General features: G+C 39.4%; 3 protein-coding genes and 1 long non-coding RNA gene across 7 annotated transcripts; 3 read left to right on the forward strand and 1 right to left on the reverse strand.

Moving 5' to 3' along the window:
• Positions 1–9,058: 9,058 nt before the first annotated feature.
• On the reverse strand, positions 9,059–42,265 carry LOC130924368 (uncharacterized). The gene is made up of 6 exons (XR_009064863.1): positions 42,090–42,265; positions 40,607–40,655; positions 39,746–39,919; positions 37,920–38,273; positions 37,735–37,832; positions 9,059–9,295 (listed from the first exon to the last, which is right to left on the reverse strand). It is a non-coding gene; the product is annotated as an uncharacterized LOC130924368 (long non-coding RNA).
• Positions 9,352–30,267, forward strand: spon2b (spondin 2b, extracellular matrix protein). Its single transcript, XM_057850891.1, has 6 exons — positions 9,352–9,425; positions 9,996–10,235; positions 14,797–15,020; positions 20,371–20,562; positions 20,922–21,108; positions 29,728–30,267. The coding sequence occupies exons 2-6, from the start codon at positions 9,998–10,000 to the stop codon at positions 29,904–29,906; spliced, it is 1,020 nt and encodes a 339-aa protein (XP_057706874.1). The 5' UTR covers positions 9,352–9,425; positions 9,996–9,997; the 3' UTR covers positions 29,907–30,267.
• Positions 37,648–39,901, forward strand: si:ch211-255i20.3 (transmembrane emp24 domain-containing protein 11). The gene is made up of 5 exons (XM_057850897.1): positions 37,648–37,825; positions 37,957–38,048; positions 38,141–38,266; positions 39,371–39,517; positions 39,748–39,901. Exons 1-5 carry the CDS (start codon positions 37,696–37,698, stop codon positions 39,895–39,897), a joined length of 645 nt encoding a protein of 214 aa, XP_057706880.1. The 5' UTR covers positions 37,648–37,695; the 3' UTR covers positions 39,898–39,901.
• On the forward strand, positions 41,884–59,105 carry LOC130924365 (probable E3 SUMO-protein ligase RNF212). Of its 4 annotated transcripts, none has more exons than XM_057850892.1 (13): positions 41,884–41,952; positions 42,107–42,230; positions 42,388–42,449; positions 42,544–42,618; positions 43,530–43,586; positions 43,672–43,730; positions 45,654–45,707; positions 47,275–47,327; positions 49,673–49,733; positions 53,664–53,709; positions 53,779–53,851; positions 56,131–56,197; positions 58,820–59,105. In XM_057850892.1, exons 2-13 carry the CDS (start codon positions 42,122–42,124, stop codon positions 58,929–58,931), a joined length of 828 nt encoding a protein of 275 aa, XP_057706875.1. In that variant the 5' UTR covers positions 41,884–41,952; positions 42,107–42,121; the 3' UTR covers positions 58,932–59,105. The 4 variants fall into 4 exon arrangements, with proteins under 4 accessions (XP_057706875.1, XP_057706877.1, XP_057706876.1 ...); XM_057850894.1 differs by having other exon boundaries at positions 56,134–56,197; XM_057850893.1 differs by having other exon boundaries at positions 41,884–42,230.
• Positions 59,106–72,089: the final 12,984 nt, after the last annotated feature.

Consider the following 72,089-nt stretch of genomic DNA (forward strand, 5'->3'; position numbering starts at 1 on the left):
GTTATTTTAATTTATTTTTCAATGAAAGTGCAATTCTGCATCGTTTGAAGGAACACTCAGGAATGGGGTTGGTGGTGCACCCCCTCTTGCCATCCCTGTAGGGCGGTTGATTTGGTGGGGCTCACGCCCGGCTGAATGTGATTGGGTGTGCTCAGGTTGGGGGTCCCGGTACCGGGATTGGCGATGGGGCGGCATGGGGTTGGTTGCCGACGGGCTTACACTCACAAGGGATTCACACGATTACTGGTTTCTATATCACAGAGCTGATTTGTGTACACTCCATCCCACCCAATCAATTAGCTTATAGACTTCCACACCCCCCTCCCCTTCTTCCCCTGGTCAACAGGGCCCCCACATGGTGTCAACAGTAAATACATCTAGCTGAAGATAGCACCAACATATTCATAGTGTAGGCGTTCAATGTATTTCTTGTTGTTGTTTGTGTTTCTTTTCTTTCTTTTCTTGTGTTGCTTTTCTTCTGTTCCCCCATAACCCCTTCCTGTTTTCTGCTTTGTCATAATAAACGAGTTATGTTGTATGATCACAATGTCATACTCTCAATGTGAAACATTAAAACTGTTCAGACCAACCGGACACTTAGACTTCCATTCTCCGTGTCAAACAGCTGAACAGGACAGGTTGAAAAAAGAAAAAAAAGAAAAGAAAAAAAAAGCGGTATACTACTATACGATTGAATACTATGGCAATTTCCCAAGTTTTGTCTGAAATGCACTTCATATCTACATTAAAAGAGAAGCAAAGAACGTCACTAAAAGCTTATTTTTGACGAGAATCAATGTTTTCGTGAATGTGACAAACAGAGGCATTGTCTAGTCAGCAGCAATAAACTTTTTGAAGGTTCTTTCCATGAAACAGGTCTGATTGGATCGTTTCCAGATTTATATGTGGGGTATATTTGTTGCGGATCTCTGGAACAATCAATCTGGCTTGCAAGGTTCATCAAGAGAACTTCAAAATTTACTCCATGACACCAAATGTCTGGTGACATGTGGCCTTGCAGAAACAAATACTTTTGATAGATACTTTAGACAATCCAACTAGACATACAGCTCATTGGCATGTAAAAAAATCAGTATATCAGCTGCACTGGACAATAAGCCACAGAGTTCTATGCGAAACAAACAAGTAGCGTCTTATTGTCTGAAAATTACAGAACTAAGACTTGCCTATTTTTACTCATTGACCAATTTTTCACTCATGTTGTTTGACTCTAGACTAACCTTGCATATATAACTTTTTATAATACAACCACTTCATAAAGTGGGACTATTTTAGTTTTTCTTTCTCCACAAACATTGAAAAGTGTGTCACGTTTGAGCTGGTAAGGCCTTCCATGTGGACAGAGGATGCCGTGTCTCCATTTTACAGTGTGTGATGTTTGACTTCCATCCCAACAGGAAGCCATGATATCAGCTGCTGTTTTTTTTCTCCAACTCGATGCCTCGTGTGTGCGTGTGTGTCTTTCGGTAATCTTTCAGCCAGGTGTGTGCGTATGTGGAGGCCGGGTGTGGTGCTCGGCTGGAATAGGTGCCTTGAGGTGGCAGACAACACTACGCGCTCACGTGCTAACACCCAAATATGCCAGCATGCTGAGTCAGCCCACATCTAATGTTTTCCATATGGTCACGTTTCTCCTTGGAAATACACACTGACACACCTACACACACATAGCGTGGCCAGTTGCTGTCATTCAACCTATTTTTCTTATTTCCACCATTTATTGTTCAGACTTTGGACTAGGAATGTAAAAATTAGGGCTGTCAAACGATTAAAATTTTTAATCGAGTTAATTACAGTTTAAAAATTAATTAATCGTAATTAATCGCAATTCAAACCATCTATAAAATATGCCATATTTTTCTGTAAATTATATATATATTCTGTAAAATAAATTGTTGGAATGGAAAGATAAGACAAGATGGATATATAGATTCAACATACGGTACATAAGGACTGTAGTGGGCATTTCACTCTACTGTCATTTAAATCTGTCTATGCTGTCCTCACTCTGAAGCGTCTACTTTTTCCAAAGCTAGACAGCTAGTGAACGACGCCTTAATAATCAGACTTCTTCCTTTTTCATCTGATTTATTAATAAAATGGCCTCAAACCATTGTCCTCTTTAGACCGTCGTAAAACTACAAAAAAAAAGTACATAAGCATTGCATTAGCAACAACGTTAGCTTAGCACGCTATACAGTTTCACTAAACAAACAAAAAGCGTCTCATACAAAAAATATAACATTTCGCTTACTAACATAATATGTACATTCTTTACAACAACCATACTTACTGACAAATATTGTCCATGGATCATATAAGCACAACATTACAACGTAGGCGTCAGCCCGAGACGTCGTGCAGCCATATTGAACTGGCAAGAAAACAATAAACCATGTCGCAAAGCGACCACAAGAGTTCGCTGTTATACAGCACAAAAAGCCTTGCTGTAAAACTTACCAAAAGGCAGAATACTGTCTGAGCGGGACATGTGCGTTAATTGCGTCAAATATTTTAACGTGATTAATTAAAAAAATTACCGCCCGTTAACGCGATAATTTTGGCAGCCCTAGTAAAAATATATGGTGATATATCACGATACTTTGTATCCCTATAGGTTATCAACATGCTGCTGAAAAGAATCAATACAGGCTGCTACCAAAATTTTCCACTCGACCAGGGTGTCGGTTGTTAGGGTCCACATTCTAAAATCCATGCATTACAGAATTATTATATGCAAAGGTAGCACTGTTTCGAATCTGGTACTACCTCTGAAGCCAGAAAATAAATAGATTTATTTGCCTCTTTAATATTACCCATATAAAATACCTGCATCCCAGGGGCAGATACTGGTATTTGGAGTAGAGATGTCCCAATCCAATATTTGGATCGGATCGGACGCCAATATGGGCAAAAAAATGCGCATCAGTATCGGATCGGCCAACACGGAAAAATTCCGATCCAGACTTCCAAACCAGTTTTTTTAAAAGTCTGGTCTGGGTTTTCCAGCGCACCAATTTACATAATCCATTCTAGTTTTTGCTTCGGTTTCCGTAAAATCCGGTCCGCATTTTACGGCACACCTTCAACACACGACATTTACATTACCGTCCCCCAATTTACCGAGAGACTTTATGGGTAGAAATGTCAGCTGTGTGGGATCATTTCACCTCAAAGGACGACAAAGACGAAGAGGCAGAGTGCAACATATGCCACAATAAAGTTAAGCGTGGTGGTAAAGCTGTAAGAAGTTTTAATACAACTAACCTAATCAAGAATTTAGCAAATGTAGCCACCACAAACAATATAAGAAGTATGTTAAGAAAACCGAAGACAAAAAGAAAGGTCCTACGCAACTAACACTGTCAGAAACTTTTGCTATGCGTGACAAACATGGCACTCGACAGTCCCAAAGCCCAGGGAATAACAAGAGTCATTGCCGAAGAATTCATTCTGGATGACGAGCCAATATCCCTCGTGAGTAAAGACGCACCATCCAACACTTAGAACCACGGTACAACATGCCCACCCGTCATTACATCCTTGAGCGATTCGGCCGTGGAAGATTCGAGAACGATTCACAAACATCCAAATTCCAATTATTGAAATATGTCAAGTAAAGCGGAACTAATACACAGTGCGGTCTTCGGGACGCAATGAGAAACGGACAGCATTGCGTCCCGAGAGTAAACATCGTGCTTGTCGTAGACCCGGGTAATGCCAATGCTAAACTCACGGCTTTAGCTCAACTCATGCCGTTGGATAAAAAACACAAGAATACCTGACTGCTGCTGACAGCCGCTACAAACTAGGTCAACATCGTTTTACTGTAGATAATAGATATCATATATTTATAGAACTAGATGCAAAATGACAGACTCGACGGCGTTAGCAACATGGAAATATTGAAAACCAGTTGCGTTAGTAAACAGCCGCTATCTTAAAGCAGGAGACTTCCCTAGTAGGCTGTTGTGAACCTTCCAAGCGAACCTAATTAACTTTTTATCTAAAATACTCCTAAATCGGCAAAATCATGACTTGAATCTATCTTCAAAACAGTTTTAAAATTTTCACATGTCGAAAGTAGACAGAAGGGAAATTATGGAATTACGGGAGCAATTTGATCAACTTTAACAGTTGATTCGCAAAATTAAATGAATTGAATGTAGTTTAAAGCTGCTGATACAGAATGGGGACTTGAGTATTTTATTTACTGTTTTAAAATGTTAACTTGATACTGAAATAGTCGTTTATTTAAACCTGAGGTTTTTTTATACAATTTTTGTAACTAATGCACGAAACATAAAAAGCATCTAATAGCTTGGGGGGTTTGTGGGATTTTCCTCTGAGGTTGATTGTGTGTTTTGCTTTCTTAAGACAGTTTACAATATTATTAGCATGTTTTACTGTCTGAATATGTAATTTCTGTTTGTTATTTATAATGTTCTGTGTTTATCATTTAATAAACAGGTCAGTTTCTTGTTACCAACCATTGTGTGTTATTCAAACTCACCTAATTCAGCTGGGTAGTTGTTATCAAGAGTACTAAAACTCTTTTCAACATGAGTCTGACAACTAAGTAAGGAGGCTAAATAACTTTAAACTTTAACACATGCTCAGATAGGCCGGTATCGGTATCGGCCAGTATCGGTATCAGATCGGAAGTGCAAAAACCTGGATCGGGACATCCCTAATTTGAAGGGAAGCTCAAAGTGTCCGCATATGAGTCCTTTGTGACGGTGCAGGGGTTCAGCGGCACCCGCTGCTCGATAGGGAAAAAAACTAGATTGCCAGAAGTCAGGTGTTCAAACACAAGCAGCTACAATACCAAAAAACACCAGAAGCAGAAGCTCAATTTTTCACTGTGACGTTTTTAACAAAGAAAGTGTCATTAGAACGATTAGGAAAGTCTCCAGTTCAACTCAGAACAACGGAATAAAAATTGGAATGAAAAATTCTCCCCACGGATGTTAAACAGCAAGATTACTGATTCGCTCATTCCGCTGTCACTCAAAAAGGGATTCTGCCTCAGATAAATCATGCAGAGGAGCAGCTTGTCCTGGCCAGCCAAGCCCCACCCACTGCCCATAGACCACCAGAGATGCATCCGATGGGCAGGGTAAATCCAACCTTTAGCCAATGACTTGCCTCGTTTCGTTTAGTGGAACACCACACTCTCAACTCTGGAGACCCGCATCGTAACCAGTAATAAGAAGCTAATTCCGAACAAAAGTGACGTGCTTTGCAGCGCATATTTAGTCAATGACATGTACGCACAAAATTATGCATTTGATCACTTATTTTTTGACATTTTAGGGAAAGTTGAGCTTCATTTGCAGTCTTAGAGAAATCGTCTTTGCTGTATACATGTTCAAATGTTGGGTTTTGAGGGAGACCTTATTTAAAAAAAATAAAAAATAAAAAAAGCACCATTAACGAGATCTGTAGAACACAATGGTTTAGCGAGGGGAAGTGAAACCAAATAACTGAGATGATGTGGTTGCACAATGGTACACACCCTCTTAGACTACAACTTGGGATGTGGTTGTGTTGGGAATTAGTCAATCACATTTGAAATTCATGTTACAGTAAATGTGAGTCAATAGTGACGATAGCAATTTGGGACTTTCCATTATCGTCTTCAAGGAACCCCATCTCGATCTAGCAAAAAAAAAATACACAACACCATTATAGGTAGTTTTCACTTTGTTTTGGCCCCTCCATATACAGTTGGTTTTACCGTAACTTTCTGACTTTATTACTCTATTTGAACCCTGCACCTTATAGTCCAGTGCGGCTAAAACACATATTTTTACAGGCCAATGAGCTGTATGTCTTTAATCTGATTGTCCAAAGTATCCAGATTGAAAGGTTACGTGCAATATTAATGTGCAATATTTGATGTCTTCACTGTCAAACTGCTATTTCACTTACATAACAGAGGACTACCGTAATTTCCCGAATATAAGGCGCACCCGTGTATCATGCGCACCCCAAATTTACTTGTAAAATCTAAGGAAAATTATTGTACCCGTTTATAACGTGCACCCTAATTTTAGCACCAATAAATAGAAGAATACAAGAAAAACAGAGCTCGTGTACAGATACAGAAATGCCATTTTACTGAATGGTGAAACACAGCACAAACATAGCATACTGGTAGTTCAAAACATTATCATAAACTAACAATATTTACGGTAATAATATGATTTGACAACTTCTCCAACTTACCAGAATCCTGGAGAAAACAAAACAGATGTGACTTTTCTTTTAAAGGCTGTTGTATTACTTGCTCGTTTCATCATGATGAATAAATGTTTCTTCCATGGATTGATACGGTAAAATGAAAGTGACAACGTAAGTCAGAAATCCGAGAGCGATCATCGCTGTCGACACGACAGTAACAATAGGACCTATTGTTATTTGGGTTTGAGTTTCTCGAGGGACAGATATAGTTGACGGACACACACAGGAAGTCTGTTGTTAAGTTTGTTATGGTCCCAGTTGCGGAGCTGCAATAAACGTTGACTCAAATGAGTTCAAGAAACTAAATTCTGTGCTTCATGAAGAGTGAAAAAAAGCAGAATTTAACACAGACGAACTCATTCGGCCGATCAGAGTGAAGTATTACCGAAACAAAATGGTGACGTCACGTAATGGTCGGCAACGGATCGCCGCATACGTTTCTTCAACACAACGTGGCCGTGTCAATAAAAAAAAAAAAAAATCGGTTATATATATATATATATATATATATATATATATATATATATTTCTGTCTCCATCCATGTACCCGTTTATAATGCGCACCATGATTTTACAAGTTGATTTTGGGAAAAAAATTGCGCGTTATATTCGGGAAATTACGGTATATTACTTATTGTACTTATTTATATTTTTATACTTTGTGAATAACTTTTGAGATTTTAACTTACCTCATCCTGCACTGGAAAGGGAGATTCTCCATAATCTTGTTGTGCAACTGTATAATGACAATAAAGGGCTATTCTATTCTATTCTATTCAGGAGCCAAAAAGCTCAATCTTGGTCTCACACAAAAATACACACGGTCCCAGGCTTCAACTGGGACCATGTGCTTTGGTCAGATGAGACCAAGATTGAGCTTTTTGGCAACAAACACTCTAAGTGGGTCTGGCGTGCTACGAAAGACGCGCATGCTGAAAAGCACCTCATACCCACTGTGAAGTATGGGGTAGGGTCAGTGATGCTGTGGGGCTGTTTCGCTTCCAAAGGCCCTGGGAACCTTGTTAGGGTGCATGGCATCATGAATGCTTTGATATACCAGGACATTTTAAATCAAAATCTGTTGCCCTCTGCCCGAAAGCTGAAGATGGGTCGTCACTGGGTCTTTCAGCAAGACAACTACCCTAAACATATGGCCAAATCTACACAAATGGTTCACCAGACACAAAATCAAGCTCCTCCCATGGCCATCTCAGTCCCCAGAACTTGTTTTGTTGGCAAAAGGGGGTTGTACAAAGTATTAACACCAGGGGTGCTAATAATTGTGACACACATTATTTGATGTCAAATAATTTTTTCTTTATGTGGGATTTTTTTCCCCATTGAATGAATGCACTTGTATTGAAGGTTGGATTTTTCTATTTTTTCCATTAAGGTCCAATATTATTTGAATAAAAAAATATATATATTAGAAGCTAAAAAACACATCTTTTTCAGAGGTGCCAATAATTATGGATGGCACTGTAGTTCTTATAAGACAAACTTTATTATGAGTTAAAATAAATTGATATTAAAAGCCCTCTTGATGTTTTCCTTTTTATACAATTTGTAAAATTAGTCTAACTAGTAGGTCGCCATTGCGGTGACTTCACTGGGTTACGCTGCCGGGCTTCCAGAGTACGACTCTCGCGACATAAACATGTCACCTGTTCAACCCTTTCAATTTGAACCAGAGCACAGCACTGTCGATATTTTACAAAACGAACAGAAAAAGTAAAATGAACAGAAAAGACGGGATGAGACGAGAGTATGACAACACTGGTGTTCAGCCAAAATGTGCTACACCAACTAAATATCCTACAAGAGGCGAATTTGACACTCAAAGTACCACTGTGCGCTTTCAGCTTGTTTTGTTTAGATGCATACAAACAGAACATACTGAAGATGCCTTAAGAAAATACTTAAACGTAGTAATATCAAAAAGTGTGGTTTAAATATGCTATGTAACTAATGTGGTCAAGAGATCAACAATCTGCTTTAAAGCTACCACAAAAAAACACAATGCTTAAAAGTATGAGAGGAAAACACATGCGCCAAGTATTTTGAGGCAATGAAAAGGTTATAAAAGACTCAATAAAAACACAAATAGAAAGTACTCGCCACTTTTAACCGATATGCGCATGCGTTGGACGTCTTGCCGCATACAAGGAATTGCAGAACACCGGTAGTGTTCGTCTAGTGTCAGTCACAAACTACGTCATCATCCTGAGTGTCCATTGCACGCATAAGACATGGCGCCCTCTGTAGGTCTAAACATGTACTAAATATCATAGATTTTTAAATGGCAATATTTTATGTGTTTCTAATAACATATCTTAGTAAAAGAGAACAATTGTGGCTTATGCGAGCCTACAGGTCTTTAAGTCCGAGGTTCCCTTTAAGACATTGCCGAGGTACTGTATCTGACGCGGTCTGGGTATCAGCAGATCCTGAAAATCAAGTGATTTTGTGAGCCAGGTATCTGTTATTATCGTATAGCCCTATTGAGAGATAACTTATTGTGAGCCTTGTATCGCAAAAGGTAACGGGAGGTAACCAGATGTTCCTACCCCTAACGCAGAGGATAAAGAATATATTCTTTCGATTTTTGCTTCATAATCTGTCTACAAGTGTTGCTGTCACTGTTGATTTCTTGAAAGTTCCACACATGGCCACTAAACTTTGAGGTGCATGTGCTAACCACTAACCAACATTTCATTGTTCAGCCTCATAAAATACTTGATGAGATCAATATAAGACCTAAAGCCATATTAAGTTACATTACCTTTCCATATTTTCAGCATGTTGTGTCAAATTTGCCTTACTGTGCTGTGAGCATACACATTTACAAGCCGTTTTACGCATAACGGCGTAGCGCAGTAGTTGACTTGGCTGTCTTTTGTGGTCCTGGCATCAGATCAGTTGACAAGCAGAAGCTACTGAGCACGTGTAGGAGGGAATTGGAGCCAGGGGGTTTTGGAAGAGGAGGGGTAATGGGTTAGAGGGTGTCAGGAAGGAGGGGATGAAGCTCCTGAAAAGACATAAAAAGGTGAAATTGCACTTTGGAGCTTCGCAGTCACTTTTGCCGGCAGCCACATCCACATTTCTCCCTCCTCTCTCTTCCTCAAGCTTTCATTCATCAGGAACCCTCGACAGAACCAGTAAGTATGAAGCAACTGCTCTAAATACTATTGGTGGGAATCTCTGGGTACCTCACGATACAACAAGATTTGCAATTATCAGGCAATATGACGATACAACAATTATTGATGGGTCAGGAAATCAATCTACGACATATTACAAGCTCTTCATTCATTAAAACTTTGAATGCTCATGTTAAAGTACCATTTACTTAACATGGCCACTATTCTAGCGGAAAATCTTGGTCCCTTGCTACCAACCTGTTGGTCCTTTCTAAAGCGGTGGCATCTTTTTCAAATGATACATTGATTCTTGGCCGGAGCATATCAATAACCTATTAGCATGCAAAACATATCTTGCTATATCATCATATCAATATCTACACACAGCAAAATACATGTGATTAAGTATTCAAAATGCCAATAGCTGCTAAGCAAATATATTAGGAAATATTCTGCGAGCCAGTAACTAAGTTGTAAATATTGATGCGGAATACATACATATATCAATCGTTTAAGATGAATGAAGTATTACAATGAACCTGAACGATATATTGCCTCAAAAGTAGTTTCCCTTTTGTTTTCCTTAAGTCATGGACACCTTGACATGCATCTCCTCCGAAAGCAAAGCCTTCCTCCCCCTCGTGGTGGTCACGATTCTGACCATGGGCCACGGCGTCCAGCCGATGCCCGTGCCAACAGACATCCCCATGTGCACCGCCTCGGAACCAGCCCAGTACAGCCTGACCTTTTCCGGCAAGTGGACACGGGCGGCATTTCCCAAACAGTATCCGGTCTACCGCCCTCCTGCGCAATGGTCTAACCTTGTCGGTGAGTACACGTGTAACTACTTTATCGTAAAAAATTTAGATGTCCTGTGTCCTACCGCGTTATACTTGTCCTATTCAAGTGAAACGTTAAAACCTGAAGCCACTTTGGCTCAGTAATACAAAATGTAGTTGTTACGTCTCCGAAAATACCAACCAAAAAGTCAAATTGGGATTGGATGTCGAGATCTGGCAGTGAATGAGTTAAGGGCAACAAGCAACAAAATAATCCAGCGGTATCAGGAAAAAAAGACATTTGGATATGCCCCCCCCCCTCCTCCTTAATACATTACGCCTGAGTTATACTCCCGCGTTGCGGTGACGGCACAGCGACTTCGGCGTCATTCGACATTCGATAGTTCTGCGGTGAGGGAACGCGTTGCTCTGTAATTCACCGCCAAGCCACTAGAGGGGTGTGGCGTTATGTTTGTACAGTATTAGGGAATGCTTGTTGACTTCCGCTAGTCGGAGAAAAAATAAACAATGCAAGATGGAACTCTTGAAAGTAAATATTCTGGTCATCAACACTGAATAAATATTGAACATACAAATGTTGAGGGGCAGGCAACGCAGAAGATGATTTCGAGGCGGTCTGGCCGACTTTTGATGCCGCACATAGAGTTTTAGACTCGGGTGGAGAGAGCTAGCTGTGGTGGCTAGCTTCAAACTGGCGTCGAGCACTGCGTTCAGTCTGCAAAGCCCTCCAGCACGATTTGTTTGCAGTGTCCTATAACCAGCCAGTGGGAAGCCATAGCAGATTTTTGGCGTCTATGAAACTTCCCAAACTGCGTTGGGAGCCTTTATTTTAACGTTATCATAAAAAGCACCGAGGCACTCTCTATCAGTGATGATGTATCGTGTGTGAACTGTCTGTTATTGAAAATTAAAGATCAAAACAACTCTTTTGACACCAAAACCTGTGCTTTATTCTTCATATACTTGAAGTGTGACACGTAAATAAGTCACAGACTCACAGCAAACATATGTACACAATTAATGATGAAGTGCACCAACCAAAAATACGACATAAAGTGATTAAAAAGTTGGCAGTTTTTGGCTGACTGGGTCACCGCTTCGTGTGGCCACTCGATTCCGAAGTTCCGAACACACACGTCTCGGTGGTTCTTCCATTTTTTTTTTTTTTTTCCCTCAATCGCCGACCTTGCCATTTGGCAATCACAATAATGTCTTGACGAGACTTGTTCTTCGATGATACTCCCGTTGGCTTGGTCCATTTTTGCGTGTAGAAAATAATGTTTGATTCTATTCTACAATGGCGGTGATTTCGCGCTAAATCGGAAACAACAGTCTGAGCGGACCAATCACAGTCCGTTTCTGCCAAGTCATACGCGTCTATGCGACGCGAAGGTTAGAAAATTCGAGAGGCGCGCGTCAGGCTACGGCGCAGGGTCTTCCTTGACGGCGTAGGTCTGACGCGGAAGTATAACTCGGCCTTTAGAGAGGTATCAGATCGGGACTCAAAATAAGGCGACTCAGACTGACATGCAAAAAAATATGTGAACAGGACATCCCTAGGTGATATTAAATTGCCTGTGGTAGGGAAATAGTTTGATGATCGATCAAAAATCAAAATCAATTTCCTCCTCCCTCTAAAAGAAATACAGAAATCAAATCCATTGCTTGCCACTATGTAAGAAATCGATCTTTTTTGGGGATGGCGTGGCTCAGTGGTAGAGTAGTTATCCCCTAACCCATTGCGTCCCGTTCAATTCTCTGCCCTAATGAACTCGCCTAAGTATCCTCGAGCAAGATACTGAACCCCACATTGCTCCTGGTGCTACGTCACCAGTAGGTGGATGGCAATGGAGTGTAAAGCGCTTTGAGCGCCTTGAAAGGTGGAAAAGCACTATACAAGTATAACACCAATCACTCAATGTCTATGGCCTGATAGCACCTCATTGAAGGCAGCAATTAAGTAAAATACCGTCGTAACATACTCATGAAATAGTTGGTAAAGTTTACTGAGCAGTAAATGAGGAGTACAGTGATGCCTTGTTTTTGCAGTTACTGAGGACCACAACACACGATACATGAAAAACCAAGAAGTAGTGCCCCCCCCGAAAAAAAAATTGTTCAATGTATTTATTCAGATTTATCATTGGAAAGAGATACATACAAGAAAAAAACTTTTATGTATGATTAGGGCTGTCAAAATTATTGCGTTAACGAGTGGTAATTAATTTTTTTAATTAATCCTGTTAAAATATTTGAGGCAATTAACGCACAAATGCCCTGCTCAAACAGATTAAAATGACAGCACAGTGAAAGCTGTACTTGTTGTGTTTTTCGGAGTTTTGACGCCCTCTGCTGGCGCTTGGGTGCGACTGATTTTATAGGCTTCAGCACCCATGAGCATTGTGTAAGTAAATTATTGACATCAACAATGGCGGGCTACTAGTTTATTTTTTGTTTGAAAATTTTACAAATTTTATTAAAAAGAAAACATGAAGAGGGGTTTTAATATAAATTTCTATAACTTGTACTAAAATTTATCTTTTAAGAACTACAAGTCTTTCTATCCATGGATCGCTTTAACAGAATGTTAATAATGTTAATGCCATCTTTTTGATTTATTGTTATAATAAACAAATACAGTCCTTATGTACCGTATGTTGAATGTATATATCCATCTTGTGTCTTATCTTTCCATTCCAACAATAATTTACAGAAAAATATGGCATATTTTATAGATGGTTTGAATTGCGATTAATTGCGATTAATTACGATTAATTTTTAAGCTGTAATTAACTCGATTAAAAATTTTAATCGTTTGACACCCCTAATGTATATATTTCAATAAAAGGTTTTTAAGCACTTTTTTAAGCACTTCAAATGTAAGTAAGTTTGTAAGTTTTATATGTAAGTTTTAAACATTTCCTGTCCCACAGAATTATTTTTGAACAACAATAAAGTAGAAAAATGCTTCTCTTTATTTAATGCTTCATTGAGTGAGTCCACTCAAATTCACTCAAGTTGCTCACTTACACACAATGAGTTGCCACAGCAACTGTTTAACAAATTAAACGATGATTGACGCATGCGGCGCTTTGAAGTTTTGGCTTCAAAGCAAGATCAACCTTAACATCTGTCAGTCATCGTCAGTGTTGTTAATAACGGCGTTAGAATATAACGGCGTTACTAACGGCGTTTTTTTCTTCAGTAGTGAGTAATCTAATTAATTACTTTTCTCATCTTGGCAACGCCATTACCGTTACTGAGGCGGGAAAGGTATGCGTTACTATGTTGGTCAACTGACACGAGAAAAGTCTGAGAAAGACGGACTCACGGAGACCAGAGAACAGAACAGGGAGGAGGCAAGGGAAGGTGACGCCGTTGCAAACGCGATGCTACTATGCTAGGTGGCTCCAATAATACCTGACTGTAGCCGATAGCCTACAAACTATGCCCACATGATGCTTCGGTAGATATCACATTTATACAGAACTAGATGCAAATGACAGACACGGCTGTATTAGAACATGTATAATAAAGAACTACATGCGTTAGTAAATAGCCGCCATCTTAAAACAGTAGACTTCACAGGAAGGCTCTGTTGTAGAGAACCTTCTTCGCGAACCTCAGTAACTTTTTTTCTAAAATGCTCCTAAATCGGCAAAATCTTGACTTAAATTTATCTTTAAATGATGAAATAGTTTTAAAACTTACACATGTCAAAAGCAGACAGAAGGGAACTAATGCAATAATTGGAGCAATTTTAACAACTTTAACGGTTGATTCACAACATTAAATGACTTCCACACATACTAGTTATCGCAATTTCCGCAATACCCCTCTGTCTAGTTAAGTTTAGGGTAAAGAATTGAGCTAGGGCCAATTGTCCCAAAAAACCCTTTAAACTTCACATTGTGTGACCTGTTTTTTTTTATTTTATTTTTTTGAGAAAAAAAAACCCATGAAAATTATCACCAGTTACTTTGCCAAGTAACTAATTACTCTTATATTCAGGTAACTGAGTTACTAACGCAATTACCTTTTGGGAGAAGTAATTTGTAACTGTAATTAATTTAAAGTAAGATTAACAACACTGGTCATCGTTAACTTTAATCAGCAACTCCAGTGCACTGCCTGACCAATAAAAGAAGCAGGCACGAGAATGAGCAACTATGTGATCGGATCGGGACAGCTCTATAAAATACTGCATTTATTTATCCAATTGAAAAAAAATCCGCTATGGACTGAGGGCGCAAAGTTTGAAGCGAAACTAGCGAGGGATCACTGTATTGCTATCAAGTATTGCTGGGTAAATACTTAAAAACATCTTAGGACAAGCTACAAAAAAGAACAAGGCAATAAAAAACACACAGGTGAAAAAAGCGAAGCACCATCTGTGATGTAATAACCATCAGATAGGATCTCGTATCCACCTGATATGAGAAAACCATCTGAACTCCTGACCAAATACCCTAGAAATTACTGGCTAACATCAGTAAGGAATGTCATTTTGATTTAAGTGACTAACGTCAACTACTACAGTATGTAATTAATACTGTTAACACAGTGGTGATCCCTCTCTCTGCCCTTAGGTGTGACCCACAGTTCCGATTACCACATGTGGCAGCGTAATGGCTTTGCCAGCAATGGAGTGAGGGAGTTCACGGAGAAAGGCGAAGCTTGGACGCTCATGAAGGAAGTGGAGCAGGCCGGGGAACAGATTCAGAGCGTTTATGGCATCTTCTCTGCTCCTGCGGTCGTAGGAGGCACAGGCCAGAGCAACACTGTGGTTGAGGTCTTTGCCAGACACTCCTATGTGAGTCACCTATACACCTGGTTTGATTAATACTAGTGTTGCACTGATACCATTTTTGCCTCGCGATACCGATACCTGGCTGTGTCAAGCCAATATTGTACCGATAACTTGTTTAAAAAAAATAATAATTACATGGAAGGTCTGTCAGCGAATGAATGAATCGTTCAAATGGACTAAAAGTGTACTATTGGTAAACTCATTGGTGGGAGGGTGTATATTGGCCAGAGGAAGAATAAAATATATTCTTTAACTCAGGGGTCCCCAAACTACGGCCCACATTTGGTCTGGCCCCCTGAGCAATACCAGAGAGCATTCTTTTTTTTTTTTCAATAGTGTTATTTATTTGCTGGCTTTTTTCTGTGAAGAACCCCGAGAGGGTTATTTGGTTATTATCTATTTAATTGATAGTGTTATTATTATGTTATGTTGTGTTATTATTAGGGCTGTCAAACGATTAAAATTTTTAATCGAGTTAATTTCAGCTTAAAAATTAATCGTAATTAATCGCAATTCAAACCATCTATAAAATATGCCATATTTTTCTGTTAATTATTGTTGGAATGGAAAGATAAGACACAAGATGGATATATACATTCAACATACGGTACATAAGGACTGTGTTTGTTTATTATAACAATAAATCAACAAGATGGCATTAACATTATTAACATTCCGTTAAAGCGATCCATGGATAGAAAGACTTGTAGTTCTTAAAAGATAAATGTTAGTACAAGTTATAGAAATTTTATATTAAAACCCCTCTTAATGTTTTCGTTTTAATAAAATTTGTAAAATTTTCAATCAAAAAATAAACTAGTAGCCCGCCATTGTTGATGTCAAAAATTACTTACACAATGCTCATGGGTGCTGAAGCCTATAAAATCAGTCGCACCCAAGCGCCAGCAGAGGGCGGCAAAACTCCATAAAACACAAAAAGTGAGCGTTTCACTGTACTGTCATTTAAATCTGTCTGAGCGGGGCATCTGCGTTAATTGCGTCAAATATTTTAACGTGATTAATTTAAAAAAAAAATTAACGCCCGTTAACGCGATAATTTTGACAGCCCTAGTTATTATCATGTTACTACTATGTTATTATTATTATTATTATTTCATTTACTTTTGTTCCGTGAAGAATCCAGAATGGGTTATTTGATTGTGGCTTTCTGAAAAACAATATTTTTTTACATTTAGGCACTCCTGCAATCGTCACACTTTTTCCGTTACAAACTGACCCCGGCCCCTCATCATAGAAAGGAAAAGTTATGTGGCCCTCATGGGAAAAAGTTTGGGGACCCCTGCTTTAACTCATTGGCTGCCAATGAGTGCATTAGATGTCCAATCAATTTGAAGCGGGAGTTCTGTAAGCCAATTAACGAACACTTTCATTCGCTGCTACCTTCACACTTCAAATGGATTGGACGTCCACTAGTGATAAACTCATTTCAGTTCACGCCAGAAGCATGGAAAAAAAACTAATCGCCCCTACCAACATGGCCTCAGGGCGGCCATTTTAGTAGGGGCAAAGTTCCCATAAAAGTCAACGCATTGTAGGGCTATTGCAGCTATCGATTATTTGGGTAATGGATTAATCTATCGATTGGTCAGTTTGAATAATCCAGCAATCGGTTTACAAACATATAATGTGTTGCCGAATACATTTTAGGAGACGTAGAACAAAGGAAAAAGTGTTTATGCTTGCAATACCATTTATTTCGACTTGCCAAGAGCTTTGAATGCGAATACAAAATGTCTGTGTTTCTTCAAACAATGTAGTATTGCACTTTCATTTCACAATAGCAATACATTTATTTCAAAATAAGTTAAAATACCTGAGCTTAGTCTCAAACGGTATTTTAAAAAAAAAAAACTAAATGCGGCTTTAAGTACAACAAAAAAACTATTGGCTAACTTGCATAGCAAAAGTCCGCTAGCTTAAATGCTATAAAATACTAACTTTTTTTTTCTTTCCAATGCTCTTCACAAATTGTTCAAAAACATATTCCCACAAAAAACTGCTGAATATACTTCTAAACTACATAACAAATGCATAAACAAACATATTAGCCCAAACAAAATCTTCCCTGATGTTGATTTTAACAGGGAGCAGCTGGATTCAGCTATGTTAGATTAGTTATGTCATATTCACTGTTTCCACTAGAGGGCAGTATATTCCCCAAATCAATCAAACGAAAAGCCAACACTTTCAATAAAACAAAAAAATAAAAAATTAAAAAAAAAAACATTACAAAGCCAATCTAAACGAATCCTCGAAGAAGCAAAATTTGATTCGAAGCCTTTTTCTAACCGAATTACTCGAGTTAATCGATTAATCGTTTGAGCACTATTGCACTGGCATTAAAATTAAGCCATAACTAGTTTATTTTCAACCCATTTTTAAAATATAATTGTATCAATGCCAATGCATCTGCGATTTATTCAGTTGCTTACACTGACAGTGCGAGACGTCCAATCCTTTATAGGTGGGAGGGCTGGCCTCCCATGTCAAATTGATAGTGATATACTCTAGTGATAAATCAGTTTAAATTCTTAGCAGAAAGATGATTAGACGTCTTATCATCGTCTTTGGAAGGGGACAACATGTGCTCCTTTTTTAAAGAGTAACACGTATAGAAAGACATGTAATTCTTAAAAGATAGATGCTATTTTACAAATTTTAAACCAAAAATTAACGAGCAGCTCGCCATTGTTGTTGACGTCGCAGGGCGGTGACGTCACATGGGTACGCTGCCAGACTTCCACAGTGTCACTCTTTAACTACATAAACATGTTGTCAGTTCTGCCCTTCCAAATTGAACCCGAGCAGAATATTAATGAGAAGGACAGCCCTGTCAATATTTCACAAAACAAGCAGCAAAAGCAAAATTAACAGGAACGGGATGAGACGAGTAGCGTACATGTGTCAAGTTTGCTAGTGACAGCACTCTCCTGCTCTAGTGACGGAGTAGGAGAGATCTCAAAAAAAGATTTGCAAATCTTCACTGTAAACTATTGGGTGTACCAAATTATTCCAATATTATTACGGAGATAGTTTGCATCCAGAGCTGTCATTTCCTTTACATATCATTACGGTATACAGTTTGATTATTTTTTTGCATTACACCACATGAAAATGTTGATGCAGTTTGCCTCTATTGAGCCGTCTAATGGCGACAAATGACGTCTTACATTATTTTTGTCACTTAAAAGCACTGTCCAGGTCAATGACCATTCTGCCAATGTTCTCAGATGTCGCTTACATGTACGCTACTCGTCTCATCCCGTCTTTCCTGTTCATTTTGCTTTAGCTGCTCGTTTTGTGTCGACAAGGCTGTCATTTTCATAAAAATTCTGCTCGGGTTCAAATTGGAAGGGCAGAACCGACGACATGTTTATGTATTTAAAAAGTGACACTGTGGAAGTCCGGAAGCGTACCCATGTGATGTCACCGCCCTGCGACGTCAGCAACAATGGCGACCTACAAGTAAAAATAATTTTTAAAATTTTATTAAAACGAAAACATTAAGAGGGGTTTTAATATCAAATTAGTATAACTCATACTAACATTTATCTTTTAAGAATTACATGTCTTTCTATCCGTGGTACCCTTTAAGGCGGCGTGCATAACTGGTAGCCATCTTGGGTAGGGTGACCGGCAGTTGGACAGGGGAACTTGAAGAGTACATATGGCACAGCTAATGGCGTACCGCACGCAGGCTATTTTTAGACTGTGACGTCGCATCGTAAAGCGGAAGTAAAGCCGAAGTGGGACATTATAGACCCGCCCTCGCATAGACCCAACGTAATTAGTGCTACTTTTCTCCGGTAATCTTTCAAAAACGAACATGCCGATCACGCAATGCTTTTTTGGAACTTGTAGAAACGACTCTAGACATTACGACACATGAAGGATGTTTTCTTCGTACGTTTCCGGAAACCAAAAACTCGGGAGGAAAAAATTTGAAGACCGAATCAACTTGCGCGTACGTTAACAGCAGCTCGGCGAATCCATTGACGTTTCATATGCAGTAAACATTATGTTGGGTTGGCATGGTCTTTCAGAGGACAAAGAGGTAAGCCATTTTTATATTTTTAACTTATTTTTTTTTGCGTAACGTTGTGCCGTACTGCCTCTGTCTGACAATGAAAGACCTGAAAAGAATTACAATGGTATCTGACTGCCACTGTTACCGTTTCTGTTATATATATAAATAAAAAAAAAAACAACTTTAGTAAGGGGGAAGTGTAAATAAATTATAGGATTAAGATGTGTTATCAATGAAAAAATCAAAAGTGTTAGTTGGCTGTCACTGAGTAGCATTTGCGATCGCTACACAAAGCTAATTAAATTACCCCAAAGAACGGTAAGAGACGTAGGACAACCAGAGGATATATATATGAAAGACAGGGCTGATGGTAAAGGATAGCTTGTTGAAACAGGAGAATGTCATTGTCAGTCGCGTCGATAAAAAAGCTAAAGCTATGCTGAGGTCGGCTCGTTTTTTTTCGTCTTTTTCAGCCTTCGACACTCAAGCCATCTCTTTAACTGAACATTTTTATGTTCTTCCATATCTTTGCCAGTCAATTTGGCACCAGGCACATCATTTTCGGAGAGAATTGGTAGGTTTTGCTCTGTAAACATCTCCTTCGTACACGATTTCCATTCATTTCCTATTAGGGACAAACGGTGGCTTGTCCCTACTTAGCAACAGTAGCTAATGTCATGAATATTAATGAGCGGAAGTGACGTGTTGCTTGCGGTACGCCATTCCTAGTACTCCCCGATACCAGTGATATCATTTTAGTGCCATATTGCTACCAATACTGTTACTAGCATCGGTGCAACACTAATAAATAGTACTAGCTCAGGGCTTTGATCAGACCCAGTAAGGTGTTCGCGTATGCTTGACAATAGCGGCCTGGACAAAACTTCAATTTTTCGTCTGTCCCTGAAGGCTTTTTCATTTAATAAAAACCTGAGAAGCAAATAAGTGGAGGACATACAGAATTGCCTCAATGCTGCTGTACATTAAGAACACTGTCGCGAGGACAGCTTTACTACTTTCCACCGAGAAATAAGCGAACAAATGACAAAGCGGGACGTTAAAACAGCAGCCTCGACCTTTCCAGCTGGTGAATCCGTCAGGCAGATTTACAGTATGCCTTGACGCATTATGTAAGCTCAAAAGGAACTTGAGGGTTGTTCTGGGGTGGTCGTAAAGTTTGGGGACCTGTCCAGTTTGGTTTGAAGTTAGAATGGACGTGGTGTGGACAATGGAAAATGGATTGGCTGAATAGCATACGACGTTATTAATCAGCTGATCTCTCGCCAATGTTTATCAATTTTCCAGCTGTCGTTTATCGTGCGCCTCGTTCCGAGTCCCGACTGGTTCGTGGGAGTGGACAGCGTAGATCTGTGTGAAGGCGACCAATGGAAAGACAACGTGTCCCTGGAGCTCTTTCCTTATGACGCCGGGACCGACAGCGGCTTCACGTTCTCATCTCCCAACTTCGAGACCATGCCACAAGATAAAATCACTCAGGTAGGTCATTCAGTGATGAAAGACCAGATCAACAGATGATGGACATGATGACATTAGTGCAAATGCCCTTTTCAACTTTTGAGGGTGTACAGTGACAATAAATGGCATTCAATTCTATTCTATTGAAATCATTTGAGGGTTTCTCAGACTAAAGGCTAGCGGAATGCTTTTGAAAAATCAGTTCCTGAAGCCAGTTTGCCTTGGAATCACAAAATTTAGGTGCCATGTCTATCATGTGATGACCCACAAAAAAAAAGACTTGAAAGGCGAACTCCAATAAAGCTACAGCTTTAGTAAATTTGCAAATTTAAGGTCTGAAACATCTTCATTCATGCAAAGCAATTCCTTGTCGTTTGTAGATAACTTCATCATTCCCCAGCCATCCTGCCAACTCCTTCTACTACCCCCGCTTAAAGCACCTCCCACCCATCGCCAAGGTAACGCTAACCAAGATAAAGAAGACAAATCAGATCATTAGCCTTCTGGTGGAGCCCACCCAGTCCAACCTCCTGCCGACGGGGAATGAGATTGAGGACAACCTCATAAGTAAGTCAGAACAGTAACTAGACACACGTAGTTGTAGATGACCATTTTATGTCATTTCACAGTCTAAACACGGATATGAAACTGTAAAACACATTTGTACAGTCTGAGTTCATGTGGGATTTAAGCAACATCCATTAAACAGGTGGTGCACAAACAAGCATGTAATATGTCGTTTTGATTTCAGTTTTAATGCATTTAAGTTACTAATAGAGTTGTCCGATAATGACTTTTTAACTGATATCTCGATATTGTCCAATTCCAAAAATCCCATACCAAACCGATACCGATAAATGCGGTCGTGGACTTAACATATTATGGCTAATTGTATTGTGATGCCCCACTTGATGCTTTAATAATGATAAATGTAACAACTTCAAGGTTTTCCAAATAAACATTGTGAAAAATAAGAACAACTTCATCTGATTTATTTTTAATCAAGTGCAAGTAAAAAGTGCCAATAAGGCACTGCCACATGGATTTTGGCAATGTGGATATTATCCAATAAGAACTTAAAATTCTTTTATCAACTCTACTTAAGTTACTATTTTTTAAGAACCACGTTTCCTATGATTACTTGTCAGTGACAAGACAAAAACTGATTAAACACTAGTGCTGCAACGATTAATCCATTAACTCGATTAGAAAAAAGCTTGAATCAATATTTGCTGCTTTAAGTATTCCTTTAATTAGAGTGCCATTATGATGGTTTGTTCTGAAAGCATTTGCATTTAGTTGTATTAATTTGGGTGAAAACACTACCCTCAAGTGGCAACAGTGAATATGACATATCTCATGTAACATGACTGAATCCAGTTGCTCCCTGTTAAGACCAACATAAGGTTGTAAATTTTTGTTTGAGCTAATATTTTTAATGAATTCATTATTTATTTTAGAGTTATATTTAGCCATTTTTGTGGGAATAGGAGTTAGAACGATTTGTTAAGAGCATTGTAAAAAAAAAAAAAAAGTTAGCATTTTACAGCATTTTAGCTAGCAAACTTTTGCTATGCAAGTTATTCAATTGTTCTTTAGTTGTACTTAGAGCCTCATTAATTTATTTTTTTATACAAATTGAGGCTAAGCTCAGGTATTTTATTTTTGAATGAATGTGCAATTCTTCATCTCCTAAAATATATTTTGCAACGCACTGAATGTTCCTCATCTGATTACTCGATTATTCGAACTAACTAGTTGATAGATTAATCAACTACTAATGTAAATGATAGCTGCAGCCCTATTCATCACCACTTCAAAATACGAAGCCCAAAAGTTAAAGCAATAGTGGTGGGAACCTCTTGGTACCTTCCAATACCATACCATTTGCAATACAAGGCTCACGATAAGGATTATCTCACAATATGACGATGAATGGCTTACAAAATGATCTACGATATTCGAAAATAAAGCAAGCTATTTCGAAATAAAATGGAATCGAAGTCGATTGACTTTTAGGATCCGCTGACACCAAGTCCTGATCTGATAGTTTGGCAATGTCTTAAGGAAAAAAAAATACATCCAATTGTAAAATATTTCCCTACTGCAGATTATCACTACTCCATTTTCCTATATTAGCATTAGCATCCCACGACAACTAACAGAAAGGTCAACTTCCGACTATATTTCCACTGTTTCGATGTTGGGAATATTTTATTGCTTTGTAGCCCTTAAAATTTAAAAATCAAACTAAGTAAATACATTTAAAAATCGGTCCTAATCACATTATTAGATCGTGGCCATCTCTACTTCGAATGTTCTGGTTAACTCTCAATAAAATCCTAACAATATGGCGATACAACAATTATCAATGAACGGGTCAAGAAACCAATCTATGATATTCTATGATACATCTGTAAAAGAGAAAAACAAGCTATTCATTTAAACTGGGAGGACTGGCTTTAAATGTTTAAGTTTGAGTGCCATTGACGACGTTAAACTTCTAATTTATTTGACAAATTTTGGTCTAGCTGAAAATTTTTGTAGCATCTTTTTAAAACAATATGCCGTATCAATTTTTGCGGGTGCATATTGATAACCTTTCCAGATACAAAGTATTATGACAAATCACCATATTGATTTATTGTCACACTCCTATAAACCAATGCTAAAGGCATTGTGACCTGCTTTGAATCATTTAGAAACCATTAACATCTGCACAAAAACTCAAAAGAGGACCAGAATGAATGAGAAAAAAACACATCTGGCATCTTGCGGAAGAGTCTTGATTCATAGAAAACAACTGCGATAATTTGGGTCATTCACCCAAAATGGGAGGCAGATGCTTTTGTTCCACTGGACTCAAATTAATGAGGTGAAACTCCATTCAGTCTGCATTGATTCACAGACAGTTAAAGTTTATGACTCCCTGTTGCATAAATTAGGAGTGAGCAGGATCAGAAAGATGAAGACTACATACTGTATCTTTTTACAAGTTAAGAGAAATACGTGGTCGTCTCGCCGATTTTTGATGGGACGGCTACGAGCTAACGAGGAAAAGGTGCTATCAAAGCAAAACTGCACTAATTAAGATTATATAAAAGATTTGTTACTCTTAACGACAAGTCAACAAACAGTCATGGTCTAACAATCAGGGATGTTTTCCACTGTTTTCACAACAACAATTTAAGTTTAAGTAGGGCTTTTAAAATTTACACAGACTCACCCAACAATCTGGTGTTACTATCATGTGTACACGAGGCCATAAATTGTTGATATTGGGACTAAGGCTGGATTGCTTGGTAGCCTATCTAAAACTAATCTGTTTTTACAGACAACATTTACGACAAAAACTTAAAACCTGCTGTCACACACAGCGGTTATGTAAACATTTATCAATTTTCAGTTCTTGTAAACAGCCCCCAAAGTCCCATCTACAGTTTTATCTTTTACTTATTCCTGTATTTATAAGATTTTATAAGATGCCACTAGTTGCGTTGACATGAACAACATTTCTTTAATCCCATCAGAGTTCCGATTAAAATTCTAATCGGATGCACTGTTTTCATGGGCGCTAAAAATATTAGTCCGATTAGGATTTGCATGTTCAGGCATTACACTTTCGGTCAGAACACATTATTTTGACATATGCAGATCGACCAAATATACAGGAAATAGTAGTAGAGGAGGAATCCATAGCGACTTCAGTGTCAACAAAACATACATTTCTACTATAAACGTTACCGTTATTTTGCGTACTTTTCCTGATTTTCTACCATCACATCTTTCAGCAATTTTAAGATGATTTAAAGCAACACTAGGTAACTTTTCAACCTTTATAAAATATTCTCATAATATTTGTGGTAATATGTCGACTGTCAACTAGTTCAATGACACCTCTTTTATATCTTAAGGGGGTCTGTATCGCTTTCACCGGCAGTAATTAACATTGAGGAGTAAGCCTGTCGCAATATGCAATAATTCCATTTATCGCACGATACATAAAAATGAAGGCGATAATTTTTCCGCTGCGATTTATCGCCTCGCGTGCACCTGCGTGCGGCTGACGTGCTGTTAAAAGTTCTGCTTTCTTGTTACCAACTACACAAAATGCATTTTAGTTCTGTTTTTAGTTTAGTCCAGTTTAGGTTTAGTGCAGGTGGAGAAAAAAAAAGAAAAGGTGACGCTTACCATTGAAATGAAGATGTGAATGATAGCAAAATATAAGCATGGTGTGTGCATCCATGAAATGGGTCGTAGAATGCCGATCTCGGCCGGCGGTCCCACTCCGTTCGCCAGTCTTTATTAGTTCAGGTGACAGCTCTTATTGTGGTAACATCGCCTAAGAAATCACCAGCTTCGTCAGGTTTCAAATAATATATTCCATCAACTTGCCGAGTGTCCACTGCTGTTGACGCCAGGATCGAAACAGAAAGTAAAATAGCGCTCTCCTGCTCACCGTCAGCCCCGCGGTGCGTTCAGGTACAGCAAAAAAAGTCCGCCACATTAGAAGCCAATTCGTTACATTATTACAGGTACTGTACTGTATTATTGTTATTATTGCTATTATTATATTATTGTTATTGTGATTTTTATTCATTATTCACTCATTATTTTATTTGTTTTGCTCTTTGTAATTGCTATTTGCAATAGTAACAGCAGTATTTATTAAGGATGTAGTGTGGGTTTTTGGGCTCTGGAACGAATTATTGGAATTATAATGTATTCTTATGGGAAAATCCTGCTCGACATACGACCATTTCGACTTACAAACTCCTGGAACGAATTAACTTTGTATGTATGTAGAGGTACCACTGTATTACGCATGGAACGCCATAGCGGAAGCTATGAGGGGAAACATTTTCATTTGGCTAGATGTTTAAATTATTAAGTGGAATTTTTTTTTTCCCTTAAAAAACACATTTTATTTCTTCTGTGTTTCTGTGCAGTATTAATATTGTTGTCTTTTACTTAAAAGAGGCATGGTCTATTGTTTTTAGTTGTGATTTCCAAAAAAGTATTTTTGAATTTAAGAGTAAACATTTATTGCGTTTAAATGGGTGTACATGATCTATTAATATATACTGTATTCTCACAGTGTTATTGTAATTTTTTTTTTTTAAATTGGGGGGGGCAACAATATCGCAATAATTTATGAAATAAATTATCGCACACTAAAATTTGTTATCGCGACATGCCTATTGAGGAGGCTGGCAGGAGCCCTTCCACACACACAAAAAAAAATACAAATTTGCTAACTCAGGGGTCTCCAAAGCGGTCCTCAAGGGCCGCTGTGTGTCCTGGTTTTTGTTCCAACCGCTCGAGCATCGACCGTTTAACCAATGAAGTTTCTGCTAAAACAAGCAGCACCTGACTGCAATCAACTGATTACACTTGTAAGACACCAGATTGGTGCAAAGGTGTCGTCTTGTTTTGTTGGAATGAAATCCTGCGCCCACTGCGGCCCTATGTGGAATAGTTTGGAGACCACTGTGCTGCTTTACTGCATACGTCACTTCCCCCTTTCCCCATTCATTATAAAGTCGAAAGTCAATGCGAATGCTTTTGCGCGAATGCTGCAAAGATGGCAGAGCAACAAAAGCCATAAAAAGTTTTGTCTGAGGAGGGGAAAAAAAAAGAGAGGCTACCTGGATTTACAGAATAAACATTGGCCCAGCTTTCACTCGCAGGTGTGACACCCCCATCCCCCAACCAAACTCGTCAGCACTGACGAGGTCGGGTGGGGGGGGCTTAGCCACACTAAACCACACGGTTGCTAACAGTCATATGCTATTGTTTAGCCACAACTGGATTCAGTACCTTATTACTATTCATCCTTCACACAGCCGCTGCAAACAGAAATGCTGTTTAATCCATATGCAGGCGACCGGGAGATTGATTTTTGATTGATGGATGATTTTACGACACTGTCTGGTTGTGCGCTGGTCCTCATGGGAAACGCAGTCTTCCTTAAGGCAAAACACTACCGCGTTTGTCCACCGGCGTCGCTAAAATCGATCAAAACTGAAAAACCTTAATTTTGTATTCTAACCATATCTCAAAACCCTACCTCAGGATATTCGTGTTATTTTTGGGATTCCTTCTAATTTCGTGTTTCGAAAATACTAAGCTATACTAAAATAGTATGCTTCAGATCCCTATTTCAAGTTTGAGAACCTAATTTGGAATCCTGGTACTACTTTGAAATACCAACTCAGGTTTGAAACCCGAAACCAGGCTAAATCAGACTTTAAATCGTTGTATAAACTAAAAAATCTTGTGCCTGAATTGAATTGATGCTCTCTCAACCCTACTCATTCATTCATTTTCCATGCCGCTTATTCCTCACGAGGGTCGCGGAGGTGCTGGAGCCTATCCCAGCTAACTTCGGGCAGTAGGCAGGGGACACCCTGAATTGGTTGCCAGCCAATCGCAGGGCACAAGGAGACACACAACCATTCACGCACACACTCACACCTACTTTGATGCAAACAATCAGGCCAAGAATCCAAATTTCAAACCCTAACCCAGACTTGAGACCATACTTTTTATACGTAATACTGACTTAAAACAACCAGATTCATTACCTTATTACTCTTCGTCCTTCACACAGCCGCTGGAAACAGAAATGTTGTTAAATCCATCTGCAGGCGATCGGGAGATTGATTTTTGATTCATTGATGATTTTACAACACTGTTCGGGGAAGCGGTGGTCCTCATGGGAAACGGTCTTCCTAAAGGCAAAACACTACCACTTTTGTCCACCGGCGTCGCGAAAATCGACCAAAACTGAAAAGCTACCAGGTTTTGCTTTAATATCCTCAGCAATCCAGACCAGTTCCGTCAAGCACCCGCCCCGTTTTTCGCTTGCTGGGCTTCTACTGGATTCAGGCAATAACAGAAACGCGAATGCTGACATTACAGACATGCTCAGTCAAGATGGCTTCTTCCAAAATTTTGTAATAAGTGTCTTCATGTGCGCCCATCGGATTATAAATTGACATAAATCTCCTCTTTCATTCAAAATAAAATCGGCATTGGATTGATTGGGTTGGACTATTCCAAATGAGACATTTTTAATCTGATCAGGCCTTTAATCTGAATAAAGTCTATGTAAAAGTAGCCATTCACAACCAATTCTCCACTAAACTCATTGAACTTATTCTGTTGTAGTATATTCCCAGATGTCAACTAATTTAGGCCAGGTTTGCCTGGCTGTGTTTCATTCATTGGCCCACTAACATCTTTCCCCGTGTCCTTAATGGACCTGCAATATGAAGCGGGAATTAGCCTTGACGCAATCTTCCAGCAGGTCATCCATCCTTCAGCGTTGCCTCCATGTCTCGCCTTTCTGCTATTCTACTTTTAAGCCAATACAAATTTGCACTCAATCTCTCTCACTAGGTTGTCAGAAGTGTCTCTTGTTCTCAATTTGATCGTTAATGTAAGGGAAGAGATCTTTCATTTACCCCATCTGGGTATTCAAAGCAGGGGTGGTCATTTTGACATGCCAGCAATGGAAGTCGAGACAACCACACTTTGTTACGAATAGCGCTTTGGGGTTTGTGGTTATGATTATGAATCATGTCAGGTTGTTCATATTCGTATCTTTTTTTTTTTTTTTTTTTTGCATTCGACACCAATTTTGGTATATGGCTGTGCGGTCGGTACCGGCCTATAATGATACTCTACTGATACCACGCCGTTTAAAGGGTTCCTTGAACTCAAAGACAAGTAATTCTTAAAAGATAAATGTTAGTATGAGTTATAATAATTTGATATTAAAACAGCTTGGTTTTAATAAAAATTTGTCAAATTATTTTAAGTGATAGGTCGCTATTCTTGTTGACGTCACTGGGCCCGCTGCCGAACTTCCAGCGTGTCACTCGTTAGCTACCCCAACATGTTCTGCCCTTCCAATTTGAACCAGAGTGGGACAGCACTGTCAGTTGTTCAAAGACAAGCAGCAAAGGCAAAATTCAGAGCAGGAAATACTTGATAAGACAAGAGTTGGGCAAAACTGGTGATGTACTTGCGGCAAGTGCGTCTCAATGACATCGGAGCGAGAGAGTGTATGCTGTTGAGAACTCCGTTTTTTGTTAGCAGCTCTTCAACATGAGCTATTGCGTGATCAAACTTACTCCAATATATTTATGTACGTTGTTAGCATCCAGAGCTGCTGTGTGCTTTACATACAGTTTATAAACCCTCACTGAAGATAATAAACTATAAATGCACATGTCCTCCATGTCTTGTACATCCAACTCACGTTTAGCTACGTAAGGGTGGTCCATATTAAGTGCTCAGCACGCATCAGCTGGCCACTGTATCGCTGCATCGGACATGTCTGGATCAGTTTGGGTGGCAGCATCACTCATATTAGATGAATAATGAACAGACACACTTACTGCCAGATGAACTGACAGTAGAGGTGAATTATTAGCTTCCTCTCTGACTAGCAGTACGCCAGAAGGTTCACCTACCGTTGTAACGAAAGGAGCGGCTTGCCTGCTTAAGAGAGCGGCCAGCAGTTTGTCTTTGGCGCTTAATTGCGCGCATTTCACTAGCTGTCCGAGCATGTTGAGGCTTCTTGTGAGGGAAAATAGTTAGAAGAGCATTTGATTTTAGTCTCCGCTTATATCCAGCCGCTCCGGTGAGCTTTTTCACAAGTTGTCGTCGACTAAAAACCTCGAACGCGGTAGGAGAAAAATGGCGAGAACAAAGCCTTGGCTCTTTGGCAAGTTTTGTCAGTCTACAGCCATTTTTCCGAAACCTTTGTCCTCTTCTTGTCAATAGGAAATCTGTAGAGACTCACATCACTCACCTTGTTTCTATTTGACTGGAAATTACATCCAAAAGCAGCACATCGTGGCATTTTACTTAGCGAATTTAGGCAGCAATACACAATTGTTGTACACAATTGGAAACGTCCCATTTACGTCATCACTCCGAGCCCGCAAAACATGGCGCCAACTATCGGTCAAAATATGTACTAAATATTATAAAATATTGCCATTGATTTAACATTTTATGTGTTTCTAACAACATATTTTAGTACAAGACAACAATTGTGGTTTATTAGAGCCTACATGTCTTTAAGATCGAGGATCCCTTTAAAGAACTATACAAAATACTAGTGTTGAACTGATACCACCCATGTACTAAAGTTTACCATATTAAACACAGAAACACCGCTGGACTGCGAGGTCTCGGCATGGTCCCCCTGGGGTCTGTGCAAGGGCAAGTGCGGAGACACGGGCATGCAGCACCGCACACGTTACGTCCTCATGCAACACGCCAACAACGGCGCACCCTGCCCCCTGTTGGAAGAAGAGCGGAAGTGCATACCAGACAACTGCTTATGACTAGGCCGAGAAACAAGGCAGGAGAAGAAGCGGAAGGACGGCAGAGGGAAAAAAGACCGGAGGGAGCGGCGAGGGAGGAAGAAACGTCGGAGGAGATACAACGGCAAAAGGTCTGAGTCGTGAACTGAACATTTTCCTCAGTGTAAAAATTTGTCCTGTCTGAGATCAATGAAGAGGTGTAGTGTTGTATCTTTACCAACAGACACCGATTCAATGTTGCAGGCAATTAAATTAGCTTTAGGATGAATATAACAGAAGAAAAAGGAATATATTTATTAACAGGATTTTACCCTGTCCTGTGCAAATATGAATGTAGTCATTTGTAGGCTGTTTTTTGTATTTCTAGTTTCATATTGAAATTATTTTTGTACAAAACAATACCAGAAATGTAAAAAAAAATGTGATATCTGTATGTTCAATAAACATGTTGATACAGTGGTGTATACTTTTGATTTTTTTTTTTAATACTGAATTTGAGAATTAAAATGTGATTCTTGACCTCGGTCATTGTCATAACAACTTACCTTAATTTTCGGACAATAAGGCGCACCCAACTATAAGGCGCGACCCACCAAATTTGACACGAAAACGGCATTTGTTCATTGATAAGCCGCATTGGATTATAAACCGCAGCTATCCTCACTGTATTATGGGAGATTTCCACCAAAAGATATTAACTGGCAACACTATATTTGACAACAGCATCATAAGACTGTCATAAGACAAAATGAACCACCATGAAGCTTTGAACCAATTGGCTGAAAAGCGTCATTGCTTCAAGAAGCTTCATTTGGCCATCGCTGCTCCATTGGCGGAGACAGTCAACCTCTGCTGCCACCTGTCGTCATCCAACGTTCCTCCTAGCATGCATTGCAGCGCTAGAGATGTAAATAACAATCAAAATTCATGTTCTGTGCTAATTTTTTCTTCAGTTACTGTTCCAGTTGTTTTATTAATTGCTAGTTATGGTATTTGTTAACACTTTATTTGACAGCGGCATCATAAAACTGTCATAAGACCAAATGAACCACCATTAAGCTTTGAACTAATTGCAAAATGCTAAAACGCCAAGCTTCATTGCTTCAAAATGCTTCATTTGGCCATCACTGCTCCCTTAGGGGAGACAGTAAACCACAGACATCCACCCGCTGTCAACACTGTTGTCATCCAACATGCCTCCTAGCATGCCTTGCAGCGCTACAGATGTAAATAACAATCAAAATTCAAGTTCTGTGCCAATTATTTCTTCAGATACTGTTCCAGTTGTTTTATTAATTGCTAGTTATGGTATTTGGTAACACTTTATTTGACAGCGGCATCATAAAACTGTCATAAGACCAAATGAACCACCATTAAGCTTTGAACTAATTGCAAAATGCTAAAACGCCAAGCTTCATTGCTTCAAAATGCTTCATTTGGCCATCACTGCTCCCTTAGGGGAGACAGTAAACCACAGACATCCACCCGCTGTCAACACTGTTGTCATCCAACATGCCTCCTAGCATGCCTTGCAGCGCTACAGATGTAAATAACAATCAAAATTCAAGTTCTGTGCCAATTATTTCTTCAGATACTGTTCCAGTTGTTTTATTAATTGCTAGTTATGGTATTTGGCAACACTTTATTTGACAGTCGTGCCATAAATCTGTCATAAGACCATCATAATTATGAAATGAAACTGCCATGAGCATTAATGAATGATTTTAAAAAATCCCAGCTGAACATAAATGAGTTAGAGACATAATTTGCCGGATGACACTTAATGACAACTGTCATAAGCATTCATTGATGCCCATGATAATGCCATGTCATACTTATGACGGTCTTACGGCAGTCTTATGATGCTGCTGTCAAATAAAGTGTTATCTATTAACCCAAATGAATCAACAAATAAGCCGCACTGGACTTTAAGCCTCAGGATTCAAAAATGAGGGGAAAAAAGTAGCAGCTTATAGTCCGAAAATTACAGAATACGTATTTGGAATATGGTCGCAAACTTGATAATGATGACTCACTTTTATGTTTCTTGTTGACAAACATACCAGTAATCTGATTTGTTAAGACCATTAGTTAGCAATACCACAAAAAGATTTCCTTTAATATTAATAACAGTATAACTGGAATATTTCAGCTAGCATCCGAAGCTAATATGCAGGGATAAGAAGCATTTAAAATAGTATCCACTTTGTTTAGATTTCAAAACAACTTTTTTGGGTGTTTTTCCGTATGTAATCTTATTTTTTTAAACAAAAAAAATACATTTATGAAAACATGAATGAATTATTGAATAAAAATACACATTACGATAAATCATATTTGGAGTATGTGAGCTAGCAGAACAAGCTAATGTATCAATCGACTAAGATTGTATTCCTTGTAAACGTAATCAAATGTGGTCGCAGCTATCAATTATTTTAGTGGTCGATTAATCTATCAACCAGTTAGTTCGAATAATCAAGTAATCGGATTTGGAACATTTAATGCAGTGCAGATTAATCTTTAGGAGATTTAAAACAAAGGCCTGCTAAGATTGCACTTTAAAAAAGAGCATTACAATACAATACCAAATAAAGTTCCAGAGTGTTTCTTCGAACTATGCAGAATTGCACTTTCATTTAAAAATAAAATACCTGAGTTTAGCCACAAACACTCCAAGAAAAAAAAGTCGGGATCTAAGTACAACAAAAGAACAATTGGTTAACTTGCATAGCAAAGGTCTGCTAGCTTAAATGCTAAAAAATGCTAACATTTTTTAACAATGCTCTGAACAAATTGTTCAAACACATATTCCCACACAAAAAAAACCCAGCTAAATATACCTATAAACTAAATTACGAATGCATGAAAGAAAACATTAGCTAACACAAAATCCTATAACCTTATGTTGGTCTTAATAGGGAGCAGCTGGATTCAGCCATGTTAAATGAGTTTTGTCATATTCACTGTTGCCACTAGAGGGCAGTGTATCCACCCAAATCAATAAAAGTAAATCCAAACACTTTCAAAAACAAACCATTACAACGCCACTCTAATTAATCTAATCCTCGAGGTAGAAAAATTTTAATCGAAGATTTTTTTCTAATCGAATTACTCGATCTAATCGACTAATCGTTGCAGCACTATAATCAAATGCTGGTAGCTGTTCTTCTCTGTCTTTGAAGGGAATTGCAGAGATTTACAAGATATTTGGATAATGAATTCAAGGCCCACAATTAATACAAAAACCAGGAACATCACAACCATAACCATAAACCTTAATTAAACATACTGTATATCGGCTCATTTAAAAAAAATGGTTTCTGATTTTGGAAGTGACAAATTTACCTTACTTAAATACAGCTGACCCCAAAAGTATATTGATTCAGCATTCGCACCATGGTGTGGGAGGACACGGAGATCTGATACTTGACTTGAGTGCGAGCAGATGACGACAACTTTAGCAGATGCTTGGAGAGGGGAGTCTATTCTCCGTGGGGCCGTGGGTGTTAACATTAAAAATGACCTCAAGTAACAGAAGTATGCTGTGTGTCAGTCATCGGCTGTGTCAAACAGTGTGGATTGTATTCATTGCACGCTAAATGTGAGGGCAATTTTTGTATCTGTGCATGCTAATTATCAGGGGTGTGACAATATATCAATATGGTGATATATCGCAATACTTTCTATGCCAAAAGGTTGCTACCAAAATTCGACACGAGACAAAAATTTTCAACTAGAAAAGCGTCTATGTTAACTCATTGGCTGCCATTGACGGCACTAGACGTCCCAGTCAAATTGCATGGGACATCTAGTAACTTCAGCGGCACTCAAAAGTGAGCATTAACAGCAGGTCCTCAGATTGTCTGCAAAAAGTTTTGTTTCTATCTCTTAATAGTTGTATCTTAGAACAGTGTTTTCAACCAGTGTGCCGTGAGAGATCGTCAGGTGTGCTGCGAGAATTTTTTTATCCAATATTGTTTTTTTTGTTTTGTTTTTTTTTACATCGTCGAGCGAAGTTGCATTAGGAAGGAAAGAGTAGGTAGAAAGTTCTCGGTTGTGTGCAGATGAGCGAGGTATTGCTCGTGTCACGTTCAAGAATTTCGACCCATCAGCCACCTTGCTGTATGTGACAATGTGGACCCCAGCACATCTACTGCACATCATTTGATTAGACCCGTCAAGTGTCGATATAAACGAAAGTGTCCTTTCCATTTTATACATATGTGACCACCATAAATCCCCTGTGTTTTATTCCAACACATTGTCGAGGATAGCATGGTGGCTGATGGCTAGAAATTCGGGCAGTTCTTGAATGCCACACAAGCAGCGCCATGGTGCCAAGCAAGCTTAAACGTCATCTGCAAACAAAACACCCTTCGCTTCAATACAAGTCGATGGACTATTTTGTTTGCCTTTGTGAAAACACAGAGAAACAGGCAACTTTTTTGAGAAAAACTACAAAGGTAAGAGAGAAAGCCCTCAGAGCCAATTACGTTGTTGCTGAACTTGTTGCTAAATCCAAAAAGTCCCACACTGTGGCAGAGACATTATTACTACCTGCCTGCAAAGCCATTGTCAGGGAGATGCTCGGCACAGATTTACCATTATTTCCCGAATATAACGCGCACTTTTTCCCCCAAAATCAACTTGTAAAATCATGGTGCGCATCATAAACGGGTACATGGATGGAGACAGAAATATAGAGTGGGGAGAACAAGTATTTGATACACTGCCAATACTTGTTCTCCCCACTGTATATGGCGGAAAACACAGACAAGACTGAAAAAGCAGTTTCTGCCCTTGCACTCCTCTTTAAAAGAAACTGCTGTATTTTAAGCCAAAAGAACTGTTGTGTTTGACAGAACAATATGTCTATATGCTGCCATAGCAGATTCATGGCGCATTAAGCCCCCGAACTATTTTTAATATGCCCGTTTTACCCTGGAAATCCCCGTTTACAGACGTCGCACAACTGTTTTTGTTTCAACCCAGTCATGAAAACAAGGTAATTAATTATATTTATTATTCAAAATGTCTGTCATTTTTTGCTTAGAATCATTAATTGATGTCTAATATTTTGTTTAAAAAAACAAAAACGACTTTAAAAAATTATTCACTCGCATATTTTAAACTTTTAAAACAAATGACGTCACAATGAAAAAATTGGCGTCTGTAAAAAAGTCACGGATATCTGCCTCATAACTATCGCTTAATTGTATTTTTTTTGTTACTGTCACATTTTGTCTGATATTTTAGATGATAAATAATCGACCCAAACAAAAAAAAATTGAAAAAAAAGTTTAAAAGGGTAAATATACTAAAAAGAAACTCTCGACTACTCTTTGATGTCTGCGATTTCTGCATCCCGACCCCTGTTAAATTACCATGTTTCACCCATAAAATCCCCCAAATATCCAGCTGTGGCCATCCACAGCTGTGTCTTGACACTCAGTGATACATGCTACATGGAGTTTTTGGATCAAAACAAGGTAGGCACTTGATAATATCTCGTTAAAGTCATGCCGTCTGTAATTCTGCTCTCGAATGCTCTTGCCTCCAGATGGGGTTTTGCTGTTTAAAATTTTTTTTAAAAAAATAAATAAAAAAAAAGCCCTCCTGTTCAAAATTTTTATTCCCCCAGAAAATTGAGATTTTAAGCCTTCCAATGATGTATCACACATGCATATCGGACAATTTTGAAAGTTGGCTCAATTGGGGGTCTCAGAGCGGAACTTCAAGTCACCTGAGTGTTTTCCGCCATATATATATATATATATATATAAACCGATTTTTTTTCTTTTATTGACACGGCCACGTTGTGTTGAAGAAACATATGCGGCGACCCGTTGCCGACCATTAAGGTACGTGACGTCACCATTTTGTTTCGGTAATACTTCACTCTAATCGGCCGAATGATTTCGTCTGTGTTAAATTCTGCTTTTTTCACTCTTCATAAAGCACAGAATTTAGTTTTTTTGAACTCATTTGAGTCAACGTTTATTGCAGCTCCGCAACTCGGACCATAACAAACGTAAACACGCAGACTTCCTGTGTCCGTCAACTATATCTGTCCCTCGGGAAACTCAAACCCAAATAACAATAGTTCCTATTGTTACTGTCGTGTCGACAGCGATGTGCTCTCACGGATTTCCGACTTATGTTCTCACTTTCATTTTACCATATCAATCCATGGAAGAAACATTTATTCATCATGATGAAACGAGCAAGTTATACAGAAGCCTTTAAAAGAAAAGTCACATCTGTTTTGTTTTCTCCTAGATTCTTGTAAGTTGGAGAAGTTGTCAAATCATATTATTACCGTAAATATTGTCAGTTTATGGTAATGTTTTGAACTACTAATGTGCTATGCTTGTGCTGTGTTTCACCAGTCAGCAAAATGACAATTCTGTATCTGTACACGAGCTCTGTTTTCTTGTATTCTTCTATTTATTGGTGCTAAAATTAGGGTGCGCATTATAAACGGGTACAATAATTTCCCCTAGATTTTACAAGTAAATTTGGGGTGCGCAATTTACACGGGTGCGCCTTATATTCAGGAAATTACGGTAGTTAAAGACATTGCTTAAGTCCCCCGTCTGATAATTTTGGGCTTTTCAAGCCTAACTGCTATAAAAAATAAAAACAGAGAGACTGAGAGCTGTTGAAGAAGATTCCTGCCAGGATATCGGCTTGGTGTTCATCTAAACAGGCTCAAGTTTCACACTAGGTAAGTATAAATATTGAGAAATTATCCTATTATTAAATATACTACACAGAAAGTAATTTAGAAAGAGATTTTTCCAAAGTAAAAACGTGCTTGACTCAAAAAAGTTGAAAAAACCCTGTCTTAGAATGTTTTAGTTTAATTCGGTGTCGCTAATTGTTCTATCAGCATATTGTAAGATACAGTAATATCTCGCTATTTCACAGTTCACGTTTCACGGATTCAGTGCATTGAAAAAGTATTCATGAAAAAAACGAAAATGCATAATTTCATTTTAAGCCGCAGGAGAGTATTTTTCACACTAAGACATACTGTACATGACTCGGGCTTTGTACATACCCACAGGCATTCATCCGAGGCGCACAATTGAGTTCTGGTGCGAGATTGACATATGACAAAACTAATAAGCACCATTTAAGCCGCTCCTATTAAACTTCCACAACCTCCAGGGTAATTTTAACCTTTTTTAACCTGAAAATAGGGCACTCTTTCTTGCCAAACACCTTCTGGACCTCCAAGGGCTTTTTTACCCACTTTTAGAGCAACAAAAGCCCGCTTCAAACCTCCAACATCTTCCGGGGAAATTTCAACGACTTGTACCAGCAAATGGAGCACCGCCAAAGAACTCAACGACCTCCGAGGGGATATTCAGCGGTACCTTCCACCATTTCAACCCGCTTTGACAGCACCAGAAGCCAGCTACAAAACTCCAACAGATCTGGGGGAATTTTATCGGGAGGTACCCGGAGGTTCCCGCCCCTACTGATTATGGTAAACACTGTCACTTGATATGGAAATGCAGATAGTGTCATTAAAGTTTTCATGTATTGATTTCACAAGTGACAACTAGTCCGGAATCAATAGTCATAAACAAATGTTTCTGTGCTGCTATTGGTCCAAAGTGAACCAGTCATACCACTTGACCAGAGTCTCGTCACACAGACCGACACCTGTGACTTTCTCACACTCAGGAGCCTCCAGCATTGACACACAGTGGTCTTTGGAAAAGTCATTTTGCATTTATAGACCTGTTTTATTGGACCTACCGAGCCAAATTCTAATTTAACAGGCCATAGCGGACTGACAATGACGATGCGATGGGCCGGCCTATTCTTGCAGGCTTACCTGACGCTGGCTGCCGCCATGTATTTTGATCTGGGTGAGCAGGAAGAGCGATGCATCATCGAGGAGATTCCCGAGGACGTGCTGGTGACGGGTAAGTCCTGGAGGGGGTAAAGTATGAGCCAAAAACAACGGACATCGAACCTCAGAGGATGAATAAATGTGTCTTGTAAAACGTGATGACTTACAGCATGTGGCTCAGATGAGCGTCTCTTTCACCCTCAGGATACTTCCTGTTGCAGCCCTGGGATTTGAAGTCGTCCACCCACACGCCTCACCTCGGCGTCACTTTGACGGTCAGAGACCCCAGCCATGAGGTACAGTAAAGGAAGTATCATTTTAATGTGTTTGAAGATCATTCAACAATTCGTGCATTATTCTTTTGGCTCCTAATCTGCTTGACAACTAGGTTTTGATGACCAAGCGCTACGGCATCTTTGCTAAATTCACCTTTACGGCACATGAATCTGGTCAGCACTTCCTCTGCTTCCAAACCAACTCGACTAGGTTCTCCGTTTTTGCTGGAGAACGTCTGGTGAGGCCTCGAAACATATACACAAAATCCATGCTTTTCAAAACTTGCATTATTATAATACTATGATAAGCCAATCTTGACCTCCCGGGTCGGCCTGGCCGGAGCCGCGCCTCCTTTGTACCGGGTACCGGGGAGGTGCTCCCTGGTGTCATACCGCACACCCCTCCTGGCCGAGGGTGGATTGGGGTGGGGGGGGGGGGTTGCGCCTCCGTCACCTTGGTCTGTGTCCGCCTCTCCTGACCGCGGCGGCTGCCACTGCCCTCCTGTTGGCGGGGTCGTCCCCTCTTCCCATACCTGAAGGCCAGTTGATTGGGGCGCGGGTAGCCCGGGGGACCACCCTGGACCCCGGGGGGGGGGTGACGATGGCCTCTTTGCTGGGCTGCAGGAGGAGGGATGGGCTGCGCTGTCCCCCCCCCCCGGGATAGCTGGGTGGGGGCCGTGGCCCTGGGGTGGCGCCCGCTCATCTGCGTGGCTGTCACATGTTGGGTGGGGCTCGCGCACAGCCGGATGTGATTGGGCGCGCTCGGTTGGGGGGTCCCGGTGCCGGGATTGGCGATGAGGCAGCGTAGGGTCGGTTGCCGACCGGCTTACACTCACAAGGGATTCACACGACTACTGGGTGCTTGATCACAGAGCTGATTTGTGTACACTCCACCCCTCACAATCACTTATCTTATAGACTCCCCCACCCCTTCTTGTTTCCCTGGTCAACAGGTGTCAACCGGAAATACATCTAGCTGACGATAGCGCCAACATATTCATAGTTAGTGTAGGCGTTCGATGTATTTTTTGTAGTTGCTTGTGTTTCTTCTCTTTTCTTCTGTTCCCCCATAACCCCTTCCTGTTCACTGCTTTGTCAAAATAAACGAGGTATGTTGAATGATCACAATGGGAGTATGTCATACTCTCAATGTGAAACATTAAAACTGTTCAGACCAACCAGACACTTAGACTTCCATTCTACATGCTGAACGGGACAGGTTTAATTAAAAAATAAAAGATGTCTAGCACCGTCAATGGTAGCCAATGAGTTAAATGAGTGCCCTATAAAGTTTTTTTTTTTTAAAACTACTGAAAACTGATTGTTTTTCTTGTGTTTGCCAGAAGTTACATTTGGATGTTCAGATAGGCGAGCACGTCATGAATCCAAAAGATGACAGAGCCAAAGATAACTTGAAGACGCTGGAATACGGCCTGCAGCATCTCATCGATCAGATGGTGTACATAACCAAGCAGCAGGATTACCAGAGGGTAGGACTGGGTCATTGAAAAAATAAAATGCAATATTTTGTATCCTAAATTGGTAACACAGACATCTCATGGAAATTAGCTTCTTTTCTCATGCTGCAGCTATGTTGTTATATGGAAGCAGTTCATATTGGTAGAGACACAATTGATCAAATTAACCGATAATGCAAATGTCTTCTATTAAACATTGGACGTTTTCTCCAGTAAAAAAATAAAGTTGTTGTTACCTACAGGAAAAGGAGGAGCTCTTCCGTCAAATCAGCGAGGACACAAACAGTACAGTGCTTTGGTGGGCTGTTGTGCAGATCTCCCTCCTGATCCTGGTCGGATTCTGGCAGATGAAGAGGCTCAAAGATTTCTTCATCGCTAAGAAGCTTGTCTGAAGCTTGTCGGATCGCAACAATTCTGAGAAACATAATATGTACGTTACGGATGGGAACCTCAGAGTACTTACGATATTAATGATCTCACACTATATGTTACAACAATTATCGATAGACGGGTCAGGAAATCAATCTAGGATATTCTATGATTCAACTATTTAAAAAAAAGAGCAAGGTATTTCTGAACGAAAAAAATAAACAATATTTTTTGCACTGTCAAGGACAATCTGTCAAAAAATTGTCTCTTCCTCACAAACTGCCTTTGATTGCTCATGTTTGAGTGCCATTGAGGCGCTACACGCCCAATAGTATTCCGCACGAATGCTATTTTTAGACCGTGACGTCGCCATCGTAACGCAGAAGTGGGTCATCATAGACATGCACACGCAAACAATCCACGTTATTTCTGCTTGTTTTCTCCGGTATTCTTTCAAAAAAGAACATGTCGATCAAACACTGCTGCTTTGGAACTTATTGAAACGACTCTAGACATTATGAAATATGAAGGATGTTTTTTTCATATGTTTCCCGAAACCAAAAACTCGGAGGAAAAAATGTGAAGAACGGATCAACTTACGCAGACGTCCAAAAGACCAGTTTTACGCCAGCAAGGTGAAGTCATTCACATTTCATATGCAGTAAACATTTTGTTGGGGGCCATGGTCCTACAGAGGACGCAGAGGTAAACCATTTTGATATTTTTACTTACTTTTCAGGGTGGCATTTTGCCGTGCTACTTCTCTCTGACAATGAATGACCTGGAAAAAATGGTATTTGACTGTTACCTTTTCTGTTGTAAAAAAAAAAAAAAAACTTTAGCAAGGGGGAAGTGTAAATAAATTATAGAGAAAAATGATGAAAAAATTAAGTGTTCGTTGGCTGTCACTGAGTAGCATTTGCGATCGCTACACAAAAATACCAATGTAAATTGCCCCCCCAAAGAACGGTCAAAGACGTAAGACAACCAGAGGATATAATATATAAGAAAGGCTGGGCATATGGTGGTAAAGGATAGATTGTTGAAATAGGAGAATGTCATTGTCAGTGATGTAAGGCAATGCACAGAAGAAAAAGGTGTCAATAAAAAAGCTAATTGTAGATCAGGTCGGCTCTTTTTCCCGTCTTTTTCAGCCAACGATACGCAAGCCATCTCTTTAACTGAACATTTGTATGTTCTTCCACATCTTAACCAGTGAATTTCGCACCAGGGACATCATTTTCGGACAGAATTGGTAGGTTTGGCTCAGTAAACATCTCGTTCGTACACCATTTCCATGCATTTACTATTATGGACAAATGGGAGGTTGACCCGCCTAGCAACAATTGCTAACGTCATGAATATTAATGAGCAAAAGTGACATATTACGTGCGGTACGCCTTTCATTTTGACTGGGAGGGGACTGTGAATAACAATTCTTTTTATGTTCTTGACAGTAAATTTGGCAAACAAGTTAACTTTAAAACTTTAAAAAGACCATAACCGGCGCTTTATCCATCCTTTCTTGGTGGAAAAACTCCACGCTAGGATGATTATTTTGAATAGCTCAGTTTTTGTCACATTTGGAAAGTGCTAACATACACATTCTAAGAAATAGGCAGATAACTTAAGATTTATGTAGTTTTATAGGCCAATGACCCAACTATCTTATAGAAACAATTTATTGCTAGTATCTGTATGTATTCAAAAACATCTATATAACACAGGCTGTTTTTTTTCCTGGGGGGGGGGGGGGGGGGTTTAATTGTCAATTTTGATAAATATAAGGGTACGTTTTTTTGACTAAACCTTGATGAATCCAAGTTTTTCTTTGTAGTAGCAATTAGAAGCAGCTAAATTTGACCCGTGGATTCTCCATAATTAAAACACGCAAATACCTGCTCATTATTATTGTGCTGACAGCTAAGCTAACACTTAACCGTCCGAGTGCATTGCTGGCATCTTAAGCTAACAGCTAATTGTGAGAAAGAAAGACCACCAACCTTTCAGGCCTTCAATCAGCTGTGAAACACGCGACAGGATAAGCGCTACAGTTCACATTAGATACGGATTAAAAGGTAAGTATGGTTTCATCAATAAGATTTGTTTGTTTAAAACGTTAAAAAGCCAACATAATTTTAGATTTCTATACTTAAGTGACGCGAACTGGCTAATTCACGATCGCCATGTAGTATTAGCTTTTATGCTAACTTACAGCTATCGTTGCAACAGGAGCCTCCCTCGAACATGACCAACTGGGTATGCTGCAATGTCTGTTTTCATCCCCCTTCAGCCCAAATTCGACTGGCCATCACGTCGTGCGGCCACGTATTTTGTTCTAAGTGCGCCTACAAAGGTAAAATAATAATAAATACATCGGGGAACTATTTGAGGAAGTTTCCAGAGGTTTTACTTAAGTGTTTGGTAAAACAGAGACATCTGTTGGACGTTCTCATGTATTACAATCATGAAACGTCACTAAAACATTGTATTTTTTAATTAATTACCTCCAGGTAAACAAGGCAAGTGTCTGGTCTGCAATGAGAAATGTCAAATATCAGCTCTTTCTGACAAAGTTAGTACATAATTAACCTCTAATATTAGGTTGTAAAATTACACCGACAAATATGCGTTTGTAGACAATTTGTGTGTCTGTTTTTTTTCCCCAGACGCCCCCGGATGTGAAGACCCTGTTCTTCGACATTGACCATACGACAAACGAGCATTTATTAGAGATTGTCAAAGTTTGTTTGTTCATTCTTATTTTACTTCTGTTTGGTAATATATAGGGGTTGAACAAAATCATGGAAACACCTTTAAAGAATCAACAAAACCTAATTTAATATGGTGTAGGACCACCTTTTGCGGCAGTCACAGCCTTAATTCTCCGAGGTATTGAGTCATACAACTTGTGAATTGTTTCCATTCTTCAGTTAGAATCCCCTACAACTCTTTTAAAGACAATGGCGGTGGAAATCGACGTCGTATTTCAATCTCTAAAACAGACCATAAATGCTCAATAATGTTTAGGTCTAAGAATTGTGCTGGAAGTACTAAATGCTCAACTCCATTAGAATGTTTCTCATGCCATTGTTTAACAATTACGTTCAATGATTATGATGCCAAAATGTTAAGTGTTTCCATTATTTTGTCCAACCCCTGTATTTGTTAGTTAGCGTGTACTAATATTTCATATTTGGTTAGACTGTGCCCGTACCAATCCCATTTTAGTACCGGGAATTATTCAACTATTAAAACACATTTAAAATACTATTAAAATACAAATTACTATGCAGGTCATACAGTACTTTATTTGCAACCTAGATGCTAGCAAATTGGAAGATTGCACAATGAATGAGTACAAAGAAAAACTTATTTTGAACTGTAATTTGGGGGAGGGCAGACTGTACATGACAGCGTATTACACTGAAGAAATAATGTAATGAAATTGAATAATGAAAACTTTAATAACTGTACAAGCAAGGTTAGTATTCAATATTTATTTTTAGGGATCTACTTGATCCGACCGCGTGATCAGGAATCGGGCCGATCATGTCATTTGTAGGGAATCAGAATTGAGTGATGAAGACATTTTTACACTGTATTGGCCGCAATTGACGGCGATAGACGTCCGGTTACCGTTTGCTCTCTTCAGGTTCTAAGGTTCCAGGCCAGACATTCTAAAAGATTGCTCACACACTACCGGGAAAGGGTGAGAAATAACTTCCTTTGCCAACATACGGTAATAAAATAAACACTGACAAACTCCTATTTTTATTTATTTTGTTTAATAACAGAATGAGAAACTGGAGGAGGGCTGGCTTAAGATGAAGCAAGAAAATCAGCAGATGGCCAAGTGAGTCAGATCTACTGACTCCACGACAACCGAAAAAAAAAAAAAACATATTAGGGCTGTCAAACGATTAAAATCTTTAATCCAGTTAATTACAGCTTAAAAATTAATTAATCATATTTAATCGCAATTCAAACCTTCTATAAAATATGCCATATTTTTCTGTAAATTATTGTTAGAATGGAAAGAGAAGACACAAGATGGATATATACATTCAACATACGGTATATAAGTACTGTATTTGTTTATTATAACAATAAGTCAACAAGATGGCATTAACATTATCAACATTCTCTTAAAGCGATCTATGGATAGAAAGACTTGTAGTTCTTGAAAGATAAATGTTAGTACAAGTTATAGAAATTTTATATTAAAACCCCTCTTAATGTTTTTGTTTTATTAAAATTTGTAAAATTTTCTATCAAAAAATAAACTAGTAGCTCAGATGTCAATAATTACACCATGCTCACTCATGGTACTAACCCATAAAATTAGTTGGACCCAAGTGCCAGCAGAGGGTACCAAACACCACAAAACAAGTAACAAGCTGACATTACACTGTACTGTCATTTTATTGTTTGAGCGGGGCATGTGCTTTAATTGCGTCAAATATTCTAACATGATTAATTTAAAAAAAAAAAATATATATATATATATATATATATATACTCACCGGCCACTTTATTAGGTACACCATGCTAGTAACGGGTGTGACCCCCTTTTGCCTTCAGAACTGCCTCAGTTCTTCGTGGCATAGATTCAACAAGGTGCTGGAAGCATTGCTCAGAGAGTTTGGTCGATATTGACATGATGGCATCACACAGTTGGTGCAGATTTGTCGGCTGCACATCCATGATGCGAATCTCCCGTTCCACCACATCCCAACGATGCTCTAATGGATTTAGATCTGGTGACTGTGGGGGCCATTTGAGTACAGTGAACTGATTTTCATGTTCAAGAAACCAGTCTGAGATGATTCCAGCTTTATGACATGGCGCATTACCTTGCTGAAAGTAGCCATCAGAAGTTGGTTACATTGTGGTCATAAAGGGATGGACATGGTCAGCAACAATACTCAGGTAGGCTGTGGCATTCCAAAGATGCTCAATTGGTACCAAGGGGCCCAAAGAGTGCCAAGAAAATATTCCCCATGCCATTACACAACCACCACCAGCCTGAACCGTTGATACAAGGCAGGATGGTTCCATGGTTTCATGTTGTTGACGCCAAATTCTGACCCTACCATCCGAATGTCGCAGCCTTAATCGAGACTCATCAGACCAGGCAACGTTTTTCCAATCTTCTATTGTCCAATTTTGATGAACTTGTGCAAATTGTAGCCTCAGTTTCCTGTTCTCAGCTGAAAGGAGTGGCATCCGGCGTGGTCTTCTGCTGCTGGAGCCCATCTGCCTCAAAGTTCGACATACTGTGCGTTCAGAGATGCTCTTCTGCCTACCTTGGTTGCAACGGGTGGCTATTTGAGTCACTGTTGCCTTTCTATCAGCTCGAACCAGTCTGGCCATTCTCCTCTGACATCAACAAGGCATTTCCGCCCACAGAACTGCCGCTCACTGGATATTATTTCTTTTTCGGACCATTCTCTGTAAACCCTAGAGATGGTTGTGCGTGAAAATCCCAGTAGATTAGCAGTTTCTGAAATACTCAGACCAGCCCTTCTGGCACCAACAACCATGCCACGTTCAAAGTCACTCAAATCACCTTTCTTCCCCATACTGACGCTCGGTTTGAACTGCAGGAGATTGTCTTAAACCATGTCTACATGCCTAAATGCACTGAGTTCCTGCCATGTGATTGGCTGATTAGAAATTAAGTGTTAACGAGCAGTGGGACAGGTGCACCTAATAAAGTGGCCGGTGAGTGTATATGGCCATATATCTTGAATAATTATTTTTTTCTTCATCATAGCCAACTGAAAGAACAGCACGCCTACATCAGTGAACTGAAACATTCACTTCAAAGGTACTTATTATCACCTTAATGATATTCATATAAAAAGAAATACAAATAAAATTGCATTTTTTGTCACTTGGTCACAATTTCAGTCAGATTTCTGAGGACAAGTTTTTTTTGTCTGAAAGGTTGTTCACTTGAGTTGAATTTTTCTTTTATCCCAGACCAATCTATAAGTAGACAAAATGAATTCAATACAACTACAGTATTAAGGTTGTTCACTTGTCTACCGCTCGGGGTCACTGTTGTCCCATTTATTGTTGAACATGGTTCTGAAATTCTACTTTAAAAAAATTACTTAACTCTTTATTTATTAGATACATTTTTCAAAATACTTTTACTTTGGATAAAGATATTTGCTCAGGAGTCACGCCGACTCAAATTGCTATTGCTTTTTCTGAGAAATTAATTAAACCGGAGGGTTTCATGAGTGGGTCACATTGACCCGTACTAAGAAACAAACATAGCTGAGGAGTAAAAAAAAAAAAAGTGCTTTAAAAAAAGAAAAACAGCTCTTGTGACGTTTGTATATCAGGAAGTAATAATGTCGTTGGGTCAGTTTGACCTGAAGCATTTAGAGTGTGAGAAATCTTATTCTTGATTGTACATACTCAATTACTCACAATTTCAATCATTTTGGGAGTTAAATTTAGGCCACTGGGATTAGTGTCAGTTTGACCCGCGACATAGCAGGATGTCATGCATTCATTCATTTTCCATTCTGCTTATCCTCACAAGGGGGTTGCCAGAGCCTAAGAATGGGCAGTTGGCGGGTTGCAACCAGATTTGGTTGCCAGCCAGTCACAGGGCACAAGGAGATAAACAACCATTCACACCAGAGGCAGAATCCTCTGGGTACCTCCTGATAGGATTGACATCCAATTCATTTAAACTGGGAGTACTGGCTATTAATGCTTATGTTTGAGTGCCATTGACAGTGCTAGACGTCCTATTCATTTTGAATGGGAGGGACGAACAAAGACGCAACAGAAACACTATTCTAGTGGAAAAGCTTGTTAGCAACCTGTTGGTTTCTTATCTATTGTTCTCAGAAACGGCCAGAAATATTAAAAAACTAGAATTTCATGACTCTTTAAAGTTAATTACAGTACAACAATATATTAAACTCTTTGTCAAATGATATTTAACCCTATTTTTTTTCAACGTCGTCAGATTCGTAACCCATTCGTCATCAAAATCTACAGAATGAACACGAGCCATGTGTGTTTTTCTGCCCTTTTTACATCTTCATTTTTACATCCATTGACCTTGCACGTACAGCAATGCCTTACAGTGTCGTCTTTGTGCGCCACACTGATAATCTCGACAGGCATCGTCACGGGGGATCATCCTTTCCTTACAATCGTAAAAAAAAACAGGAACGTAATTGTGGAGGTCACTTTATGACTTTTATTGTGAAAGCTGGCAAAGTCATGCTGGACATTGTGACCCCAGACCGGTGATTAATTGTTTGGCACAAGGGCAATTGTGAGTTTTCTTGAACGAAAACTAGAAATTTAACTTATTTTGTATTTGAATTGAGTTTGTTTTTCCACATTCTCTATTCTGCTTCCAGTTTAAAGGCCTCATCAATGGGCCACGGCTCCCAAGGTGCACACGGAAGAAATGGTAGGCAAGCCTGGATAATTCTTTTCATGTTATTCACAGTAAAATTTGGCTAGCAAGTGAACCTTTTAACTGACACTACCTCTCCTTTAACTTTTAAAAAGACCATAACCATGAGTCATAGTCACATAGATTTTGATGATACTTGTTGTACCTACGCAGATGATGAAAATGCCCTTTCAGCTGTCATGAGTAAAGTTGGCCTTTTACTGTACGAGGAACTGTAATTTTTTAACTCTAAGCACATCCAACTATAAGCCGCACCCGTCAAATTTGACAAGAAAATAGTATTAATGTAGCCTTGCAAGCAAGACAATACTTCCTGATTCATTGATTCATCATGCAGTACCATCATACAAACCTCAACTTTCCAACCACTTCCCCAGTCATCTGTTGTTCAAGGCCAATCAGGGGAAAGAGGCAGAAGCTGTACAGTGGACGTGACCAGGAAGCGACTATGTGGTTGAATATAATGTCGGAGTGCCAAGTAGTTCATGTACAGTGGGGCAAATAAGTATTTAGTCAACCACCAATTGTGCAAGTTGTCCTACTTGAAAAGATTAGAGAGGCCTGTAATTGTCAACATGGGTAAACCTCAACCATGAGAGACAGAATGTGGAGAAAGAAAAAAAAACAGAAAATCACATTGTTTGATTTTAAAGAATTTATTTCAAAATTAGAGTGGAAAATAAATATTTGGTCTCCTACAAACAAGCAATATTTCTGGCTATCAAAGAGGTCTAACTTCTTCTAACGATAAGCCACTTGTTACGTGTATTAATGGCACCTGTTTTAACTCATTATCGGTACAAAATACACCTGTCCACAACCTCAGTCAGTCACACTCCAAACTCCACTATGGCCAAGACCAAAGAGCTGTCGAAGGACACCAGAGACAAAATTGTAGACCTGCACCAGGCTGGGAAGACTGAATCTGCAATAGGTAAAACGCTTGGTGTAAAGAAAATTAACTGTGGGAGCAATTATTAGAAAATGGAAGACATACAAGACCACTGATAATCTCCCTCGATCTGGGGCTCCATGCACGATCTCACTCCATAGCGTTAAAATGATAACAAGAACGGTGAGCAAAAATCCCAGAACCACACGGGGGGACCTAGTGAATAACCTACAGAGAGCTGGGACCAGAGTTACAAAGGCTACAATCAGTAACACAATACGCCGCCAGGGACTCAAATCCTGCACTGCCAGACGTGTCCCCCTGCTGAAGCCAGTACACGTCCAGGCCCGTCTGCGGTTCACTAGAGAACATTTGGATGATCCAGAAGAGGACTGGGAGAATGTGTTATGGTCAGATGAAACCAAAATAGAACTTTTTGGTAGAAACACAGCTTCATGTTTAGAGGAGAAAGAATACTGAATTGCATCCGAAAAACACCATACCCACTGTGAAGCATAGGGGTGGAAACATCATGCTTTGGGGCTGTTTTTCTGCAAAGGGACCAGAACAACTGAGCTGTCTAAAGGAAAGAATGAATGGGGTTATGTATCGAGAGATTTTGAGTGAAAATCTCCTTCCATCAGCATGGAAGGGCATGGAAGATGAGACGTGGCAGGGTCTTTCAGCATGACAATGATCCCAAACACACAGCCAGAGCAACAAAGGAGTGGCTTTGTAAGAAGCATTTCAAGGTCCTGGAGTGGCCTAGCCAGTCTCCAGATCTCAACCCCATAGAAAATCTGTGTAGGGAGTTGCAAGTCCGTGTTGCCCAAATACAGCCCCAAAACATCACTGGTCTAGAGGAGATCTGCATGGAGGAATGGGCCAAAATACCAGTAAGGCAAAGCCCCATATAATGAACTCTTTCAGTGCCATTGACGGTGATAGACGTCTAATCATTTGTTTCTTTAGAATTAAAACTCTTGAAATTAGTTAATCACTAGTAGACGTTCAATCCATTTAAAGTTCATTAATTCACTGCCACCCTCCCACTTCAAATGGATTGGACGTCTACCGCCTTCAATGGCAGCCAGTGAGTTAACGAGGAAAATGCAAAAATATCCTATCAACAATAGTGCAAAGTCAAATTTACCCCTTGACCACAAAATTTTGGTGGCCTGTGGTCATGCAAAAACCATTAAATGAGTATCGATAGTTTTGCCATCAAATATTGTATCCAGATACATTTCCTTATCGATACTTTGATACTTTTCGATTCTTTTGACAACCCCACTAAAGACATACAGCTCATCAGCCTGTAAAAACCCATTTATAAGCCGCATTAGACTTTAAATCAAATAAATTCAAAACAGAGGAAAAAAGTAGTGTCTTATAGCCTAAAAAATTACTGTAAGTAATGTGTGTCATTGTTCCACTTTTCCTTCAGTCCGGCAGTTCCCGTTTAACTCTACCCCAGTGCTCTCCAGACATTCCTCATCAAGCAACATGTGAGTGCCATGATCCCACTTTGACAGCGCACACACACTCCTACCTTCAGCCTGGAGTCTTATGTTAACTTTAGCCACTGTAGATCTTTGCTCTGCCCTGCAGCTATCTGCACACACACACCTGAACAAGCGCAGCTTTGCTTGGATTTAATCGCCAATCCCTATTGGGTTACCAGGACCTCAACGACTCAGGCCTCCACTGGCCGCCCGGGTTTTAACAGCGCAAATGTTATTTTATCCTGCATGACTTGAGGTTTCTTGCGCCAAAGCGAAAACTTCATCCGTGACCAATGGCAGATATTATAGCTATTAGGGGTGTGACAATATAAAAGAATGTCACTGTTTAATAAACTTGACTTCAATTTTCCATTAGAATAGTGTTGATGTTAACTCATTGCCTGCCATTAATGGCGCTAATCATCTAATTTGTTTTACTGGGAGGACTGGCTTTGAAACCTCATGTTTGAGTGCAATTGACAGTGCTAGACGTTAGAGGTGTGCGAAATTTCCGATTCTTAGATTATTCGCGGTTCGGCCGTGGGAGATTCGAGAACGATTCATAAACATCCAAATTCTGATTATTGAATTATACCAGGTAAAGCGGAAATAAAACACAGTCAGCGCGGTCTTCAGGACGCAATGAGGAACGGACCGAGAGTAAATATGTTCAACTCATGCGGCTAGATAAAAAAAAAAAAAAAAAAAAAAAAAAAACACCTGACTGCGGCCGTCAGCCGCTACAAACAGCGCCCAGTTGCTAGTTGCTAACTTGCTACAAACATACGGCAACATACGGCTATGGTAGATATCACATATATCTAGAACTAGATGTGAAATGACAGACGACAGCCGTGTTAGATAATATACCAAGAACTAGATGCGAAATGACGAAAGACTTTCCCGCCCTAGTAAACAGGCGCCATCTTAAAGCAGTAGACTTCTCTAGAAGGCGCTGTTGTAGCGAACCTAATTACTTTTTAATCTACAAAAAAAAAAAAAAAAAAAACGGCAAAATCTTGACTTGAATCTATCTTTAAATGATGAAACAGTTTTAAAACTTTCACATCGAAAGTAGACAGAAGGGAAATTATGGAATAACGGGAGCAATTTTAACAACTTTAACGGTTGATTCATAACATTAAATTAATTGAATGTAGTTTAAAGCTGCCGATACAGAATGGGGACTTGAGTATTTTATTTACTGTTTTTAACAGTTAACTTGATACTGAAATAGTAGTTTGTTTAGCCTGAGAGGATTTTTGAACAATTTTGGAACGAGTGTACAAAAAATTTAAAGCGGGGGGGAGGGGGGATGATGGGTGGTTTGTGGTGCATCAATAATCGATTTTTAATCAAATCGGAGCCTCTGAATCGTAATCGAATCGTTAGGTGCCCAAAGATTCACACCTCTACTAGACGTCCATTTCGTTTCGACTGGAACGTTCGTTCATTCGTCAAAATGAATTGGACGTATATAGCATTAGTGTCCGCCAATGAGTTAACATAGACACTATTCTAGTTTTAAATTTTGATAGCAACCTATTACCGTATTTTTCGGACTATAAGTCGCACCTGAGTATAAGTCGCACCAGCCCAAAAATGCGCAACGAAGAGGAAAAAAACACATATAAGTCACACCGCAGTATAAGTCGCATTTTTGGGGGAAGTTTACTTGATAAAATCCAACACATAGAACAGATATGTCATCTTGAAAGGTAATTTAAAACAAAAAAAATACAATAGCGAACAACATGCTGAAAAAGTGCACAGGATGATAATGTTACATGATGCATGAACAACGAATTGCGAGCTTGACTAGTACGTTAACGTTACATAGCTATTAGGAGTTATTCAGATAACTATAGCATAAAGACCATGCTAACAAGTTTACCAAACCATCAGTGTCACTCCAAAACACCAAAATAACATGTGAAATGATATAATAATGTGTTAATAATTTCACACATAAGTCGCTTCAGAGTATCACACCCCCAGCCTTATGGTCCGAAATATACAGTAGTTACTTTTTTAAACAGTGAAATCTTTTTAAAATGATATATCGATTTTTGGCTTGATCATATCGATAATCTATCACAATACAAAGTATTGCAAAATATCACCATATGTATATATATATATATATATATATATATATATATATATATATATATATATATATATATATATATGGGCTCCCTGGGTTACGAAGGAGTTCCGTTCCTACGCTGGCGACGTAACGCAAATTTGCACGTAAGTCAGAACGAACCCTTTAACTATCCAAAAAGTCCAACTGTATTGTACTGTATTTTGTGTAATAATGGAGGATACACTGCCCTCTGGTGGCAGCGTTGGGTGTTGTGTGTGAGCGATTTGCTTTGAGAGTAGCGTACCGCACCTAACACGTCACTTTTACTTATTGATATTCATGACGTTAGCAACTGTTGCAAGATGGGGTCAAACTCGCGTTTGTCCCTCATGCTAGATGCATGTAAATAGTGTACGAAGGAAATGCTTACTGAGCTAAACCTACCAATTCTGTCCAAAAATGATGTCCCTGGTGCAAAATTCCCTGCTAAAGATGTGGAAGAACATAAAAATGTTCAGTTAAAGAGATGGCTTCAGCGTCGAGGGTTCAAAAAGACGGGAAAAAGAGCCGACCTGATCCAGAGGTAGTGTTTTTTATCGACACCTTTTTCTCGTGTATATTGCCTCACGCCACTGACGATGACATTCTCCTAATTCAACAAGCTATCCTTTACCACCATATGCCCTTTCTTATACATTATATTCTCTGGTTGTCTTACGCCTCTGACCGTTCTTGGGGGTAATTTATATTGCTATTTTTGTGTAGCGATCACAAATGCTACTAAGTGACAGCCAACGAACACTTTTAATTTTTTCATTAATAACAAATCTTAATTCTATAATTACTTACACTTCCCCCTTACTAAAGTTGTTTTTTTACAGCAGAAAAGGTAACAACAGTGGCAGTCAGATACAATTTTTTTCAGGTCATTCATTGTCACATGGAAGCAACACAGCAAAACGCCACGCTAAAAAATAATTTAAAAATATCAAAATAACCATGGCCCCTAACAAAATGTTAACTGCATATGAAGGTGAATGGCTTTACCTTGCTGGCATTAAACTGGTTTTTTGGACGTCCGCAAAAGTTGATCCATTGTTCACATTTTTCCCTCTTTTTTGGCTTCGGGAAACATATGAAGAAAACATCCTTCATATGGCGTAATGCCTAGTGTCGTTTCTACAAGTTCCATAGTAGCAGTGTTTCTCGGCATGTTGTTTTTTGAAAGATTACCGGAAGAAAACAAGCAGTACTAAAATGGGTTGTATGCGAGGGCGCTTCTATGTTGAACCCCGATGGTGATGTCACGCAGCCTTGCGGTCTAAAAATAGCATTCGTGCGGTACGCTATTGTACATATATTGGCATTCGTAGCATTTAAGCTAGCGGACTTTTGTTAGGTTAAATAAGGGTAATTTTATCTACTAAATTTACATTTAGAGATTAAATGATCGTTTGAGCACCAATTGTTTTGTGTCAAGTGTTTTATTTTTAAAATGTTTGTCGTTTTGAGCATAAGTGTACATATATAAGTTACAGCTTTACAAATTGGCAAAAATGTAGGAAGTCAAAAGCTTCAGAAACCACGATCGCCTTGTTTGCTGTCTGTCAAGCTTAACAACGTTACGTTTAGTGGGGACTGACCACATCATATTAATAAACTAAAAAAAAAAAGATACTGTGAGGTACAATAATGTACTGTTTACATGACAAAAAAAACAAAAAACAACTGGAGACAAAATGGCAAACCAGTGGACTACGTCGTTACTCGGGGACTACCTGTATTGTCAACCCCTAGCCTTTTATTGTTTATTGTTTTTCTATTTTTTTTCTCATATCATGTAGTCATGGCAACGTGGTAGCAGATGAACCGCCAAGTTTCTTACAACCAGTAAGTCTTCATTTGTGAGGCTTGAGTTTTGTGAGGCACATGCTGATTATTTGTCACCGTGTGCGTCAGCGCCAGAGCCAGAGCCAGCCTATCAATGTCCCCGGTTTGTCACGCATCATTCCTCCACATGATGGACGCATGGGTAAGTACATCTCCTGTTCCTGTTAAAAAAAAAAAAAAAAAATTAAGTGTAAAACATTGAAATAATACAGTATTTAACTTTAGGGATTAAATTCAAGTATATTTTGAAAAAGTTTATTTTTGGTCACCACCTGACACCTTGCTTGCTACCGGGTCACGTTGAATAAGGCGCTATTGGAAAAGTTCACTGTTGACATATAAGGCGTTAACATGGCACAAAAACGAATTATCGATTTTTTCTTTACAAAAACTGTGAAATTTTCTAAAATTCGAGCTTGAAAATGAAGATGACTGTCCTTTGGTGTCGTCAAATTGGTAAGGCATGCTTGCATTCTAGCCACAATATTGTTTGTCGTTGCTGTTGAGCTGCCGCATTGCAGAGCACTGTTGGATATTCATGTGGAATTTTTTTTTAGTGTTGTGAAACTGACTCTTACTGGGGTTTTTTAGTTTTCAAATGTGTTTGTGTGTCATTGTGCCATCTAGCTGCACTGATTTGCCTTAAAATACAAGGGCACTTTTATTTCCAATACAAAAACTCCAACACACACTGTAGGTAAAATAGTAAGCTGTCTTTGTAGTAGCCTAGTAGTACGTAAACTATCCAGCATGTGTGTGTACTGCCATTGTCCACGTTTTGTATGGAGAAAACATGCGAGCATCATAAATTTAGACTGAAATGACTGTTTTTGGATGGGAAACACTAAAAAAAGATCCTCAGCACCCCCTGCTGTGAGTGACTTTCAGCGCGCCTGACATACCCCTTTTCGTAAGGATCAACTGAGGTAGTAACAGTTAAAGTCAGGTAGCACTTTTTTTTTAAAAATTAGGGCTGTCAAACGATTAAAATTTTTAATCGAGTTAATTACAGCTTAAAAATTAATTAATCGCAATTAATCGCAATTCAAACCATCTCTAAAATACTCCATATTTTTCTGTAAATTATTGTCGGAATGGAAAGATAAGCCACAAGACGGATATATACATACAACATACTTTACATAAGTGCTGTATTTGTTTATTATAACAATAAATCCACAAATGGCATTATTAACATTCTTTCTGTTTAAGTGATCCATGGATAGTAAGACTTGTAGTTCCTAAAAGATAAATGTTATAGTTACAAGTTATAGTAATTTTATATTAAAACCCCTCTTCATATTTCCGTTTTAATAAAATTTGTACAATTTTCAATCAAAAGTAGAGTTAATATAATAATAAGAATAAAAATAACAATAATAAGAATTGAGTGACCAAACTCTGAGTAATGCCAGTTCACTTTGCATTGTTGTTTAGCTGTGTGAGAATAGGGCCTCATTAATACAGACTGAAGTGCTTTTCTTTTTTGTGATCATTATTTTTTTTTTTTGAGAGATAGCAATATTAATTTTGTTGTGCTTTCACTAAATGATACTTCTGTTTGTTGTGAAGGAGTTGCAGAAGCGTATGCCAATAAACGGCGCAGCCCAAAGAACGCCTGTGTCCACTCGCCTTTATAACAGATATATCTCTGAGCATATCTTACCCAAAATACAACAAGAGACACATAATTGCCACTAAAAGAAAGCAAACTTACCGAAATATGTGTGGAGCACAAAGCAACAGCATAAACGTCTCACAACTACTAATTCTCCCACTAATAGAAGGAATAACATTAGTATAGAACGGCGCTGCGCTGCCCCCAAGCGGCCGGTGGCATTCTCTTCTCTTAATGTCCATAAACGGCCTCATTGAAATCTGTTTGAGGCAATGCGAGAGCGGCTCATTCAGTGCATGCGTTAATTGCGTCAAATATTTTAACGTGATTAATTTTAAAAATTCATTAACGCCCGTTAACGCGATAATTTTGACAGCCCTAATAAAAATAAGACTATTTTGAATGTTGGATTACACACATTTAACTGTAAACCTTTACCAGTGAACAGACACTCCCACATAACATATATTTTTATATTGGCTAAAATAAAATGTGCAAATCGTTCCAAAACTGAAAAAGTATTTCTTGAAATAATGCAAAAGTAAATACTCACTCAGTGTCTCAGTGACTTCAGCCTAGGGCTAGAGCTAAACCTGATTTGAAAATATAAAGTAAATACACTTCAAGTGTTAGTAATAATGCATTTGATAGTTCCCACTCTGTGCATTCGCCATAGCGTTCCTATAGTGCAATTTAGGCCTAATTTTAGCATATAATGAGCACTTGGTGATACTTCAGTTAGCTACATGATTCGAATATGTAATGTAAATGAATATATTTTGAGTGTTTGCTGGTTTTCTTAGCAGGCTTAATGCCACAGAGGAGGTCCAGCCAAACGACCAACTACCCCGTATTCTCGACCACAGTCAGGTGACCACTTCTACTTTACTTTGTTTTACATACAGAGCTGGACAAAAGTATTGGCACCCCTGAAATTCTGTCAGATAATGCTCAATTTCTCCAAGAAAATGATTGCAATTACAAAAAGTTTGGTAGTAATGTCTTCATTTCTTTTGCTTGCAATGAAAAATCACAAAAGAGAATTTAAAATTTTTTTAAAAAAATAATTATCATTTTACACAAAACTCCAAAAATGGCCCGGACAAAGTATTGGCGCCCTCAGCCTAATGCTTGGTAGCACAACCTTTAGACAAAATAACTGAACAACCGCTTCCGGTATCCATCAATAAGATTCTTACAGTGCTCTGCTGGTATGTTAGCCCATTCTTCTTTGGCCAACTGCTCCAGGTCTCTGAGTTTTGAAGGTTGCCTTCTCCAAACTGCCATTTTCAGATCTCTCCAGAGGTTTTCTATGGGATTCAGGTCTGGACTCATTGCTGGCCACTTTAGAAGTCTCACGTGCTTTCTCTCAAACCATTTTCTAGTGCTTTTTGAAATGTGTTTTGGGTCATTGTCCTGCTGGAAGACCCATGATCTCTGGGGGAGACCCGGCTTTCTCACACTGGGCCCTACATTATGCTGCAAAATTTGTTGGTAGTCTTCAGACTTCATAATGCCATGCACACGGTCAAGCAGTCCAGTGCCAGAGGTAACAAAGCAACCCCAAAACATCAGGGAACCTCCTCCATGTTTGACTGTGGGGACCATGTTCTTTTCTTTGAAGGCCTCGTTTTTTTTCCTGTAAACTCTATGTTGATGCCTTTTTCCAAAAACCTCTACTTTTTTCTCATCTGACCAGCGAACATTCTTCCAAAACGTTTTTGGCTTTCTCTTGAAAGTTTTGGCAAACTCCAGCCTGGCTTTTTTATGTCTCTGGGTCAGAAGTGGGGGCTTCCTGGTTATCTTACTATAAAGTCCCTTTTTATTCAGACACCGACGGATAGTACGGGTTGACACTGTTGTCCTGTAGGACAGCTTGAACTTGTTTGGATGTCAGTCGAGATTCTTTATCCACCATCCGCGCAATCTTTCGTTGAAATCCCTCGTCAATTTTTCTTTTACGTGCACATCTTGGGAGGTTAGCCACAGTGCCATGGGCTTTACACTTATTGATGACACTGCGCACGGTAGACACAGGAACATTCAGGTCTTTGAACATGGACTTTTAGCCTTGAGATTGCCCATGCTTCCTCACAATTTTGCTTCTCAAGTCCTCAGACAGTTCTTTGGTCGTCTTTCTTTTACCCATGCTCAATGTGGTACACACAAAGACACTGGACAGAGGTTGAGTCAACTTTAATTCATTTTAACTGGCTGCACGTGTGATTTAGTTATTGCCGCCACCTGTTAGTGCCACAGGTAAGCAACAGGTGCTGTTAATTAGAGGTATGCAAAATTTCCGAATCTTATTCGCGATTCGGCCGTGGAAGATTCGAGAACGATTCACAAACATCCAAATTCCGATTATTGAAATATGCCAAGTAAAGCGGAAGTACAACACACTCAGCGCGCCGCGCGGTCAATGAGCAACGGAGCGAGAGTAGCTAAACACCATGCTTCTCATTACCCGGCCCCTCGGGTAATGCCAATGCTCAACTCGCGGCTCTAGCTCAACTCATGCCACGAGATAAAAAAACACAACAACATACCTGACTGCTGCTGAAAAGCTGCTACAAAGTAAGTCATCCACATAATGTTACGGTAGATATCATTTATATAGGACTAGATGCATTACGGTAGCGGTAGCGTTAGCAGCACATCTACAAAAAGCTAGATGCGGACGTAGTAAACGGCCACCATCTTAAAGCAGTGCACTTCCCTGCAAGGCTGTTGTAGCGAACCTTCCAAGCAAACCTAATTAACTTTTTATCTAAAATACTCCTAAATCGGTAAAATATTGACTTGAATCTATCTTTAAAATAGTTTTAAAACTTTCACATGTCGAAAGTAGACAAAAGGGAAATTATGGATTAACGGGAGCAATTTTAACAACTTTAACGGTTGATTCACAACATTAAATTAATTGAATGTAGTTTAAAGCTGCTGATACAGAATGGGGACTGGAGTTTTTTATTTACTGTTATTTTTGTATATTTGTTTACTGCTATATGTTAACTTGATACTGAAATAGTAGTTTGGTTTAGCCTGAGAGTATTTTTGAACAATTTTGGAACTAATGTACAAAACATTTAAAAAAAAAAAAAAAAAAAAGGAGGGGGGTGCATCAATAATCGTTTTAGAATCGAATCGGAGCCTCTGAATCGTAATCGTAATCGTAATCGAATCGTTAGGTGCCCAAAGATTCCCAGCTCTACTGTTAATCACACAAATTAGAGGAGCATAACATGATTCTTTAAAGCGTGCCAATGCTTTTGGCTGGCCCATTTTTTGAGTTTTGTTTAAAATGATAAGATTTTTTTTTTTCATTCTCTTTTGTGTGTTTTCATTGCTAGCAAAATAAATGAAGATATAACTACCAAAGCATTTGTAATTGCAATCATTTTCTGGGAGAATTGCAGTGGTACCAATACTTTTGGCTAGCACTGTATATTTTAGCGATGTAGTGCTCTCATTGAACATTTACCCTTTTAGTCGTAGCCAGAGAACACCGGTGACACCCAACTTGTCATTTGGACGGCCGTCCACCTGGAATTCACCTTTCTGCCAACCTTCCCAGTCCTTCCAGTTGCACCCTCGTCCCTAAAAGCAGGTGCATGCACAGCCAACTGCATGCTTATGGTTTCTTTTTGTGCCCGTTTTTTTTTTTTCTTTTTTTTTAAACGGTTCTATGCTCTGAAAAACTGGAATTAAATGAATAATAAATACAGTTCAGCGGTTGCGACACTTCAAATGAGGCCTTGTAACTTTTATTTGTGTGCGGGACCACAGTCATACAAGTGAAGGCAAAGAGTAAAAGTACAAATAGAAACATGATATCACCTGAAGTCATGGCAGGAAGGAAAAGATGATGGCGGAGGCAGATTGATGCGCTCAGACACGTCCTCCATTTCTTTCATTGTCCTCGCTTGTCAGCCAGCTGAATGGCGTCTATTGAGGGAGGCTCAGGTGTGACTGTGTGGGGTTGGGGGGTTCCAGGCCGATGCACGCCATGTTAGTGTTGTGTGTGAGAGGTTGAGTTAAGACTATTGTGGAGAGTCAGCAGGCTTGATCCTCCTCCTGTGCACTCAGTTTCCTGTTTTTTAAGGTCCACTTAGCGAGGAGTGACTCCCCCAAGGCAAAGCCAGGCTCACTTACTTAAAAAACACACATATACAGTAGAAAGTGATGACAACAAGACTCAAGTAAAAGTATGGGGTCAACGACATTGTCCATGTAGGAAGGGAACATTTTTGGAGAAAAAAACAAGTTGAAAAATTAGCACTGTGGTGAAAATAGAGATTAGTAGAGCACAATTTACACATCAGATTCCATGCTAGAGATTACAAAAGAGCACTTTATCAGAACAAGGCAAAATAGACAAAATATTTGGGACACAAGGACGTTACTGTGGAGGAGTGTGAACCTCTGGGTTCCTCCTGATATGATACAAGGCTCAAGATAACCATTACTCACAGTATGGAAATACAAAAATTATCGATATTGATGGACGGAAATCAATGTATGGTATTCTATAATACAACTAATAAACAGAAAATGAATTACTGTATTATTTCTAAATGCAATGTCATGGATAATCTGTCAATTTTTTTTACTTCCTCAAAGCCTATAAGAATACTTCAGTGCAACATTTCTGTAAATAAATGTAGCATTTAGTGTTGCACTGAAGTGCTGCAGCTACCGAGTACTGCAAACGTGCTCATAATGATTTGTTTTATCCAAATACAATCATTTGTGGGGAAATTAGAGAATCCTAGGCCTTTGATGCCATGTTCATCGCTCCATGTTGAACGCCAACTCATATTAGCGGACATACTGCAAACCACAGACTGTGATGCTACCGCACCAGAGTTCGGTAGTTCGTATTCACACCAGCTTAAAAGGTGCGCAACTCGAACATTTTTGGTTTGGTATGGACCAAACAGGGCAGGTGTGAATACGCCTTAAGTTTCTGACCGGTGGTGACCTACCCAAGATGGCCCCCAGCAACACGCACTGCCATGAAAAATAGGAGTCTGTGTCACCCTTTCTAAGATGATGATTAAGCTCCAATAATCTTCTGCTGTGTATTTCAATTAGTTTATTACAAGTAGACGTCCAATCCATTTGACATGGGAGAGTGGCAGGGAATGAACATTTGTTCATTGTCTGCCGTTAATTGCATGCAATGAGCTAACAGTGTCAGAAGTGTCATCAGTATCGGAAGCCACAAAATGGTATCGGGGCAACACGAACAGCAACACTACGTTATTGCAACCAGGGGCTAATTTGTGCCGGATCCTGCCGGAACAAGATCTAGCACCTCTTGATTGTGGCCTCCCTGTGTTCTGGGACTTATTTGGGCAGATCCGGCACCTCTTGTGTATAGAAAATATTAATAAGATGTGGACCGGCGATTTCCGTGGCTCGCTTGTCGTCGCTCCTACGTCTAGTTCTTTCTTCGGGGAGGTGGTGTAGTGTATAAAAACACAGAGACGCCTTGGATGGCTAATGCATGGAGACTTTTATTAACTAAAATTAACAAAAATCAGCAGGGGACAGTCAACACAGCGCTCCCGCACAACTCTTCGTTTTGCTCACTCTCTCTCCCCCTTACGCTCTTATACTTCTTCTTCCACGCCAAATTGGCAATGTCAGTCACACTGAAATGGGACAGCGGCCCCTTGGGGGTGCCGGTAACAATGTTTTTTATAAAAATTTAACCTCATTTGAAAGAGTCAGAGAATTGTTGATGCACTGAAAAGCTGGACCAACAAATCACGCCCCTGACATTAAAAAAAAAAAAAAAAAATTGTAAATTTGCGGCATCTGGGGAGCAAGCAGCTAGCATCGGTGTTTTCAATATGCCAAAACGAGTCAGAAAAGCAACAACCGGCAATGACGGCAGCTAATGGGCAGGATCCGGTGCAGCAGGAGGCTAGCACCGCAGCAGCTAGCCAGGTTTACGGACAGTCAGCCAAGCTGGGGCAGGAGGCTGCTACCATGGCAGCAGCTGATCAGGTTCAGTGCCACTCGGAGTGGGGGCCAGCTATAGCGCTAGCAGTCAGCCAGGTGGACCACCAACAGCCTGAGGTAGCCCGGTAGAGCAGCCGGAGCAAAAGGCGGGAACCACGACATCAGCTCGTTTAAAGGAAGATTCAGAAGGAGAGGAGAGTGCACTGAGCGGAGAAGAATGTGGGACATCCAGAAACAGGTCAGGAATGGGATGCACAACTGTTTGGACAGCAGCTCAGTTCAAGGTGAAATCAATAAAGTAGGCTCCACCGTTTTAAATTATTTTAATTTATTTGCTTACATTGGCTTATACAATAATTACTAGTGTTGCACCGATACCATTTTTTGGCCCAGATACCGATACCTGGCTGTGCAGTATCGGCCGATACCGATACCATACCGATACCACCCAGTTTATATAGACATAATTGGATGTGAAATCATTGCTATCAAGGCTTTGTCAGGCTGTTGCTTACCTTTGCAAAATAGGAAAAAGACTAGTACAAAGTGAATAGTCTACTAAACCCTAGTAGACAATAGTTGAATAAACCTTAGGCTCTCAAAGGCCAAAATAGTGCTACATTTATGAAATTAATAAAACATGCATAATGCTAGCCCAACAGTAAGAAAGTAAAAATAAATTCATAATAAAAAACTCAATGAACTGAATAAACCTTTTTAAACCTCTCAAAGGCCAAACAGTGCAACTTTCATGATATTATTGGCACATTCTGCTGCTGGTTAGATTGTGTCTTGTTGCTGGGCTGGTCATGGGGGCTTTCCTGACGTCGCACTTGAATCCAATCTCATCAGCGCAGCATTTAAGCACGGGTGATCTCAAAGGTATTTTGCCTTGCTGATCGCCATTTGACATCTCGCACGATAGTCTCGCTACATTTGCTTGTTACGCCCCTGCATTTGTTTTTTTTCTGTTAGTGTGTTGCTCTCGTTTGTAACCCTATACCCTGTGCAGGTATTTGAATGTTTTTATTTTGGCTTTTTGGCTCGCTGCCTATCGTCTTAGTTAACTTTCGCGTGTTATTTTTTGTTTGCAATCATTAAGCCCTTGTACATATCCCCCGCTTGTTGTCTGCTTCGAGTTCCCACCTTGTTTCCGCTTTTGCGGACGCTAAAAATTATAAGTAATAATAATTGACCACAGCATCCCGTCTCTCTATTAGCCTCCTTTTTTCCCTTATTTCTATTTCTGAAAGGTTGCAACCCTACTTTGGAAACAGTTCCCAAATTACTGCGGCATTTCTTTCATTGAAACACAATAAAAGTAAAGTAGACGTAGTGAACTGACCAGAGATTGTTGCTCCGGTCCAGCGCCCTTCTTCTGGATACCACTCCTCCTCTTGCACGCTCAAACTCGTTGTGTTCATTCACATTTCGTCTTCAAATGTTTTATCAGGTTCGAGGTATTGAAACTGGCCAATTTAACGCCACATCTCGAAACTTTCAGGCCGCAAATCTTGCATGCAGTCATTGATTTTAATCGACGGGATTTCTATTTTGAAATACTTCCCGACCGCCGCCATTACTCCTGGTTTGTGTTTCCTCCATATGAAAAAGCTGCCTTGTGATTGGTTAGGAGTGGCTATTGGCCAGCTCTCATTGGTCTGGAGCAGGCCAATAGCGATAGCTGCTTGATGTTCACGTGTCATCACACAACACAGAGACAGAGTGTAGTGAGCGCCAGGAGGAAAAAAAAAGGCTGCGGTCAAATGTTATAATATTGGACCGGTAAATGGTATCGGCGACGTCTTTGTTGGCACACGCCGATACCGATACCACCATTTCGGGCTGGATCGGCGCCCCCTACCGATACCAGTATCGGTATCGGTGCATCTTTAATAATTACATCTGTCTTATTGGAAGAAATTATTATAGAAGTGTATAATGAATTAACGAGTATTAATTACACAATACTCATGGTGCTGAAACCCATAAAATCAGTCCCACCCAAGCGCCAGCAGAGGGCGACAAAACTCGAAAAAACACAAGTAACAAGTGCACATGACACTGTGCTGTCATTTTAATCTGTTTGAGCGGGGCATGTGCGTTAATTGCGTCAAACATTTTAAAAATTAATTACCGTCCGTTAACGCGATAATTTTGACAGCCCTACAAATATGTTTGTAAACCACAGACTCAAGGCATGAATATAACGGCGTAGTGATACATTTGGTGATGAGGCCCTAGCCATGTATTAATCATCTAGCCATGTTATATCGTGATTAATACACGGCAGCTGACCAATCAGAGAGCTTCCTCAAACTCACCTGTTATTATAATAAATACTAACAATGGGAGATTTGTGTTATTTATTGTAATCTTTGATTTTTTTTTATTTTTTTTATTTATTTTACAAGTTAGACCTGTTGAGAAACTAATTGCTGGCTGTGTACTGTAAGTCCCACTTGTGGTTACGTGGGCAGTTGCCCGAGCTGTGCAGAGTATAGCCTAAATAATCGTAAATAGTTGTCATAACATTTCTACCATGAATATTATCTCAAATTGAGGCCTGTAAGTCCCATAGCATGGCAAGTAGGCACTTGCGTGTTGTTTTCAGCAACATTTTCTGCGTATGTTCTGGGACCTGTGCTCGTCTCGTCATCCCTGCGCTGTCATATGTAGTTTGCGTTCCGGCACCTTATGATTTACAAATTAAGCACTGATTGCAACATTCATGTAAACAAATAATTGTCTTTCTAAACTCTGCCTGCCATTGACAACAACAGACATCCAATTATCTGAGTGCCATTAACAGTGCTAGACGTCCAATTCATTTTGACTGGGAGGGGCGAATGAAACGGATTCTTGTGAAAAATGTTGTTGATTCTTGGTGGCAGCATATCGATAATCTATTGGGATACGAAGTATCGCGATATATTTTCGCACCCATAGCAACAACTCATGACTCAATTCCACCCGCTGACTGATTGGTTAATTTGGAGGCATATCGCATTAGTTTTTGTTCTAATTTTTTTTCATGATTTCTTTTACTTCCAAACTCTTAAACCTTGCTAGATCCTCTAACACAAAGGCCTTGTCACTCTTTCGCTCTTTTTGCCACACACACATACACACACACTTCACCTCCGCATGGCTCCAGGCTGTACAAATGAGCCGGGCCCACTTCAGAGAACTAAAGAAAACTATTCTCTTGTCAGTCGGAATTATTGAACAGCGCACACGCACGCACAACCCTACCTCCCTCCCTCCAGTCAAGTGTGACAGAGAGAAACTTGTCTCTCCATAATGTGATCCAGATTTCACACTTTGTCACACTGTGAGTTGGGAGTGTGTAAGCGTAATCCCCCAACGTGGGCAAGACTTGACACGAACCAAATGATTTCACAGCACAGATATTTGTCTTTGGATGAAGACCTTTCTGCTCTGACACTTCAGGCACTTTGGATGTTTATTGTCCACTTAATGGTTAATAATGTAATAAACATCATTGTTCAGATTAGGGCTGGGAACCTCAGTGTACCTCTTGATGCGATAAGCAATACAAGGCTCGCGATAAGTATTATCTCACGATATGACGATACAACAATTATCGTTACATGAAGTCAGCAAATTAATCTACAATATTCTACAATACAACTATTAAAGAGAAAAACAAGCTATTCATTCATTTAAACTGAGAGGACTGGCTTTGAATGCTGTTGACAGGGCTAGACATCCAATCGATTTGACTGAGACTTGAATTGGATGTCTAGCGCAGTCAAAGGCAGCTAATGAGTTAACATAGACACTTCTAGTGGAAAGATTTGTTTGCAACCTGTTGCTTTACGTTATTGAACAATGACATGTTTTTAAAACAATATATCAATTTTTAGCGGGAGCATAGACTTCATAATGGGACACGGGGCGTGGGGCCGATTCATAAGGGGCCTATCTCCGTCAAAGCTGACAGAGTGGGAACACAGACAAAGAGCTTTTTCTGTTGAAAATTCTTGTGAATAAATGCTTAAATCCCTGAATTCTTTATAGATATGGATGTAAAACAGTCTTGATTCTTGGTTAAAAGAAAAGAACGTGCAGTTAGCATTTTTTTACGTAAATATTGCGAACTATGATTCTAGTCAGTAAGCATATTAGCGGGCGCCATATCACAGACAAAGAGCTTTTTCCGTTGAAAATTCTAGTAAATAAATGCTTAAATCCCTGAATTCTTGTTAGATATGGACATAAAACAGTCTCAATTCTTGGTTAAATGCAAAAAAAAAAAAAAAAGTGCAGTTAGCATTTGTTTTGCGTGAGTATATCGAATGTGCTGCTCGTCTTTAAGTCACTGTGGCGGCCCTCTTAGTATAGGGTGACCATATTTTGATTTCTAAAAAAGACGACACTCAGCCCAGCCTCAGCCCGGCCTCAAGATACGGTTTAGCTTACTGATAGCTAGCTGAGGCAAAAATCAAACTTTGCTATAAAAGTTTACAATCATCGGCGATGCGACACCAAACGGGATTTTACAGTCAAAGCTCCGACAGAAGTCAACAGTTGCCATTATATACGTATTTATCATTAAAAAAAAAAAAAAAAACTTCAGACATTGTGGCCAAATCGTCAACCCAGTAGATGGCGGTAATGCCTCATGATAGGGGTAAACTGCCAACAAAAACAAGAACTACTACTACCCTCCATTCTCGTAGGAGCCATATCAACTGCTGCCACCCAGCGGTCGGAGGGATTCTCTTCAAATTGGTCCCAGGAAAAATCATAAAAACCGGACATTTTTATGAATTTATAAAACCCACCCGGACCACGAGGACACTACGTGAAAGTAGGACTTGTCCGGGCAAAAGAGGACGTTTGGTCACCCTATTTTATGATTACGTTAACATCAAGGCTTCCAACGCAGTTTAGGAAGCTCCATAGACGCCAGAAATCTGCTATAGCTTCCAACTTGCTGGTTGTAGGACACGGCAAACAAATCGGGCTGGAGGGCTTTGCAGACTTCGGACAAAATGCTGGAAAACGCTCAACGCCAGTTTGAAGCTAGCCACCACAGCTAGCTGGTGTCCACCCGCGGCTAGAACTCTTTACGCGGCATCAAAAGTTGGACAGAAAGCAGTTTTGATACTTGATTACAAGCTTAAAAAAATAAAGTTCTTACTTCTTTCTTTCCTCTTTTAGAAAAAGGTTTTGCGCTGTCTACTATAAGTACTGACAATCATTTAGGGTGAGAAGTTTGAAGTATGCAAAGCAACAAAATCTGATTAATATACAAACTATGGACATATGGGTTGGATTGCATGTATGGGTTTTACAGTACAATGTGACGAAATGGTGGGCCAAAAATATGGGCCCCTTTGCATTATTTTGCTTTGGGGCCCCCAAATGGCCTGAGTGCGGCTTATCTATGAACTAGGGCTGTCAAAATTATCGCGTTAACAGGAGGTAATTAATTTTTTAAATTAATCACGTTAAAATATTTGATGCAATTAACGCACATGTCTCGCTCAGACAGATTTAAATGTCAGTAGAGTGAAATGCCCACTTGTTAATTGTGTTTTATAGAGTTTTGCCGCCCTCTGCTGGCGCTTGGGTGCGACTGATTTTATAGGCTTCAGCACCCATGAGAATTGTGTAAGTAATTATTGACATCAACAATGGCGGGCTACTAGTTTATTTTTTGATTGAAAATTTTACAAATTTTATTAAAACGAAAACATTAAGAGGGGTTTTAATATAACATTTCTATAACTTGTACTAACATTTATCTTTTAACAACTACAGTGCCTTTCAAAAGTATTCGCCCCCCTTGAATCTTGCAACCTTTCGCCACATTTCAGGCTTCAAACATAAAGATATGAAATTTAATTTTTTTGTCAAGAATCAACAACAAGTGGGACCCAATCATGAAGTGGAACATTTATTGGATAATTTAAACTTTTTTAACAAATAAAAAACTGAAAAGTGGGGCGTGCAATATTATTCGGCCCCTTTACTTTCAGTGCAGCAAACTCACTCCAGAAGTTCAGTGAGGATCTCTGAATGATCCAATGTTGTCCTAAATGACCGATGATGATAAATAGAATCCACCTGTGTGTAATCAAGTCTCTGTATAAATGCACCTGCTCTGTGATAGTCTCAGGGTTCTGTTTAAAGTGCAGAGAGCATTATGAAAACCAAGGAACACACCAGGCAGGTCCGAGATACTGTTGTGGAGAAGTTTAAAACCGGATTTGGATACAAAAAGATTTCCCAAGCTTTAAACATCTCAAGGAGCACTGTGCAAGCCATCATATTGAAATGGACCACTGCAAATCTACCAAGACCCGGCCATCCTTCCAAACTTTCTTCTCAAACAAGGAGAAAACTGATCAGAGATGCAGCCAAGAGGCCCATGATCACTCTGGACGAACTACAGAGATCTACAGCTGAGGTGGGAGAGTCTGTCCATAGGACAACAATCAGTCGTACACTGCACAAATCTGGCCTTTACGGAAGAGTGGCAAGAAGAAAGCCATTTATAAAAGATATCCGTAAAAAGCCTCGTTTAAAGTTTGCCACAAGCCACCTGGGAGACACACCAAACATGTGGAAGAAGGTGCTCTGGTCAGATGAAACCAAAATTGAACTTTTTGGCCACAATGCAAAACGATATGTTTGGCGTAAAGGCAACACAGCTCATCACCCTGAACACACCATCCCCACTGTCAAACATGGTGGTGGCAGCATCAATGTTTGGGCCTGCTTTTCTTCAGCAGGGACAGGGAAGATGGTTAAAATTGACGGGAAGATGGATGCAGCCAAATACAGGAACATCCTGGAAGAAAACCTGTTGGTATCTGCACAAGGCCTGAGACTGGGACGGATATTTATCTTCCAACAGGACAATGATCCAAAACATAAAGCCAAATCTACAATGGAATGGTTCAAAAATAAACGTATCCAGGTGTTAGTATGGCCAAGTCAAAGTCCAGACCTGAATCCAATGGACAATCTGTGGAAAGAGCTGAAGACTGCTGTTCACAAACACTCTCCATCCAACCTCACTGAGCTCGAGCTGTTTTGCAAGGAAGAATGGGCAAGAATGTCAGTCTCTCGATGTGCAAAACTGATAGAAACATACCCCAAGCGACTTGCAGCTGTAATTGGAGCAAAAGGTGGCGCTACAAAGTATTAAGGGGGCAAGGGGGCCGAATAATATTGCACGCCCCACTTTTCAGTTTTTTATTTGTTAAAAAAGTGTAAATTATCCAATAAATTTTGTTCCACTTCACGATTGTGACCCACTTGTTGTTGATTCTTGACCAAAAATTAAAATTTTATATCTTTATGTTTGAAGCCTGGAATGTGGCGAAAGGTTGCAAGGTTCAAGGGGGCCGAATACTTTTGCAAGGCACTGTACAAATCTTTCTATCCATGGATCGCTTTAAGAGAATGTTAATAATGTTAATGCCATCTTGTTGATTTATTGTTATAATAAACAAATACAGTCCTTATGTACTGTATGTTGAATGTATATATCCATCTTGTGTCTTATCTTTCCATTCCAACAATTTCTTTTACAGAATATACCGTATTGGCCCGAATATAAGACGACCCCGATTATAAGACGACCCCCTCTTTTTCAAGACTTAAGTTTGAAAAAAGACTTTTTGAACACCAAATTAATTTTTATACAGAAACGACCACGGAAAGCTTTTCTCTGACTGTGAGCATTTTTTAGGCGATCTTTTTGAGCTCTCCATCTCCGTACATTACACTCTGTGACACCATATTTCACAGCCGCTTTGCAGTTGTTTGAAGACACCGCCTCATTTATCACCATCAACTTGAAGTTTGCGTCATAACTTCTCCTCAGCTGCCGGTGTTCTGTCAAAATTTGCTCCCTTATAAAATTTTGCTCCCAAAGCTTTTGTGGCGCTGAAAACCCCCTCTTTTACATTCAATTGGACTCTCAATGTTATCCAAAGTGCTAACTAAACTAGATACATCATAAACATACATGTGCAACACGAAAATGGCTTAAATTAATACTTAACGACGCGGCAAAGTTATTAGCAGTGAGAGCGCGGAGTGCAGTTACTGTGTGCAGCTAACATGGTAGGATGTGTCTGAGAACTTTTGTACATGTCTTTACATGATGAAAATTAAGTAAATATTCCTTTCTTTATGAAAGTTTGTAGTGTTTACTTTGGAATCGCCGCATTCGCGGCCATTTTTAATGTTACGCGCATGCGCAAAACCCGCAAGGTAGCAATTTTTGATGGGTTGCAAATTTTGTCAGAACACTGGTGTTCTGCCAAAATATGCTACATCGGCGAAACGTCCTACATTAGTCGAATTTGACACCTAAATTACTACCGTGCGCTCTAAACTTGTTTTGTTTAGATGCATACAGGAATAACGTACTAAAGAAATGCCTGCAGAAAATACTTAAATGTAGTTATATCAAATAAGGACGGTTTAAATACGCTACGTGACTAATGTGGTCAACTGCTTCAAAGCTAACACAAAAAAACACAATGGTTAAAAGTATGAGAGGGTAATACATGCAAAAAGTATCTTTGAGGCTGTGAAAAGGTTCTAAATAACTAAATAAAAACAAAAATAGTGAGTACTCACCGCTTCCAACCGATGTGCGCATGCGTGTGAATGCATACGCAAGCGCCCTGAGCATTGTGTAGACGTTTCGCCGCGTAGTAAGGAATGGCCGAACACCTGTTAATCTGGCCAATCTTCGACCCACTTTTCTCCAAATTGTCGCGAAGTTTCTCCATTTTTGGTTATCTCTTCTATTACCGGTATTTTCTTCTCTTTTCCTTCTTACCACTTTCTTCTTCGTGTCAGGGGTTCGCTTTGGCCGCCCGAGTCGCGTTCAGCATTCGATTCATTGATGACTGGCGCCATCCAGCGTCGTGAATGGGTATATGTCTAGGCGGCAGTTTTTTTTTTTTTTTTTTTTTTTTTTTTTTTTAGGCCGCAGTTATAAGACGACCTCCTCTTTTTCAATCTTATTTCAGTGCAAAAAACATCGTCTTATATTCGGGCCAATACGGTATATATAATTTACAGAAAAATATGGCATATTTTATAGATGGCTTGAATTGCGATTAATTGCGATGAATTGCGATTAATTTTTAAGCTGTAATTAACTCAATTAGAAATTTTAATCGTTTGACAGCCCTACTATGAACAAATGTCTTTCGTGTCAAATTTGTTGGGTGGCGGCTTATAATCAGGTGCGCCTTTTAGTGCGAAAATTACAGTAGATTGATTTTATTTTATTTGAGAGGTTCAGAACATCTATGTTAATGTGCACTTTGGACTTATTTTTGTACATTGATGTCAGGCTAGATATTTATTTCCTTATAATTAAAATTATGTAGGTCATTTGTAATTATTTTTTATGTATTTTACTTACTGTATGTCTTTTATTTTAAATATAATCTTTCATTTTAATATACATCCTATGTTCTTGAATAGTTAAGATTGAGGTTTTGCATTTAGATTTGAGGAAAAGAGGGAAAATAAAAATTAAATGGACTTTTAGATGGAATTTTACTTTACAATTTTTTTCCTTTACTTTTTTCAATGCATCTACCTCATATGGATCAACACACACATGCACAAAACCACGTCACACACCAATCATGAATAGCAGACCTAGAGTTTGTGACCCTAACTGGGAATCAAATTTGATGCGCGCATTCACATCTGCTTCTTTTGAAGTACAGAAGATGAGCGTGCGCGCACACACAGAGAAATAAGTGAATAGAAGAGGTTGACAAGTCAAAGAGGAACAGGTGAGGATGTGAACACTTCAATAGGTCCTCACTCACGCACACACACACGTAACAGCAAGCAGACACACTGTTGTCTTTCGAGGGGCCCGCTCTCCAACTGTCCGACGCATACTTGAGTGATGTCAGCGTGGTTGCTGAGAGATTCCTTTTCCTGTGACACACACACACAAACAGCAACATCCTTATCACTCATGATCACCTTTTTACAGACAGTACACCTAAAGCTCCAGGAACGTTGTGTTCTTTTGGTTGGGGTTAGTTCTTCTGAACTGGGTTAGGTTAGAGTGTTTGTGACTCTGTTGATGATTTTCTATCCAGGGCTCATTTTAAAAGTGGTTTTATATTAATGTTATGGTTTTGAATGAGGATTTCAAAATTTTCCACGTGAATAGTGTCTATGTTTAACTCTTTAGGCACTCAAACTTGAGGATTCAAAGCCAGTTCTCCCATTTTAAATGAATTGGATGTCTATTGTTGTCAATGCTAGGCAATGAGTTAAGAAAAACACTTGTTTGTGTACAAGAACGTTGCAATAATATAGTGTTGAAACTAAGGGACAAAACACACGGGGACCGATGGGAAAGTCCTCGCTAGGGTTGTTCCGATCATGTTTTTTTGCTCCCGATCCGATCCCGATCGTTGTAGTTTGAGTATCTGCCGATCCCGATATTTCCCGATCCGATTGCTTTTTTTTGCTCCCGATTCAATTCCAATCATTCCCGATAATTTTTCCCGATCATATACATTTTGGCAATGCATTAAGAAAAAAATGAATAAAACTCGGACGAATATATACATTCAACATACAGTACATAAGTACTGTATTTGTTTATTATGACAATAAATCCTCAAGATGGCATTTACATTATTAACATTCTTTCTGTGAGAGGGATCCACGGATAGAAAGACTTGTGACTTTGTATATTGTGACTAAATATTGCCATCTAGTGTATTTGTTGAGCTTTCAGTAAATGATA

Source organism: Corythoichthys intestinalis, chromosome 11 (assembly GCF_030265065.1).
Source record: "Corythoichthys intestinalis isolate RoL2023-P3 chromosome 11, ASM3026506v1, whole genome shotgun sequence".
NCBI lineage: Eukaryota > Metazoa > Chordata > Actinopteri > Syngnathiformes > Syngnathidae > Corythoichthys > Corythoichthys intestinalis.

Excerpts from the sequence above, each read along its gene's own strand:
- spon2b (XM_057850891.1), top strand. The coding sequence starts at position 9,998 with ATGGACACCTTGACATGCATCTCCTCCGAAAGCAAAGCCTTCCTCCCC. Across the intron at positions 15,021-20,370 it reads TCTTTGCCAGACACTCCTAT|CTGTCGTTTATCGTGCGCCT; the intron begins GTGAGTCACCTA and ends TCAATTTTCCAG. Across the intron at positions 20,563-20,921 it reads CACAAGATAAAATCACTCAG|ATAACTTCATCATTCCCCAG; the intron begins GTAGGTCATTCA and ends TGTCGTTTGTAG.
- si:ch211-255i20.3 (XM_057850897.1), top strand. The coding sequence starts at position 37,696 with ATGACGATGCGATGGGCCGGCCTATTCTTGCAGGCTTACCTGACGCTG. Across the intron at positions 38,267-39,370 it reads TTTTTGCTGGAGAACGTCTG|AAGTTACATTTGGATGTTCA; the intron begins GTGAGGCCTCGA and ends TGTGTTTGCCAG. Across the intron at positions 39,518-39,747 it reads AGCAGCAGGATTACCAGAGG|GAAAAGGAGGAGCTCTTCCG; the intron begins GTAGGACTGGGT and ends TGTTACCTACAG.
- LOC130924365 (XM_057850893.1), top strand. The coding sequence starts at position 42,122 with ATGACCAACTGGGTATGCTGCAATGTCTGTTTTCATCCCCCTTCAGCC. Across the intron at positions 42,231-42,387 it reads TTCTAAGTGCGCCTACAAAG|GTAAACAAGGCAAGTGTCTG; the intron begins GTAAAATAATAA and ends AATTACCTCCAG. Across the intron at positions 45,708-47,274 it reads CTGAAACATTCACTTCAAAG|TTTAAAGGCCTCATCAATGG; the intron begins GTACTTATTATC and ends TTCTGCTTCCAG.